We start from the raw sequence: 71,494 nt of genomic DNA, 5'->3' as shown, positions 1-71,494 counted from the left end.
AGTGCGCAGACACATACTGGGTTAGTCTCTAGTTAGTGGAAAGTGTCATACAGTGATTCTTGGTGGCACACCACTGGCGTGTGTTAAGTGTCTTGCAAACGCGGCAACATGGAATTCACTAACTCGTGGGGAAAGATGGACAATCTCTGCAGAGTGTAAAACTGTTATAACAGCCGTGCTCACGGATATGAGAGACTTGGATCCTCACATGATTAGAGGGTGTTGGTTATGTTTTAGTACAGGGAGTACTAGTTGGCGATGGTTCTGGTACAGGGAGTACTAGATGGTTTTGGTTATAGTACAGGGAGTACTAGACAGTTATGGTGTACAAGGTGGGAAGCCTTGTATGTTGGATGCTGAACTGTTTGGGTTACATTCATTTAATAAGTGCGTAATGTTTTTGAGTCCAAATGTATTTTCAATACTCACATTTACGCAAAATACCATGTGTTAGCCTATTTTTGATATAAGCCTGCATATCATTACTTTCCCACACTTGCTGAGTACTCTATGTGCTCACCATTGCTTTCTCCTACAAAAATGTATGTTGCTCAATGGAAGATTTTGAAGATTTCCAAGATGATGACCTGGTGTTCTAGGGGCGTGTCTTCCAGTCGGTGCCTGTGGAGTGCTTGGTCGCCAATACTTTCGTCCTGCTGCCGTCATTTAGATGCTGTCATTTAGTTTAATTTTTGAGGTTGTTTAGGTGAAATCTTTATTCTTTAAGAAGTGAACGTTTATTTAATAAAAGTATTACTTTTGCTACTTCACCTATGATATCCTTATGTGTGTTAACTTCCTGAGCACACATAAGCCGCACTTGGTTTTGTCCGTTAAAATCGGGTGTGACACATGTAGTGCCATCATCAAATATTGAAGAAGGTAGCCCAAGCCACTACCTCAACCTGGACCAAACAGACACATGTGGAGGCGATGAGATAATTCATAAGTAGATGAATGCATCTGCTGTACATATTATCGTATAGGTTCCCAATAGTTTTTCACTTATGCGCAGATGCTTGACGCTCTGGAGGGTCATGACAATGAGCAATCCCAGGAGTGGCATTATGTCCGAGGTCCCTCGAAGATGCCTACGGGACGATTTGTGATCCCAGAGGTCTCACCAGCAAAGGAGCCAACTGCACCAGAGAGAGTTCTGGGACCATACAAGTCAGTCTGTGGGATTGTTGTTAAGGATCACGTGCCCATCAGCTACAGATTGTGGATTGGTGAACGAGGTGATCCGCACGTGGTTCCTGATTCAATCAAGAATAACATCTTGTGGCCCAAGATATTAGAGCAGTTCGACTTTCCTGAAGAGACAGATATGGAAGTAGTTAAGCATAAGACGCTAATGATCATGGGCCTTTCCTTTAAGAACTAGAAGGGGATACTAAACAGAACGTATGTGCAGAAAGGTACAACGCTAGATTTCCACAAATGGCCACAACTGGAAGATCATTGGCAAGCCTTTACAGAGTACAAGTTGTCGGAAGAAGCACAGAGGTTGAGTGAGGTGAACAAACCAAACTCGAAGAAGAACCTGTACCCCCACAGAGTCGGCAGTCGTGGGTACATGAGGAAAGAAAGGCAATGGTAACAACAGCTAGATGAACTGCGAGAGAGAGGTGTCACACCTGAGACGGAGGGCTGGAGCGAACGATCGACACACTTCCTTCTTGGGAGGCGTGCTTCTTACTCGTCTGATGGAAGCTTATCCTTTACGACCTCCAAAGACCTGGAAGCGACGCAAGATATTGCAAAAAAGCTTGCAGAAGCCCACAAGCAGTCTTCAAAAGGCTCTTTCAAGCTAGACAGGGATAGGGACGAGCTCACTTTGGCCTTGGGAAACAAGGAGCACGATGTCACACATGAGGCATTGGGGTGATGGGTTGGAAATTTGGATTTCCAGGCAACATCAACAGTTACAAGAGTCTAAAGAGATCCCGACCAGCGCGAGATGCAGAACGAGCTGCAGAACAAGCTAGGATGATGGAAATGCTTGAATAAGCACTAAAAAAGGAGAGAGAACATACAGAAGAAAAAATAGCACAAGCAGTGTCCGAAGCCCTCATGTGACAACAGGGTGCCATTGTGAGCGAACAGGAACGACCGAAAGTGTCTCCTGATGGTGCGCGCTCTAGCCCCAGTGGTCGTAGGAGTAGCTGTGCATCTACGGGAGTTCCAAGAGTTGAATCCATTAGTTATCCTGTGGACCTCATCACAGCACGGACACCGTGTGAACTATACATTGGTGCTAGGAACATTACCATCAAGGTGGCTTCCGGCGTGGGTTATCCCTGTGGCTCCTATGAATAATTGCACGGACGTCCGATACCGGAGGGCTATGCTGTTGTCAAAGTAGACGAGGCAGTTGACCAGTACCGCCATGTTAAGGTGGACTACCCCGCAGAGGAGGGGGCAAACACTATAGGAGAGAACGAGCACACATTCATTGCGTGGGAGAAAGCCTACATAGTATTTCCACTAGGGACAACTCCCGAGAACCTCTACTCTCCAGCATACCTCGGGCTGTCGTCACCTCTTAGATCTCGCTCTCCTCACCCATCTCCTAGAAGAAGTCCACCTCCTCAGCTATCGCCTCAAAGAAGTCCACTGCTCAAGAAGCCATCACCATCAAGAACCCAACCATCAACTCAGAAAACATGATCAGGTTCCACAGCATCCAAACAGACGACATCATCTAAAAAGTCGGTGGCATCTATGAAGTTGGTGGAACCCAAGGATGTCTATTCACTCACTGCTAAGGAAACCAAAAAGATTGTGGATGCCAGTGTCACGTCTCATTTCCATACCACCACCTCCACCGAAGCCTGTTGTGCCTGAAGATGCCGTTAAATTTTTCACGAAAATGCCAAAGTTAAACAGACGGGGGCAACTTCAAGAAAGCCACCGACTAACTATGAACACATCAGTAAGAAACAGGCCAAGAGCAAGTCAGACCCAATCATTAAGGATACTCCAAGCATTGCAGACTTCCTAGCTGAATCAAGAATAACAGCAGAGGAACTAGCACGGCTTACTGTGGGAGCGGATATCCAAAAGATGGATATTACATGGCCGTTTGAGTTAACCAAACCTTTGGTCAAACTAAATATAGAAAGAAACCTTACAACTCAAATGCGCTGATTACATCAATGGTACTTGGAGCATTCTAGACAGGGTTTTCAGGCGTTCCCCGTAAGATATAAAGATGATTATTTCCTCAACGGGGATGGCTCCTTCTGGGTGTATTTCAAGAACTTGTATGAATTGTATAAGGCAAATGCCCTCGACGTGGCTATAGTCAGAGTGTGGACTTCGTAAGTGACTTATGCATATAATTCACGTTCTATGATCTTGTACCTTGAAATTGCATAGCTAACTTCTCTCTTTCGTAGAATGGAGATCCAAGCATGCGGACAAGACTTAGATAAGAAAGTAGGATTCATCGATCCTGGGCTTGTGAACCAGAAACTTATAAGTGAGAATCCAGACTTCACCGAGGACTACTTATTGAAGTGTCTACTTCACCACCAATACAAGAAATTCATACTGTTACCCTACAATTATGAGTACGTGTTTGCACGCCAGGGCATCCTCATTTTATGGGCAACTCGATTCTAGTACTAATTTGCTATGGTGACATATTCTGCAGTTTTCATTGGATCCTCCTTGTCATCCACCCAGACTTGAGCAAGATCATTGTCACTCACAAAAGAGAGATCATATGACTTACCAACACCACATCAACATGCTAAACAGGTTAACTCGATCATTTAATCTTCTCGACGATTGCATCTAAGTTTAATTGGTATTCATATTCACGTACAGGGCATACACAAAATACTGAAAAAGAGTATCATCTACTTTCCATTCAGGAAGCAATATGATGTAAAAATCGACTTTTCGGTACGCAAGGAATATTCATGTCTTGCATTTCCTACTGAATAAAAAGGTTCAATTCATTCCACTGATGAATCCTTCCCTCTTAAAGTGTATGAGGCAGCCAGCCGGCAACAATCTCTGCACGTTTTATGTTGTTACTAATATGCACGCATTCAGCCCTGACGGAGACGTTGTTAGTTTCAATGATCTTGAGGTATGAAATTAAAAACATATTGATACCTTCTTTTCAATTTCTATATGTGTTCAAGGACTATTTCTTTCGATTCTTCAAACACAACACTCGAAACTATGCACAAATGCGTTACAACCTACAGAAATACATGCCCTTCAAGAATAGATCACCAGGTTCTTATTAGAACATATTATCAACCCAAACGGCGAGTTTCATGAACGGATCGTGCTGTCCACGCGTCATAGATCTTCAGATGACACCATTCCTTCTAGTAGAGAGTATGCGATAAGGAGGAAGGCTACCAAGGGGCTTGACAACGTATTATATTTTGCCAAATGACACGATATTAATGTATGTCATTCATTACTATTATTAATGAATGATATGAATTACTATGTATGATGCGAAGTTGGTATCGACGGGATGGCCTTCCAATAATGATGCGAAGGAGGAGCAAGAAGCAGTGGCCAGGAAGCATGCCCAGGACAAGGATGAGAGGCTGGCCCGTCAGCTGTGCGCTGTGGAGGAGCAAGAAGCTGTGTCCTGTAAGCGTGCCCAAGAGGAGGAGGACGAGAGGGTGGCCCATCAGTGTGTTGCAGAGGAGGCTGAAGGCTCAAATTGTAGAGGCGTTCAAGTGTTAGACTTCGATGTCTTCGATACGCCAGTGAGCCTGGAGCTTAAACGACGTTGTGGTCGATCAGGCGTGCCCGGGTCCAATGCTCCACCACCATCGCCCCCCTCCCCGCGTCTCCGGATGTACACACGCCAACAGTCGATAGTGCGGAGACGCGGTCCTCATCATGGAAGAGGAAGTAGAGGTACAGGTAGAGGGATACTGGACTGGCTGAACTCAACCGACTTTTCAGGGGGTGACATGTGAGAACTATTATGTACATATGTGTGTTTTTCAATGTCTATGACTTGAAATATGTGTTCATTACTATGTATTAATGAGGTGCATTTATTATCGACTTACATTAAATATATGTATCATTGTATGCATGTATTGAGAGAGAGACGGAGAGATCGAGGAGTGAGAGGGAGTACAAAGAGGACAGAGAGAGGGAGGAGGGGAGGGAGGAGAGGCAAAATACTGCCGGCTGAATCCTTCAGCCAATAGTGATTTCAGGTTTATCACTGCCAGCTGAATCCTTGAGCCGGCAGTGATAAGGCCCTTCACTGCTGTCCACCGAGCTGGCAGTGATAGTCACGACTATCACTGCCCGTTGCCCACTGCCGGCTCCAAAACCCGCAGTGAATGTGGTTTTGGAGCCGACAGTGAAGGGGGTTTCTACAATAGTGAGGCCTTGTGAGGCAGCATTGGCCTTTAGTTTTCTTGTTCCCAAAATACCCCTCTCTTCCAATGGCCTGCTACCTACCATTGGAGCATTCTGGTTTATTTTTCACTCCATTCATCAAACGGTCATGGCTTCTTCAGGACATAGCTTCACCTCGAAGCTAGCTTCGTGATGATGCCAGATGGACTCTATCCTTTCACGGTTTTGATGCCAAACCACCTCGCACGCTTCTCAAAGTGTGACTCACTATCACTTGCTCTGACCCCAAGAATGCATCCCGATGTTGACGCGTGTACTCCGTCTTGTGATCTTGACCACCAGTAAGTCTCTTCTGCACCCGATCTCTCAGGCTGCCTTGTCACTTGCACCAACATCCCCTTCACTTGACTTTGTCAACACGCCATCTTCTCGTGCTTTGCTTGACCTTCATGTGCCTAGCTAGGATCACCCTTGACTCCGCTTGGCTTCCTCGATCATCTAGCACTAAACACCATGCTTGGCCCCGATCATCCTGTGTCGCCTGTCAAGTTGCATCCATCACCTGCACACCATGAGACAAGCATACATGCATCTCCAAACCCATTATAGATTAGTCAAGAAAAAAATTCTCAATTGAAAGCACATCTTAGTGAAAACGTGAATGCTGGATGATCCGGTATACACTCCTTGTGAGCACCGGACCATCCAGAGTGTTCAACTCATCAGTCAGCCCAGTTTGCAACCTCTCTAGAAGAATTTGTCCAGTGAAGCATCCGACTCTCATCCCTTTGAGCGTCGGACCATTCGATGGGTACAAGTCCACCAGAGCCAATTTGCAACCTCTCTACAAGAAAATCTCTGGCGTTCACTGATGCCCAACACCGAACTATGCAACTTGTACTTCAATGTTTGCTTCTACATTGAAACTCCGGTGTGTACTGCATATGAACGCCAGGTCATCCAGTGAGTTCATTTTCTTCAGCATCGGATCATCCAGCGTGTATAATTTTCCTGACCTCGGTCACAAAAATGCCAAAACCATTTTTTTACAACTTTGGTTAGTCATGATCATAACTGCTGTACATATACAAGCTCATGCAATTCAAAATCATCAAACCAAATCAACACACTTATCAATCACTCATCACATATAAACAAAGCCATATTTCCACTTGGTTTCACATTGACCTCGCTGGAGAATGACTTGAACTGAAGCTTTGATTCCAATTTTGTCTCATGAGCTAACAAAATCTTTTAAGTGTTGAGTGTTAAAGAATGAATATACGCTAGCGTGCATCAACCAGTTGCTGGATCGGTAACAGTACCAATCCATCCGATTGTATAGCAATAGCAATATTATTTGTTAGGTAAGTACCAAAAATTTTAAGAGATAGAGATTAATTTTTAGTTATCATAACCAAGTCTGTTAGAGATAGAGATTACTTTATATAAGGCTACTGGAGTACATAAACAATCGAGTCGGGGGAGAGATTTCTGTTATGAACCAAAGTGATTAGCGCCCGATAGTTACTCATGCCCATTGGGCAATAGACATCTGTTCACCATGTATAAATAGCTACATCTATCAATGAGAAAACCAATTGGTGAATCATTTAGTTGTGTCTCTATATTACATTACAATCTTAGTTACAACACGTTATCAGCACCTCGCTCTACCAAGACTACTCAGCCATGCCGGGCACCACAAGCACAAAGAGGAACCAACGAAGAACTTGGTGATTACAGAGGATGACAATGGACAAACACCAAAGGAGGCTAATCGCCACACAACAGCATGACTCTTCATCACTTGCTCTATAAGACACTCACTGGCCTAATCAAATTGGAGGCTAAGGAGATCTACTGTAAACAGTGATTCTTCTACTCCTTCACCAGCAACAAGAAAGAACAGAGGAAGCACATGGGGCAAGAGATCTTCCCTAATGTTTTCTTCAAAGATGACACATACATTTAACGGTATCCCATCTTCTTCAGAAATGTTGATGATCTCTACTGCTTCTACTGGGGCTGGGCCATCTGGGCCACCAGCGGTGGCACTGGTGGCCTTCCAGCTTTCGTCCCTGCGGGGTGGACAGCTGCCTGTCGCCCCTACCTAACCCCTGGTTCGGGAGACCATGCCTATCGAGATCATTGATATTTCCAATGATGATGAGGAGATCGATTGGGATCTCCTACGGAGGGAGAGTGATGAGGAGGAGCAGGCTTCGGCAACAAGGGAGGAGGCCCCAATGGTGTCTCCTTCGGTTTCTTCTTCGTCTTCTAACAGCCCGGGGGTCGACTACTACATCAGCTTCCATGGCGGCAGGTCGTGGATGAAATGCATACGCCGCTCCATGCACGGCCCCTGCCGGGATTCGTAGGAGGCAAAGGTGGCCTTCAGGGGTGCTTCGTGGATATCCCTATCTTGCCGTTCGACAATGGCCCTGCTGTGGGCCATAATTGCCTTTTGCCACCTTGTACTCTTTCTCCCCGTGGTTTGCTCTTTCGGAGTCTGTCTCCTCCGTAGTGGCCTTTGTACTGTTTGCTTCTTTGTACGCGTCCTCCGGATGCATGATCTGTTTAATAATATAATTTGGACCTTTGGGGTGATTCTATCTCTTTTTGGGCTGAAGTGTGAGGAGATCCTTCGAACAGGTGACCGCATGTCTATGTGCCTTCGTGCCGCGCTTGTTCATCCCCTTCGTAGGCAACGGCTAGTTTTTTGAATGACCGAGGTACCGATCCTTCGCATAGATCATAGCCAGTTTCGTTCCTTCAAGCGGAGAGATGGCCTCGGGAATCTAGTAGTGGTACACACGTAGGGTAACTAAGGGGGTTGGGAGAAGTAGTGGCGATGTCGTCGTTCCTGGTCATCGTGTACTCCTCGGGTTCGACGTTTGTAGGGCCTCCTTCCAAATTTGTTCTAGATTTCTGACCAAATGAAGTCCATCTGAAACCTTTGAGGATAAGCTCCGGAGGTGGTCCACAACCATTCGGGTTCTTCACCGCTGCCCGGCTTCGGAGGCAATCCGTCTAAAGCTTGGCGACAGCATGTCAGAGGCAAAGCCGAAGACTATACGGGAGAGGTGGTCATCGACCCCCTCAGCGCTTAGCCGCTACCTGGCTCCAGAGGTAATCTGTCTGAAGCCTAGCGACGACATGTTGGAGCCGAAATGAAGGTTAGATGGGAGAGGTGGTCCTCGACCCCCTTGGCCCTTAGCCACTGCCTGGCTCCGGAGGTAATCCATCTGGAGCCTAATGATGGCGTGTCGGAGGCGAAGCCGAAGGCCGGATGGGAGAGGTGGTCTTCGACCCCCTTGGCCCTTAGATGTTGCCCGACTCCAGATGTAGTCCGCCCGGAGTCTAGCGATAGCGTGTTGGAGGCAAAGCCAAAAGCTAGGTGGGAGAGGTAGTCCTCGACACCCTCGGCCCCCATGTTCCAAAGGTAATCCATCCGGAGCCTAGTGACGGCGTGTCGGAGGCGAAGCTGAAGGCCAGATGGGAGAGGTCATCCACGACCCCCTCGGCCCTTAGCTGTTGCCCGACTCCAGACTCGTAACGGTGTGCTGGAAGCTGCTGCCCCTGCAACGAATAGTTGGGGATTCCATACTATTTCCAGAGCCACGTCGAGTGAGCTTTTACTTAATATTAGCATGATCTTTATAAACGACGTATGAATCGTGTCTTAGATGAGACTGTAGGGTAAATGACTTTACCTTTTACCATAGGTGTTTGAGTTATGTGGGCCGTACCTGTTCCTGCTGTGAGGGGGATCTATACCCCTTTGATCTGTTGGCTATGGCTCTTAGAGGTTAGTGGGTTTCGCACCTCTCTGGCATGAAGGTGTTTACCTTCAAGATGCCAGGGGGTTTTGTTTGATCGGTGTTTTTAGAACTTCTCCGTCTGGCGGAGGTTTTTACAAAGCTCTCTGTCTTGAGAAGGTTTTGGAATTTTCCTCCATTTTGGCGGAGGTTTGGTAAGGCTCTCCGTTTTGGTGGAGGTTTTTGTAAGACATTCCGTCTTACGGAGGTTTTCGGAAGTCTCTCCGTTTTTTTCAGAGGCTTTGTAAGACTCTTCATTTTTGTTAGCGCTTTCACAAGACTCTCCGTTTTTGCCAGAGGTTTTGCATATTTCTCCGTTTTCGCCGGAGGTTTTGTAGGGCTCTCTATTTTTGTCGGAGGTTTTGTAAGACTCTCCGTTCTTGCCAGAGGTTTTGTAGGTCTCTCTATTTTTGCCAGAGGTTTGATAGGTCTCTCTGTTTTTTACATAGTGTGTAGGCTTGTCGTGCTCCCGAGAAAACGCCCCGGGTGCACCGCAACACTGTCCACCAAGGGTGTGCCCTGGTGCGTGGCATTTATATGACCGAAGCTATGCAATACCTTCCAGGAAACTTAGGCTTGATGCCTTCGCGGTGACCTAGGCATGCTGTGCTCGTGGTATATAAGCATGTCATGCAACTAGGATTCCTTACGACAACATTCCTTAGAGCACTGCATCCTCACATCAAGGTCATCCCTTGATATCCGGCGTCCACACTACCGAGGCTATGCAATGCCTTTCAAGACACCCTGGCATAATCTGTCCTCTGGGTGACCTAGGCACACTGTGCTGCTGCAGGTGTGTGGGCTCCATTGCCTACCAGGGCAAAGCCTACCCTCCAGGAAACCTTTTCAGGTGACCTTAGGTTTAGGCAAGCAATGCTTACAGGTGTGTGGGCGTGCCATTCCTCCCGAAGAAATCCTTCACGGGCGCCGCAACTACATTACCTAGGAAGTCCATTGATAACCGGCATCTACACACTATCGAGGCTATGCAACACCTTCCAGGAAACCTAGCCTTCATGCCTTCACGGTGACCTAGGCTTGCTATGCCCACGGTGTGTAGGCATGTCGTGCAACGAGGATTCCTTGCGATGGCATTCCTCAAAGCACCGCATCTCTGCCTTCGAGGACATCCTCCGGGGCGTGGCTTCAACACTACCGAGGCATTCCTTAGAGCACCACATCTCCACCTTCGAGGACATCCCCAGGGGCGTGTCTTCAAAACTACCACATCTTTTCCCTCTGGGTGACCTATGCATGCGGCGCGGCTATAGGCTTGGTTTTATGCATGGTTATGTACTAGTTAAGTTTTGCAGTCTACTGTTGGCAATAAGTAGCTAATTTGTAACACCCAGATTTTCAGAATTTACAACTTTTTAAAAAATTTCAAGATTATGGAATAACTTCACCAGTAGAATAGGTTAAAAACCTATTTTCATAAATAATCAATCAAAATAGGTTATTATTTTATGTGCATTGCATGCTAAGTTTTGTTCGGAGCTAGGTAAATGCATTAAAGTTCTTTTTCATTTTCTTTCTCTTTGGTGTTTTGAGTGAAAAAGATTTTGAAAAGGTTTGACAAAACACTGTAGTAAGGTAGTTAATGATCTTAATGGTTAGAATTCAAAATCTTTGAATTCATCATCTATTCAATCCTTGATCATACCTGATTCTTCTCCAGCTCAATTCAAATCATATCCAAATCCCTATTTAAAGCCAATTTCTCCTCTTTCTCAAATTCTACCCAAATCCAAATTCAAATTCCTTATCTACTCATATTCTTGTTCAACCTCATTTTTCGTCTCTTAAATTCACTTCAAGCTCAATTCAAATTCAAACTCTATCCAAATTTCTCAGCAAAAGTTTCTTTTCCAAACCCTATATATACTTAAAGTGTCCTTGGGCTCAATCTTGCTCAAGTCCAAACCCTTAGCCAAGTCATCTAGAAGGCCTAACACAAAGGATCCATGAAATCTGCAAATTTTCGCGGAGTCCTGGACAGCCTCATCTTCTCATGAAGTTTTGAGGTTCAAAACTGCCTCAAATGCAAATCTTGAAAATACTAAAGTTGTAGGTCTCGTTGAGAGATTCAATTTGAACCTATGAAAGTTCCCTTTTGGATAATAGAGCTATGAGTTATGGCCCCTGAAATTATTGCTGTACAGATAAATCTGAGTTCAAACAGTTTATCTTGTGGTGCATTTTTGACAATCAAGATGACGTTTTCAGAAGTTCCATTGAATACCAACGTTGTATATCTTTTCGAGTACTATAATTTAGAGTCTAGAAACATCCAATTTGGAGTCCAAACGACGGGAGATATTATCTTCAGAATAGAGAGCTGCGAAAAAAGAAATCGTAATCGACTCGAACTTGAATCCGATTCGTGTTCGTCTTGGATTCCACCTCAACCAGCTGCCCCTAGCCCTATAAATATGAGTTACATGTCCTCTCATATCCCTATTCCATACCACCAATCCCTAGACATCGCCGCTGCCCTGTCCGTGCGCTACCGTTTGCCGCCGCCGCCCATGATGCGCTGCGTCATCTTCTCCACGAATCCTCCTTCCTTGACCATCAAAGCAAGCTGAGGACCCCTTCTTCTCCTCCCTTACTACTGTTTTAGCATCATACTAAGTTCCTAGCCATGCCCTAGCCCCGGCCAAATCCCGATCTACACCGCCACGGTCGTCGCCATGAAGAACAGCCATGCTGTAGTTGATTGGCATCGATGTTCCCAGCCAACTAGTGCATAGTTTGCCATGTCCTTTCACCAGCTAATGACCCTTGATGTTACCCATGCCCTCACCATCAAGTTGGCCAGTAGAGTAGCCAAACCATCGAAATCAAGGTCGACATGCTTGCTGTCGAGTTTCTGGACGCGTTCTTCGTGCGCACCGGATTTGCATTCGCGTTCCCCGTCAATCCGAAAGCCATATGGATGCACCAACTGCGTCATGGTGTGTACCATAAAGTCTTCTATGTGAACCTAGGAACCCATCCCTGTTTGTGCAACGACATGACCAGAACACGATTGCTAACCATAGCATGTTGCAACTGTCCCCCATCTCATCTCCGCTGATCATTCTTCCTCTCAGTTGATGATCTACCAAAACCCATGCCATAGCAATGTGTTTCTGGGATATATGAACGTCTGTGTTCAAATAATTTCTCAAATTTCATAGCCAATCTCTTGGAACACGAGCATCTTTGTTGCTACATCTGTTCGCGGTCACCACCAAACCTAGTAGCAGTCATCGCTATTTTGCCGCTACCTCAGATGACCCCTTCCAAAAATAACCATACCATCGAGTCAGTCTTTCCACGTTCTACGCTATACTTCTGTCATTTCATTGAAACACCACAGAAGCCCGACATCGATGTCAGTGGCCACGCGCCCGATCACCATCTCTGATGAGACCCGAACCATCACCGCTACATAGAGTCACCGGTAGTATTCTTAACCTAGAAGCACAACCTTCGGCCTTTTTGATCCATCATAGGTGGTTGAGACTAGATCTCAGTGTATCCCTTCTTTAATCCAAGATGGTACATGCATAGCATACCAAGTCAGCACCACATCATTCTCCTTAGCCTAGTCAGCAAAGTCTGGTCTACCCTACACTTCTTGAATCTTGCACAATGATGTTGTCAAACCTAACACAATGATTGTGCAATAAACTCTTTTCCCATAGGAAGATAACTCCAGTAAACTAGTCTTTCCTTTTCAGTCTAATCCATCTCCCGAAAGCTCATTCTCTTTTCGTCTTAACCCCGATTTAGGCGATTCTTGCATCTAAATATTTCTAAAATCATCCCTATCCAACTATAGTGTTTTTAAAGAGTTTTAATGATGATTGGTATGTTGTTCTTAGTATTTTATTTTGTGTTGTTTGTCGGTAGTTCTCATGATTAGTCAATAACATTCTAGATCAGTTCGAGGGACTTCAAGACCAAGATTTCGACAACACTAAGTAACATTGGATAAAAGGCAAGTGTCCTTGACCATCTTGAACCTATGATTTAAATTGTTTTGTTTTACAAAATTGCATATAGTGTGTGTCAATATGATGGGTAGTCACCTATGTTAGGGTTTTCCCTAGATTTTCCCTTATCATCCCTTGGAACCTATATGGTTTATGGTTAGGTATCTTTGATGGGTAAATTGCTTAGTCATGCTTTTGGAATACTAGGAAGTATCATAATCTTGACTAATGAACATATGCAACAATGGTGGTTAACTTGTTTATGGTTTAGCAATATGGAACCTTAGGCCTTGAGCATAGGAATGTTGGTGATAGTTGTCATGGTTATGATGCTGGTTTAGTGTTTGCTCAAGTGACCTAATTAAGGACGGGTTTGTGGAGCGACAACCTGAGAAGTTCCGTACAAATACGAGACTGATATGGGTAGGCTTAGCCGATTAATTAGGTTCCTTCCAGTGTTGTGTGGAACAGATGGGAGGCATGGATGAGGGAAAGTAATTCTTAGAAACCACATGGCACAAGAGGGGGCTTCTAAGTGGTAGCACCTAGCGGTGAAACCTGGAGTGTTGGTGACACATACTGGGAGGATTCTTTGTAAAGGCTTCGTAGTGATCTCCTGGCAACACACAACTAGCGTGTGTATAGTGCTTGGCCGGCATTGTAACATGGAGACTTTAGTCATCTGCTTGCAGACGATGAAATCATGACTACCTCTACAAAGTGTAAACTGTTATAATAGTCGTGCTTACGGTTATGGGAGACTTGGATCCTCACATGATTAGTGGGTTGTGGTTATGGGTTTGGTTGTGGTTTTGGTTATAGTACAGGGAGTACTAGACGGTTATGGTATGCAAGATGGGGAGCCTTATATTTTGGGTGTTGGACTGTATGGGTTACATTCACTTAATAATTGTTTAATGCTTTTTGAGTCTAAATATGTTTTCATTACTCGCATTTATGCAAACATACCATGTGTTAGCCTATTCTTGATATATGCCTAAATATCATTATCTTTCACACACTTGCTGAGCGCATCTGGTGGAGCAAGAGTTCATCTTGCCCTAGCAAGTACGACGAGAGTTTCTTCTAAGGAGCAGACTCAAGCTTGAAGATGAAGTTTGAGAGAAAGGAACACCATGAATATATTGATGATAGAAAATGTATCACTCTGGGTGGAGTATCACAGCGTTCACAGTCTTGCTTGTTCTTTCCCCGGAGGACCATGGCTCCCTATTTATAGGGCCATGCGTATCTTGGCGTACAAGTTATCAGAATGTGCAAATATCCAAGATCTGACCAAATTACTGGTCCTTATCCCGGATAACTACCTTCTATCCTATCGGGGAGATAAATATCCACCGTGGTAATTATCGTGGTGCCTGCCCCCTGAAGGGGGCGGGCCGATGGCCAACTACGGCCCGGTGCCGCACTGTTAGGGGTGTCAGAGTAGGTACCATCATGCCGGGGTATCAGAGCGGTGTCCACTAGCCTAGGCATTTAATGCCGGTCACCTCCTCGCAGGCAAAGTACGACTGGTTCTTCCCTTTTGGCAGATTTTTCCTGAGGCCTGATGACTCACCCAGTAACCTTCGGGAAGCCGGCCCAGGTAGCGGGAGGTCGAGGCCTTGGGAGGCTGAGCTCCGAAAGGCTAGGGCTTCGGAAGGGGTAGGCCAAGGCCTTGGAGACCGAGCCTTCGAGAGGCTGAGCTCCGGAAGGCCAGGGTTTCGGAAGGTGGAGGCTTTGAGAGGCTGAGCCTTTGGGAGGCTGATCTCCGGAAGGTTGGGGCTTCAAAAGGCGGAGGCATTGAGAGGCCGAGCCTTTGGGAGGCTGAGCAGATTAAGCCAAGGGGCCATCGGGGGTCCTTGATAACGACCCCCAATAGTAGCCCCTCGCGAGGGTGGCCAGCGGAGCGGTCGGGCCCACGGTTCCTTCAGAGAAAGGCCCCCGGCAGTCCCTGGCTTGTGGTTGATGGCTCGTCGTTCGAGAATCGCTTGGCTTGTCTGGGACGGTTTGACCCGGGTGACGGAACGACATGTTGGATGATGTTGGCAATAGGGGGCATTGAATGTGCCCTGGGGAGAGGTGTAGTCCTGCCCTATCAGGAGGGGCGTGGGACCCATGTCGTCTTGTCGTTGGGGGGCAAGGGAGTCGGTTTCGCTCCCCCATGATTTCGGCCTAGCAGGAGAAAGGACGACGCGTGCGCCTGTCGCTTGGAGGGGGCAAGTTGCTCCCTATTTGTAACAGGAGGGGGATTGCCCAGAGCAACCGTTTCGCTGACTCCTCATTCTCATCTGCCTTTGTCTTCGGTGCCTTTTGCCTTGTGCGAGTTGTCCTTTGATCCCTACTCTTTTCTCTCTGGTAATCCAGCGCCTTTCGCCATCCTCTTGCGGTTCATATGGCTGACTTGAGTACCCCGAGTGAAGTCAAAACTCGGGCGGCGGGGGAGATGGCCGGAGTAGCCGTGGCGGGGGACCCTCAGGTGGCACTGGCTTTCCCATAGTAGATGGGGCCGCCGCCAGGAGTGGGGCTCCAGCATGCCAACAAAAGCCACTCCCAGCAAACCACTGTGCTTGGAGCATCTGTAATCGGTGATGAGAAGCTCAACCGGATGGTTAGGGAGGGGAAGATTCCCTCCCGAGCTGTCACTCAGCCTTCGCTGGGCAAGGAGGTCCCGAAGCCCCTGGCCCATGAGGTCATGGTGTTTGAAGCCTTATTCGAGGTGGCCTGGGTTTTCCCTTGGTGCTATTGCTTGAAGAGGTGCTCCGCCACTTCTACGTGGAGCTTCCACAGCTCCACGCCAACGCCATTGCCCGCCTGACCAGCTTTGAGTGGGCCAAGCGGGCGGAGGGGTGTGAAGGGAGGGCGGATTTCTTCATGGCCCTCCACTTTGCCATCTGCCAGCTGAATTTGATCAAGGTCGAGGGGATGAAGAGGCCCCTTAGTTTTGGGAGTATCAACTTCCAGATACGATCGCAGTATCATGATAACTTCCCGGTGAAGGCCATTAACGGTCGGTAGTATATCGGCTGGTTGCAGTGGTGGTTTTACTACAGCGTCGGCACTACATCGCCCCTTCGCTCCATGAACCAGGATATCACGTATGTTCCGGAGCTAGAGACGGGGATTACGGATGACCAGTTCGCCTCACGGCTGGCTCTTCTCCGTAGGGTGCCCGAAAAGATGAGCATGCGTGACCTCATGGAGGAGTTCACCATGTTGCGTGTCCGGCCCCTTCAAATGGGCTGGAACTGCATTTTTGAGCAAGGTGTGGAAGAGTGGCCGAAGGTGTATTCCGGTCCACCCATCAGTGCTGGTGAGTTCCCTTTGTAGTTGGATTCACGATCTGCTGATGTGAGCCATCTTTTTTCTTCCAGAGAGCCGCCTCCCGCTGGAGCGCACGGGGGAGATCGCGGAGGTGATCCTGGGCCCCCCTACTCTCGCAGAGCGGGAGCGGCAGGTGGCCCTGGCACGGAGCTGGGAGTGGTACAATCGTGTCTGCTTTTACCTTGGCGTGGGTGCTCTGACATGGCGGGATCCTCCAGAGCCTAGGGCTGCTGGAAAATGAGCACGTGCAGGCCCTCCCTTCGTGCGAGGACGCTCCAGGCCCAGCGGCCTTTAGCGGAGGCTCGCATGCTGGTTCGACGGCCGAGTCATTGGAGGTGCCCCTAGTTTGCAAGAAGCGCCTGAGGCGGGTTGGGAGCGTGAGCTATCAGTCCGGAGGCGAGGGCCAGGGTGGCGGTGATGACCGGGGGAAGGACCGAGCCTCCCAGATATTGCGGGTCATGGCCAGAGCCAACGGAGAGGCGTGGCCTCTGTGGACTTCAATTTTGGTATTGTTGACTCGGATGTTGAGGAAGCTACGGGTCCTCCTGTAAGAGGTTCGGGGGAACCAGGTGTGATTTGCTTCGTTAGTCATATCCCTTTTTTTGGTCATGCGCTGGGATCTCAATTTGTGTTTCTTTTTTGTAGCGACCTTCGAGGTTGATGCATCCTTGACTCCACCCCTCGAGACCCCGGAGGCCCAGCGGAGGTCGGGGACTCCTCCGGAGGGGTATCCGAGGGTCGTCTCAGGGGATGTGGCTTCATTCCTACGGGCCCTGAGTCAGCTGGTGGCGCACCACGGTAGCTGGTTCCCGAGGCACCGTGCCCTCCGCCGAGAGTCCCTTCGGAGGGGTTGAGGGGGCCCTGGCCTCGGGGTCTTGACCCCGTACAACTTTGTGTTGTACCCGTAGGTGTGAAGGGCCTTCGTTGCGGCCTCCTCTCTACTCCAGAGTGGAGAGGTTGAGCGATTGTTGGCCCAGTGTCCCCTGGAAGAGCTAGAGGCGCGGTTGGTAGCGGTGGCCCTTCAGGTCGGTAGTATTAGTTATGATTGTCGGGTCCGGAGTTGGGTCTTGAGTAGCTCGTCTTGTCTTTTTCCATCTTTTGTGGTGCCTTGTAGCAAGTAATTTTGACTAGTGCGGTGGGAGGTGGCAGGTGCCAGGCTTTCAAAGAGGCCCAAAAAATGGGAGGAGCCCATGGAGGGCCGTCTTCATGAGGAGATGGTGCTTCATGAGCATGCAGAGGCTGAGGTGCGGAAGGCTGCCGCGTGTCCGCCGATAGTAACGTTGACACCCTTCGTGCGGCGGTGGTAAATATGAGGCAAGAGCTAGAGGAGGTTTGGGCACCGAAGAGGGCACTGCATTCAGAGTGCCACCAGTTAACAGTGCTTCCACCATAGGTGGCTCGGATTACCTCTGATGCCTTGAGCGGCCTAGGGGCTTACTGTCTGCCACTGCCCTCTGATTTGAAGGGGTCGGTCATGCCGCTCTTCTGTTTTCAGTCCGCCACGAAGGTTATGGTTAGGGTCGTGGAGGTCTATGCGAGTTCCAGCGCTCGTGCGGCCGCTGCGCTTCAGCTAACACTTCGAAGCATTGGAACGCCAGGTGCCGGATTCGGTGGTCGAGGCCTTCCAGCCAAAGGCACCTCCAGCAGAGATTTGCGCAGCCCTAGAGTGCTTCCATCGTGGCGTATGGGCGAAGCATGGCCGGAGCGTGACGTTGTGCTTCATGGCCGGTCAGGGGACTCCGGGTGCCCCTGGGGGCCTTCGCCCGAGTTCTTCGTTGGGAGGTCCGGGGCTTCACCCGGAGTCTACGGGCACTTCGTGACCCTCTGGGGGAGCTTTGTCTGGCATTGCCACCCCGCCGGAGCCGAGCATGGATGCCCCGGAGGTGTAGCTCTGCCACGGCTGTCTTTGTTTTCTTTTTGTTCCCGACGAGGGGGGTCGAGTTCTAGTATGTTGACCGCCTCCTTCTACTTCATGTATATAATCTTTCCTTTATTTGATGGAAACTGCGCTTGTCTTCCTGTGTTTTACCTGTGTTGTTTCTGGAATGTTTGTGCCTTTGACTTTTAACCGGAGTCTTCTTTGCGTGTATAGGTATGGCGGCCTGAGGCCGGAGGAGGCCTTGTCCATACCTTGGATAATGCCTCTAGGGAGGGAACGAGTGTGTCCGGTGCATCGGGGGCTACTCCGTTCGTTCATCGGTGGAGTCATTTCGTTATGCCCCACGATTCTGAGGGGCGTATTGACCCACAGGTGGCCGCCGATGTCTTGATTAAGGTCGAGCTAGAGGATCCCCCGGTGTCTGTTCCGGATGTATGTTTTACCGTAAGAGATGACTGGTGTGTGGCCTGAACGGCCTGGGAGGTTGCCGGCTCACGCTTCTTACGACGCTTCATCTTTCCCCGGGGTTCTGACGGAAGGGTGCCCTCGGAAATCCTCGAGTCTATCTTGGGTGAGGTGAAGGTGGAAGAGCCACAGGCCGCGAAGGCCTCGCCGGCGGGGCAGGAGGAGGAAGAGCTGGACTTCTCGGCCTTTGACTCGTATCCCTTCCCGGCGGATCCTTCGTCTTCCCGAGGCCAAGTCTCTGTTTCGGGTTTGTTAGACTTGAGGACTAGGTATGGGCCTTCCTATTTGTTGCGTAGCTTTCCTAGGGCTAGGGCGCATCAAGCACTAGTTCGCCTGGTTTGAAGTTTCGTGGCGCAACCCTTGGATCGTACCAGGCCTTAGTTTTCTTAATGTAGTGATCTAGGTTCTGAATGGCATACAACCGCGTGCTTTCGGTAAGGTCGAGGGAGAGCTCCCTTTCTCCGTTAGTTTGCGGAAGTTGTACCCTGAGTGAGCAGGCCTTGACCTCGGTGGGGGTCATGGCTTCTTCTCCGTACAGGAGGCAAAAGGGTGTGAACCCGGTGGCCCGTGTGATAGTGGTGCGGAGGGACCATAAAACCTTGGGTAGTTCGTCGACCCATAGGCCTCGAGCTAAGCCGACGAGGCTGCGATTTAGGCCAGAGAGGATGTTGTTGTTGGCCCTTTCAACGGCTCCATTAGACTGAGGGTGTCGAACTACTGCGAAGCATAATTCGATGCCAAGGTCGTCGCAGAACTGTCTAAAAGTCCCGGAGTCGAATTGTGTACCGTTGTCCACTGTTAGCTATCATGTGACACCGAAGTGGCAGATTATGTTCTTCCAGAAGATTTTCTGGACATTTTTTGATGTGATTGCAGTGAGGGGTTCGGCCTCGACCCATTTGGAGAAGTATTCCAATGCTACCATTGCGTACTGATGGTTTCCTTTGGCGTGGGGAAATAGACCAATGAGGTCCATACCCCACCGAGCCAGGGGCCAGATAGGGGTGATTGGTTGCAAGGGAATTGGAGGTCGGTGGCTTCGGCATCCCTTCCATTGGCATCCTTGGCCGGTGCGAACGAGTTCTTCCGCATCAGACAAGATCGTATGCCAATGGAGCCCCTGGTGAAGTGCCTTACCGGCTAGAGCACGAGGCGCCAGATGATTGTCACAAAGGCCTTCGTGTATTTCCCTTAATAGGTCTGCTCCTTCTTGTTTAGTAATGCATCGAAGAAGGGGAGCGCAGACACCTATCTTGCAAAGGGCATCATTTATGAGATGGTAGCCCCTAGCACGATGCTGGATGCGACGGAGTGCAATTGGGTCATTCGGTTCTGCTGTTCCTCTCAGGAAGGATAGGAGGGGGACCCTCCAGTCTGAAGTTTGGATGGGGAGGATGTCGATGGCTATCTCGTCAAGAGCTCTGGTGGTCGGCTGGTGCAAGGTCTCGAGGAAGGTGCCTATTATTGGGTCTTTACCCGTGGCTGCAGCCTTTGCTAAGGCGTCTGCCTGATTGTTGTCCGCCCACGGTATGCTTCGTATTGATATGCCGCGGAAGTGTGCCTCGGCCTTGCGAATGGCCTCGAGGTATGTTATGATGTCTAGATGTCGAACTTGGAAGTCCTTGTTGACATGATCGGCGATGATCTAAGAGTTGGTTCGGATGATGACTCTGGCTGCTCCTAAAGCTCAGGCCTTTCGGAGGCCTAAGAGGACGGCCTCGTATTCGGCTATGTTGTTGGTCGTCTTGAAATCAAGACGAGCTGCATATTGAGCCTGCTGGCCTGTGGGGGAGATGAGGACTGCATCAGCTCTGGCGCCCGTGGAGTAGTATGCTCCGTCAGTGTAGATGGTCCAGATGTCTTGGGTGGGTGTAGTGGTGGGTTCGGTGGGTGCCAGGGTCCATTCAGCGATGAAGTCCGCCAAGATTTGGGATTTGACGGCGGTGCAGGCTACAAACCTTACCACGAAGGGAGCTAACTCTACCGCCCACTTGTTGATGCATCCCGTCGCCTCCCAGTTGCAAAACATGTCGCCAAGCGGGTACGAGGTTGGGATAGTGATGTTGTAGGCAAGGAAGTAGTGCCAGAGCTTCCACGAGGCCATCAGCAGGGCGTAGGCTATTTTTTTGAGCTCGGTGTAGCATGTCTTGGCCCCGGCTAAGGCCACCGAGACGTAGTATACAGCCCTTTGAGTGGGGCTACCGTTAGTTTTTTCCTCTTGTACCAGGGTGGCGCTGACGGCGGATGCGGAGACGGATAGGTATATGAGTAGTCCTTTGCCGGGGAGGGGAATCGCGAGTGTTTCAAGGTGGGAAAGGTGTGCCTTTAGGGCCTCGAATGCTGCCTGGCAATCCGGTGTCCAGCTAAATGGCTCGGAGCCCCTTAGAGTTTGAAAGAAAGCGAGGTTGTGCTCAGCGGATTTTTTGAGGAAGCGACTGAGGGCCACGAGGTGGCCGGCCAGGCGTTGTACATCTTTCGGATTGGCGGGAGGCGACATTTCTGTGATAGCACAAATCTTGCCCGGGTTGGCCTCGATGCCCCATCAGGAGACAAGATATCCTAGCATTTTTTCACCTCTAGCACCAAATACGCATTTTTCTGGGTTCAACCGTATGCCAGTGGCTCAGAGGCTGTTGAATGTTTCTTGTAGGTCGGCAATATGGGTGGCTTCTAGTTGGCTTTTCACCACGATATCGTCTACGTAGGCCTCAATGTTGCAGCCCAACTACTGTTGTAGCACCTTGTGTACTAGGCGGGAGAAGGTGGCCCTAGCGTTTCGAAGGCCGAAGGGCATCTGGACGTAGCAGTATACTCCAAAGGGGGTAATGAAGCTGGTCTTGTTCTCATCCTCCGTTGCCATCCACACCTGGTGGTACCCGGAGTAGGTGTCGAGGAAGCTTAGCATTTTGTAGATGGCTGTGGAATCCACTAGCTGGTCGATGCGGGGGAGAGGGTACGGATCCCGGGGGCATACTTTGGTTAATGACGTGAAATCGATGCACATACGCCATTTTTCTCTATGTTTCTTGACCAGGATGGTGTTGGAGAGCCAATCGGAGTGGATGACCTCTCAGATAACACCGACTTTCAACAGCTTCTGGACTTCTTCTTTTGCGGCTCCTGCCCACTTCGGAGAGAGCTTGCAAAGCCCCTGGCGTACGGGCCTTGCCTTCAGGTCAACCTGGAGTGAGTGCTCAATGATGCTACGGTCGACTCCTGGGAGGTCTTGCAGGGACCATGTGAAGATGTCGAGGTTACTCTATAAGACGGCCAGAAGTTGGGCTTCTTGCCCAAAGGTGAGGTCCGCCCCTATTCGGAAGGTCCGGTTGGGTTGGTCTTGGTGTATGGGGACCAGCTTTATGTCCCCTTCTAGCTATGGCCTCAGAGGGTAGCGATGTCCGGGGTGCACTGATGGAGGATCTTTCGAGTCCTCCTGTGTCATAGTCTGGATATGGTGACTAGGGAGCAAAGCAGGGTGCCCATACTCGATGCATCTAACCAGGTCTTGGTCATCGTGGATCGTTATTAGCCCCTGGGGTTCAGGTATTTTCAGGCAGAGGTAATTGTGATGGGGTATATCTCCGAATTTGTTCAGGGTCCCCCGTCCCAGGATGCATTGTAGGCGTACGGTACGTCCACGACGTCGAAGGTGATAACCTCGGACCATGATGTAGAGCCCTCGCCAAAGATGACCAGGAGTTCTATTTGTCCTAGGGCGTTGAGGGGGGCCCCATTGAATCCCTGGAGGGGTCTGGTGCTTGGTGAGAGCCGGCTTCGCGGGATTCGGAGCTAGTCGAAGGCATGCATGAATAAGAGGTCCGCCGAGCTGCCTCCGTCGACTAATATTCTTCGAACCTCGACTTCGGTGATATTAGCTGAGATGACCAGAGCATCGGAATGGGGAAATTTTACCCCTTCGGAGTTGTCGACGGTGAATGTTATGGGGGTGTCGACCCAGTCGGGGGCCTGTCGATGGATGCTAGTCCCTCCGATGTGGTGTACCCCGTGTGCGTAGTCTTTCCGCTGTCGTTTGGAAGTGCCACTGGACTCCCTTCGCCGATAATGGCGAGGACGATCTTTTTGCCCCGCGTTCCTTCATCACTGTATCGTTCTAGGGATGACTAGGGTGGTGAAGGTAGGGCCATCTATGGAGGATTCTGTAGGGCCAGCTAGTCAACCCGTCGGTTGGCCGATGGCCTTGCGATCTTTGGACTGCCCCTTGGGGGCCCCACCGTTGGAGGTGAAGGCCTCCTGCCTCCCGAGGTACTCCTCTCGAAAGGTGGTGAGGGTTCGGCAGTTATCGGTATTATGCCCTCGTCCTGCGCCGTGTAGAGTGCACCAGGACTCTTCCTCAGAATGCTGCTTTGGGGCGTGGCTTCACTCTGGGAGGCCTCCAGAGTGTCCTCGGCCGCGTCCTGTGAGGACCCGATGAAACAGTATTCGAACTAATTATCAGGTGGATCATTAACATAACCACAACCTCGACGATTAATCAAAATACCGCTCCGGCAGTCCCAGCACGTGTTTTGTGCCCAAGGATCGGAACACATGCCTTCCAATATATTCATCACAACACAATTTAATAAAGAGCAAGTAATTATCATTTATATTACAAGTCTTTAAACATGCAGTTGTTTCCACATTTTACATCAAAAGAAAACAACAACTACGCAACGGAAGAAAACTATACAACAAAAGGATATGGAGCCACATGCCCTTAGACTCCATACCAAAACACTGAGTTCGGAGTAGAGTGTGCTACTCCTGCCCACCACCCTGATCGGCAGGCACAAAGTAGCCGAACACCGCCTCTTCCTCACTAACCTGTGAACCTGCAACAACTTAAGGGCAGCACCCTGAGTACGAAGGTACTCGCAAGTCTTACACAGTATGGGTATATATATTCCCGACTCCAAGGATAATGCATTAAGCTGGTAGCAAGAATTACACATGGTTAAGTTAATTAAGCGGTAAGCATCCTAGACATAGTTGTGAGCAACTAACTTAACCAACTCATATGAAACTACCCTGCCATAACCAACAACTGAGCATATGTAAAAGTAACAACGAGCATATGTAAAAGCAACGACAAGTATATCAATGTGAACAAATGCCAACTCGAACCACCAACCACCAAGCACCATACCCAAACCAAAATCACATGTCCAACCATCAACCTCATTCCATCATCCGCAAACCACAACAAGAACTCTACGACCGGTGCAGATAAGCGATAGACATGCTCATAACCAAGAGCGCGGTAGTTCAAACTATTTTTACACCCTGCAGGGGGATACTCCTGGACCCACACGACATGAGGACCATACGGCTTGTGCCACCCGCTAAACTGCACACAAGGGGGTACCTGTGACAACCTTTCCCAACCAGCCCCAACCGTGTGCGACATGCAACACTCGGCATGGTGGTACCAGAACTACTCCCGGAGCAAACTAGTACCGCTTACAAGCCTGCCCGCTCATACCATCATTGTTCAGGCCCCACAAAACCACAGCTACGAAGGTATTCGGCTCGCCTTACCATTAGATCGGCATGTGGTGAGTAAGGTAAGTGCTAAAGTCGACTACACCGACAATCGGTGCTTAACTGGTGCAAGCGGTCTACGGTGCCCGGTTTTCCTTTACCGTCCTATCCAGGGGAACTCCACATCCGGGCAGGCTAAACACCCTCCTAGCACTGCTCACACCTCGCCTCATACTCACCACTCAACCAACCACCACATCTCAACCACCTCGACATCAAGTATTTGTAACCATAAAGATAACTGTAAGACAGGAGCAACCCTAAGCTCGCGAACAATGGAGTACGCCGTCGTTCGTCTTCTACAGATGACCTAATGCATTGCTAAGCATATAAGTCGAGCTTACACCTAGACACAACATCATCTCTAGTCTACAAGGAACATACATGAATAGGTGACCAAGGTAGAAGAAATGCAACGGCTTAGATTCTACCCAAGGGTACCCGACGACACATGCATACATACATAAGCATATTTAACATTTTACATTTCAAGTTAACCCAGTGCAATATGATAGATGCTTGCCTTGATGCACTGGCTCACCCTGAACGCGTTACTGATAATTCATCATTGGTGATAGGTTATGATCCGTCACTTATGAGGTCATAGGTGATGAGTCATAATAGTGACCCGTCACATATGTTCAGTCATTAGTGATGCGTCACAAGCCACACCATTTTTCGTGTTTTCGACACAAACAAAAAGTCAAAACTATTTTTTCATGCAAGCCGTTCCAACACAAGGGTCCATTGCATATGCTCCACAAGCCACACCATCTTTCAAACTATTTTTCAGTCTGTGTTTTGTGAGACTTGAACCCGTGACCTCCCCTCGCGTGTGTAGCTCCCTTACCACTTATCATGTAGTTGTGATGGTAACTAGATATTTTAACATTTTAACCTTCTTTACCGAAGGTCATAGTAGATGCGTCATAACCATGACCCATCACCTATAATTGATTAGTGATGGGTTAGAACCATGACCCGCTACTAATGACTGAGCATTAGTAGTGGGTCTTAATCTTAACCCATCACTAATGATTGATTTTGCTTCTTCCAAATTTGTACAAATATTTTATGAATTTTTCAAGGGTTATAATTTACATATAATTTTTTATCCAAATTTGTACAATATTATATGAATTTTTGAATATCTCATCAAAAGATCACAATTTGATAGATGACCCGGAGTGCCTTCAGTCAACCGAGCACAACTTTTGTATACGGACTCTGATTTTGACTTCTTTTTTTTTAACTCTATAGACATCTACAGAAAAGCTTCTAGAAGAACTCCATTGGACTGGGAGAAAAGAATAAAAATTGCTCTGAGTGCTGCACGTAGAATGGCTTATCTTCATGCTGAGGGTAGCGAGAAGTTCATCCATAAGTCATTGGTGATAGGTCGTAACAGTCACCCATCACCAAATGAAGTCATTAGTGACAGGTCGTAACAATGACCCATCACCAATGAAGTCATTAGTGCAGCACGAAAAAAAATAAAAAAATATCATCATTACTGATGAGTCACAATTTGATCCATCACTAATGATTGGCCTAGGACGACCCATCATTGAGTTTATCATTAGTGACGGGTCATAACTTCACCTGTCACTAATGACTGACCTAGGATAACTCGCCACTGATAAGTCATCATTAGTGATAGGTCACAACTTAACCCGTTACTAATAACTAGGCCAGGATAACCTGTCACTAATGAGTCGTCATTAGTTATGAGTCATGTTATGACCCATTACTAATTCCGTGTCTCAATTGTTTGTTTCATGTAGTGATTCAAACCTTGGGTTGACAATGAAATATATTAAATCTAAAGTTCTATATCTTAGTGTCATCAAAATACTCGTATATCTTGCAAACTGCAACATACCTGATATTACATTTGCAGATAACTTGTTAGCTCATATAGCGCAGCTCCAATAACGTCATTAGGCGAGAGTCAAAGAGGATATCCACAGATATCTTTATAGCACCAAAGATATAGGTTTATCCTATTAGAAAAATCAAGATATGATCATGGTGGGTATTCAGATACTAGCTATATAACTAATCCCAATAACATCAGGTCATAGACTAATTTTATGGTGATACAGCCTTTTCATAGGAGTCATCAAAATATATTCTAGTGGCTACTTGCACATATCATTCTGAAACATCACATACATGTGTATGACTTCGTAGAATGATCAATCACATAAAAGCCATGTGACATTGGTTATATTGAATCACCTACCATTATCTACAAAGATAATAATACTTATGTTACTCAGATGCAAACATGTTATATAAAGAATAATATCACTAAGCATATTTCCTCTAAGTTATTTTATCCTCATGAGTTACAATAAAATGGAGAGATAAATATCTTCCAAACTAAATCTTACGATAACCTCATAGATTTATCGATAAAGTCGTTACCAACTTCAATACTCAAAAATATATTCATGGTATTGGTATGCGATGACTTCAAGATTTGCAAGGATTAGGGAGAGTTTCCTTCTAAATTTTTTAATATGTTCATACATCATATTACACTCTTTACTGTTATGAGTTTTACTTACAATTAAAGTTTCTCACAAATAGTTTTTAACTGAGGCAATATCTACATAAGATTATATGTCGTATCTCCTATTTTCTTTATTGGAGTTTTTAAAGGAGATATACAAGACATCTATTGTTCTCTAAACTCAATTATAGGTTTTTACTTTTAAAAGGTTTTTCTTATATGAGTTAACAAAGAGACAATAATCAATATATATTGTACCATTTTCTCCTTATTTTTTCACTGAGTTTTAACAACATATCACTACTACTTTTCTCTTTTTTTTTTCTGCAGGTTTTTGGAGAAGTTCTCAAGATGATATATGCATGGAACAGCATTGATCAAGGAGGAGTGTTATGAACCAAAGTGACCGACGCCTAGCAGTTACTCGTGCCCATTGAGCAATAGACATCCGTTCGGGAGGGATGCCTCTCGAACAGATACGAACATAATTATACACCATATATAAATAGCTAAATCTGTCAATGAGAAAACCAATTGTTAAATCATTTACTTTTGTCTATACTTTACATTGCAATCTTAGTTGTACTAATTTCCGCGGACGTGAATCAGACTAGCAGCTAGTCCTACACGGATACATGTCATCACGACAAGGTTGCATTGCTATCTGTTGTAGATCTTTCATGTATACTTGGAATCTATAAAATCAAGGACCGAATGTTTTGTTATTTTTTTGTTTTTTGATTTTCTAAGATTTCATTTTCTTAGCGTGTCTAATCTAAGGGTCACTGTAGTTCTCATGAGGAGCCTGCAATCAGTAATAGTAAGATAAGATAGCATACGAATGCTTATAACTCTACAAATATGAACATCTTATTTATTTCATCAGTATTGCCATTGTATGACATTCAATCATGTGAAACAAAACATGTGTCTCTTCTTTTAAAAACAAATCATGTGTCAGTTGGCAAAGCTTCAGATGATCCCTGGTCCGTGCAGGCCTTCAAAGAAAGCCAAGAATGCTCGCTCCTTTTTTAAAAAACAAAACATGTGTCCCTAACTATCATACTTCTTTTGATTCAACTCGCTCGAGCCGCTAAACTGTCTACAAAGTGTGGGAGGGGCAGTTGTCTGATCCGGGTTTCAACTCAAGCTAGAGTTTTTCAACTCAAGTGGACAAAACAAGATTTCTAATTTTCTATGTCCGCAAAGTTCAGGCGAATTTCAAATTTCGGTTGCTTTTTCTGAACAGGATCCCTCCAGGAGCACAATATCAAACGTCGTCGTCTTTGAGCACTCATTAGGATTGATTAGTCCATTTCAAGCTGGATACGCATCATGCCCTGCACCACAGTCGCGTTCAAGGCCGCCAGACATGCCTCAGCCTCTCTGAGCACACGGCATGATTCACAGATGCCAGCTTCCCGGCGCCTCCCTGCCATGACCGGCCTGCCGCCCTTCATGGTTCCTGACCCCATTTTTCTTTCCTCCACAGATGCTAGCACGGCAAGGGTGTTGGCGGCTTGGCGCCTACTGATGTTCCCTGGCTCACTTTGTGCACAAGTATTACGTGCTTGGTACTATATATCAGAATGGCCAGTTGTTAGAGGCAAGAGAAGGGGTGGGTATTTCATACTCTTGGAGAAGTATTCTTGGTGGTATCGAAGTCCCTGATGCCAAGCCCTCGTTTCTTCTTTCTTCGGCATAAAAATTCCCACAACCAGTTATCTTATTCTCATTTTCTTGCAGGACCCACCGGTATCGACAGATCATGGTACTAAGCTCGTCGCACCAAGTTTTGTTAGGTCAAAGCAGGATGTTGCATAGGTAGGGTTCATCTTTATCAAGATTTTCTTCCCCGCCTTAGACAACAATCTCCTTGCAGCCCTGAATTATCTTCCCACTACGTTCTTCAAATAGGCAGAAGTTTTCGCCCTCAATTTTCCCATATATACACACTGATAATCCTAAATATTTCTCATTTCAAGCTTCCGTGGCAATATCCAAAGCCGCATCATGCGCTGTTTATCAGCTGCTTGAGTCGCGTGCATACTCATACAAACAAAATATATTCTGTAGATGGTGTGCACTCCGTTTATTAGAGTTCACAAGTAGCAAAGAATCATCAGCAAACAATAGATGGTTAATGCTCGGCGCCTCCTTGCAATACCCTCACTCCAGTCAAAACTCCTGCTTCAGGTGCATTTAGTGAAGAAAAGCCTTTCAACACATAGCAGAAATAAATATGGAGATAGGGGATCAACCTGCCGCAAACTCCGTTCTCGTATAATTTCACTAGTTAACTCACGATTCATGTGGACACGTTGGGGTTTCTGCCTATGCAAACAAGGTGCATAAATGAACGGATGAAACAAGCTGAGTCCAGGTACTGAACTTTAAGCAACTACTATCAAGATAACTACACAGCATGGTGCTGATCTGTGCCAAAACCATCTGAGGCAATTCGGCCATAGGAACCTGGAAGATGATAACAGATCACAGTCCCAGCGAGGAACTGCACATTTACAAAGCATTACATGACTAGTGAAAAAGGTAAAGATTGGATTAGCCTTATTTTAACTCACACGTTGTTGTACAAGCGTTCTTGTTATCAGTCATTCTGCAATCTTGCGATGTACTGGTCGTAGAACTTGCCTGCCTTCTCGAGCTCACCCAGCTCGGTATAGCAGTCTGCTATTGCTCCGTATGCTTCAGTGACACCTGAATTCTCTCCGGTCATCTTCGAGATGTTTAGCACCATGAAGTGGTACTTTATGGCTTCTTTGTATTTCCCTTGTCTTTGCAGGGATGCGCCTGAAGAATATAAAGCAACTCTGTTACTTGGATTTGGCAAACACATCAAATTGTTTCCAGTTTGCAGTTTTTCTTTGATGGGACACACTGACATCATTCCAATGCATTTACATTATTCCAATTTTTTGAATTACTATCAAACAGCCTTGCATTGCCATGTAGTAGCATTTATAGAACATTGAGAGAGAAAAAAAAAGTTTTGCAAATGTGATGCACTACAAACAATGAAGAACACATATTATTGCATGCTCACTTTCAAATGTGCATGTAAAAAAACCATGAAAGTAAAATTGTAACAGAAAGAACAAACCTAGTCCTCGTGCTGCCTTCTTCTTTTTGACATGATCACCCAAAGATTGTGCTAGATCAAGAGCTTCCTTGAACTCAGGAAATGCCTTGTCAGGAGCTCGGTTTCTCAGGTGGTTCTTCCCAGTCCTCAGATATGCAATTAGGCGATCTTTCTGAGGATCAACAATGACTTCTGATTCTGCTACCTTGCTACCAACTGGTGCATAGCTCAAAGCAGGAGCGTAAGATTCAATCTTGGCTTGTCTTCTCAGTGCAGCATTTATCTGACGTAACTGGTCATTCAGCCGTTTAAGCTCCCCTTTCCTCTGTCTCGCAAGGAGCCCTACAAGATACCTAACTTATTAGCATAAAGTAGGAACTCTCCGATAATTCCCATAATAGACGAAACTCATGCATATTACTAACGAGTGTGAGCTATGAAAAACCAACTAACCCGCTTTTTATCAGAAAAAAAAGAAAGAAAAAACAGGAATGAAGGCAGACATCACAAAAGCAACAATAGGGGCACATATAGTTGCAGAAACAAAAGAAAACTGCACCGTGTCCTGAATATTCTGAAAGAAATCAAATCTTTCAGACTAAATAACTGGGTGCAGAAATTACGGAAAGCAGCGCCCAGTTTGATGATGGACATTGGGCAGGATAACTAGAACGCTGTGACATGTAATTTTTACTGACATTGTGTTCTAGAGAATATTAGGATTACATCTCAATTACATAGCAGTGAGTTACCTAAACTTAGAGCAGCAAATAACTTATATATGTTTCTAAATTTAACCAAATGCCATTTCCAAATAAAGAATAAAGATTGAACAAGCAAGCATGATAGTTGTGATTAGCAAATGTTAGTTATCTGCAGATTACACTAATGCGCTTCCCTGAAGTTAAAAGCAATTCAACGTGCACCCTTCGAAAAATGAAAGGTTGTATATTTGAAACATTCATAATCACAGGTTATGTTGATGAAATATTAGAACACATTAGCACATAGATAAGAAAGCATTCCATTATGTATTTTCATGCTGAAACTCATAATCAGTGTGCCAGCCACAAACACTTTCCATGCCTTTTCTTCAATTTACAGCGTGATCTTACCTCCAACAGTAGCACCGATCATGGCTATCGCAAACAACAAAGGCATGCTAGGGAGAGAGTACTCTGGCTCACATGGTTCTGCTAAACAACTGGGTGGTAGAACAAATATGACTCCGCTACTGAGAAGATATGCTTTCCAAAAACCAGAAAATACAACTTCCTGGAAAGTGGACGAGCAAGTGATGAGTTATAGTTGAAGCATCTAGAATTCTAGATAAAAGTATCTGCAAGGAGGAAATACCAAGCTGCAACAAAATGAGACAATTCGGTTGTTGAAAAAAAAAAGTTACAACTGAACAATAGGGTCTCTGCAAGCCTTATTTTAAATCAATGGTTTGTTTCAGTTATTAGATGATGCATGCTAAAATAGAGCAAGGGACTCACCATCATACCTGAAGATAACATATGGACCGCATGAGATCATGACAATGTCCATTAGCTACATGGATGCCACCATCACTCTGCGAACGAGTACAATCAGTTGAAGATGAGACACGTCGAGGTGCAGAATACTGTGTAGACAAGGAAAATCTTGCAACCCGGTGAACTAGTAACGGAACAAGATAGAGTTGCTCTGCAAGAAATTTATTGCCATGCAACCATGAGAAACCATTCTTAAGAAATGATTAGTTTCCATTCTACATAAAGAATTAAAAATGTTGCATCCCATTGTATAATGAGCGATCTCCCCAAAACATGAAATTTGAATTTGATTGATCTTGAAAGTTGGTATGCATAATGACATTGCACCATAGAACAGGAGTACAGTGCACCAACGGTCCTTAAACCATTCCCGTGGTGTCATCTAGGTCCCTACACTCTTAAAATGTAAATCCGGTCGCCAAACTTGTTTAACTGCGACACTCGATCTCCCTACTTAGCATTTACCTTCCTATGTGGTACGGACCGCACATTCATGGTGATTTTACTCCTACTAGAACAACAAGCAAACTAGTAGGATACTCTACTAAATAGTGAATAACTCGACCCAACATTGTTACAGAGTAAACCAAAATGGGGTGCAAAGTTAACTTGAAGTTGATACAACGAACATGATATTAACTCTATTTGGTCTGCAAAAGAATCCCCCATACTTGAGTCATGCAACAGACAGCAGCATGAGAAACAATACAGTAGCAATTCCAAAACGATTCGAGAAGCGACACTTAGCGACGAAGGGCGCCGCTGCTGTGCTTATTTTCATTCCAACAGCCTTGTATCTATCCGGACAGACTTTGAACAAAAGGTAACGTAGCTGCCGCGAAGAGCGATGTACACGCCATCAAAGAGGAGGGGAACCAGGCAGCAAACCGCAAGAAAAGGAGCGTAGCGTCTGCCACACCAGAGGGGAAAGAAAAGAATGGCACGAGAAAGCAACCAATGCAGGGCAGGAGCGAGCGAGAACTCACTGGAGGTCTCCGGGAGGACGGCATGGCGGACCATCTCACCGGAGGTCCGCCGAGGAGGCGCCGGCGCCGGAGCGGAGAGGCGCAGGAGAAGCGGCATGGCCAAAGAGGATAAGAAGAAATATCTTCCCTTTCCTTCGTCGGATGCCCCCGCGAGGGCCTGATATCCTCGTCATCGGTCATCCGCTGCCGAGATGTTTGGCTGGTTGTTTTGCATGTGAGCCCCTGCACAGAATGCATCGTTACATTTGGGGCCCTGGTTGAGTGGTTGTGACCAGGTGGAGCCTTCGCCGTCGCCTTCTTTCTTGGAAGGCGTCATGTACGAATCCGCTTCAGGATCTAATCCAGAATTTGAAATCTTAAGCACTTCAATAGCTAAACATATCGCCTGCAATAGATCAACAAGATTCAAAATGTACATCTGACAGCTGGTACAGCAAAGTAAAAGTGCATACATTGGATAAATTGACTAGAAAGGAAGAGTAAAATAACTAGACTGATCAGCAGATGTATAAAGGAATATATTACACATACACTCAGTCATCGAGAAAATTACAACTAGCATTCATCTAAAAACAAAAATGAAAGTTACAAATAGCATTGCACGGTTTAAAGATTTCCTTATGGCAACTTGCGTTTCAAGAATCCCGCAAGACCTTCCTAATTGTACAACAGCACAAGTTAAAAATCTCTTGTTCCTTTCTACACAAAGAAGGATATCTCTGGTGGTTGCACAAAGGAGAAGATGGCTTCACCGAAGACCTCGTACAGTGACCCCAGGAGATGACCGGCATCTTGATCCTCCTTCCACGCTTGCCGCAGCACTGCAGAAACTCTCTGCATATGATCGCTGCCTTGATCTCTCCGAATCGCAACCGATGTGATATTTTCCACCATTTGTCCAGAGGATGATGAAGCTTGCGTCATGCCAGGGTTGGCCAACTGGGTGGAGAAGCCATCCATGGCTCCTTGCAGGTTTCCTGCCATGGAGTTCATTGATGCATCTGTTGCCATCTTCTTCAAAGGTGGCTGGGATGAGAGATCCGTACTGGATTTCCGTTTATCTGAAAATTTTGCAGAGCAACATACCCTTACTTTAAAAAATTTATGATTTCAACTTTTCATGGTATTATACATCTGAGTCGAAATTGTACACCAACTGCATTGCAAACTACACGCATAGTGAAGACCACTAGGGAATTTATTGTCAGTCGAGGCATGTCTAGTGTAAATATATTTACCACTTACTTGGGTTATTGGTTGCGACTCTTTTATTGCTCCTCAAAACAGGCCTTGTAGATGGAGAAAGCAAACCAGGAAATAATTTGAGCCGATCGTACAAGCATTTGCCTGCAGCACACTGAAAAATGCACACCTCTGGTAAGAAACTTAGCTACCCATTGGTTGGTGAACCAAAAGATAGTAAAAATATATTGACTGAAAGATCTGAACTGACCAGCAGGGCACCATAAACACGCCAAGCTTCCTTTCTTTTCATCTCATTTTTCTGCTTCTCAAGTTGTAATTCCGGCTCCAGAAGTTGCATATATGTCACAAGGTTGGGCAAAAGCAGAAGTCTAATCTGATAAGCAGAAAAAATTGTTAGTCAATGTTTGACTAATATAAAGAATGAGTGAAGAGTGAATAGGATCTACCGCACTGGGCCCCAATGCAGATAGTCCTTGAACAGCACCATAATGTTGAGTCAATGATTTTGCAGGATCAAGAAATGCATGGACCAATGTTTTGGTTAACCGGTTTTGAAGGTTGTGATACACATGACCAAACCTACAAAGAATGGTTTCCGGTTAATTAAGGGTGACATGCGAAAAAATAATAACAAAATCAGTACAAACAGCAAAACCAATTAGAAACGAGAGCTAGAGATCAACATCCAACAACACTCTACCAACACTTCATGAGCAGAGTATGCAAAATGCTATGGACCTATCACTTCAGAAAGAAGAAAATGAAATTATGGGAGATGAGACATAGAGAAGTCATTACCCACTCAACAAATGTATAAAAACTGAATCTACTGACACATGTGCATCAAAATATTTATGAAAAGACAATATAGCAATTTGTTTCTAAAAGGAAAACAGGTAATATGTAATCTAAGTAACAGAACCATGGAACGGAGTAGTGGTTCAACTTGAGTCATTTAAGCAATAAATTAGCTTTGGCGAAACTGATCATATCTCATATGGAGTTTCATCTTTCCGACGTACTTAAGATGGCCCCAAGAGATAACAAAGTTTCTGATACGGTGAGAGTATGAAATGGAGGTCAAACCTATATTGACTTGACATTCATCCTAAGGTTAGGCTAAAAGATAACATAGAAGAACTTCGTACGTTATAAAGGTTTTGTGGGAAGTAGAGCTATAATACAATTTGTATGAACGATCCTAAAGATCATAATCTGAGAATTTTGACCACCAAAGACTTTGCAAAGTTTATATGTGATTGAATTAAGTCTTCAATAAATTATTGTAGACAGCACCTACTGGACTCTTAGCAGACACTCACCTCCGACATACCGAAGCAACCAAATTAGCAGAGAAGTCTCTAAGTTCCCAGTGGTTGTCTGAGAGCCTATGCCCAAGCCTTTTGGCGACAATGCAAGTGATCATTGATGGCATCAACTGGTGCAACTGGCACACAACAGAAATATTGATAATTTAGAAGCAATATGATGAAAACAATATTATGCAATTATTTAAAGAAAAGGAATGCATATACAAATATCAAATCCTTATGGTAAACCACTTACATAAGGTTCGATATGAATATGAGGATTACGGAGAAGGCTTTGGACTACACGCATGAGAGCAAATAAAACAGGAAGATCACCCAAACTCCGGGTAACCTGCAATTCAGATGGATACACACTTTAAGGTAATACCATTTCACACAAGTGCCCCTGAAAACAACACTACAATGTGCCCAACCTCGTCTGCGATGAAGTAGGAAAAATAAGGAACTAATGGATGAAGGCCTGAATCTTTTGATAAGCTCACTAAGGCTTCTTTAAAAAGGGAAGTGTCAGATCTACTCATAGTAAGCTCAGCTATTTTATCAAAGTACATCTGCAAAGTCAACCAGTAATATTAGTTTCTTGAAAAGATCTCTCATCAATATAAAATTTAAAATATATCACAATCACAATACCTGTAGTTCTCTAGATAATATATGCTTAACAGGAAGCTTGACATCAACTGGAGGTCCTTCATCCTTCCCATGCTCAGTCCTCTTATTTTCAGTTGGTGGTACAATAGCTGAGGTAAAATGATAGATATCAAAACAAATGTATTTTTTTCTCCCTCCTACAGTAGTACCCTCCAACCCACCCCTTCCCCAAGTAAAAAGAATATGTTCCATACTAGAAAAGAATATGACCAAATCTTGTCAAAGTGAAAAGCAAGAACTAGACATATGATGCGCAATAACTGATGATGAGCTAACCATCAATAGGAGGATTCTCTGGAATTGCAGGTTGCACCCCCTCGATGGCTAGCCAATGGGCTACAACTGCTGTGTCAAGAGGGGCTTTGGGTAGAGGAGCCTCGATAATCTGCATGACACCAACAAAGAAGAGACATTTCAAATGCATGATTGAGTTAAGCAGTACAAAACTTATACATTACAAATTTGCACCTACCTCTTTGAAGTCTACCTCCCTGTCATCAAGATAGAAGAGATCCTTATGTCCCACAGCTCTCTTAAATCGCAATGGATCACCAGAAGCAAATCCATATATAGGCTGATTGAAAACCCAAAGCAATCAAATAAATACCAGCAGAGTCAGTGCGCAAAAATAATTTGTAGCAGAGGTGATTAGACCATCGGCAACATCAAAATACCATACAAAAATTGCATACGCCGCTAGATTACAGTTTCAATAAGAGTAACGTGGTAAGTGGAACGTTTTACATACTAAACGAATTTCATATCTTTAAAAGAAAAAAAAATTTGACACAGTTAACATGTAAATTTAGAGTGTAAATTCTGTAAAATCCATATAAGGCCATATTGCTAGTAAGAAAACAGCGGGACATAATTACCAGAAAAGCCACACATCTAAGCCAATTAGACAAACACAAATTTTCTTGTCAGCAGTTCACATCTATGAACTCAGGAAGCAATATCATAACTACAGTAAAAGGAAACTTTCACCCAGTAAAACAGAACCATATATTTGCTCACCTGAACTGTCCTGAGATATTTTGAGCTAATAAATATGGAATCGTATTTTAACTCTAGAAACTATTTGTTCAACTGTTTACCCAACCAAAGAGACAGCTACTGGGCATAGGTTTATTTTTTTCTAGCTACCATAAGCACACTCCTCAAACTCTAAAACATCTTCATTATAGTCACACTTTTTGGAAATACTGAACCTGATCCGAAAAAACAATACCAAAGGAACAGATACTAAATTGATTAGCTAACAAGTCGCATGTTTACGGCATACCATGCATTCTGGATTTTTAAAGCCTACATTGTTAATATACTGAAATCTTATTATAGTGGAAGGGTGATCACCTCAACATTCCTGAGAGTGAGAGCACTTTCAACGTCATCTACAGTCAGAACTGTCCTCTTTGCATGCCGCATACATTTAATGGCTTCCTGCAGCAATTCACACAAAAATGAAATCAGCACACTGGCATGTGGCAAGGAGAAAATGGCATGAACATTCTACGAGCACAATTATGACAAGATAAGAGAGGAAAATAACTTCTTTTCAGGATTTCATGAACACTTATGCAACGACAAAATTAACAGAACTGGAGATAGGGCGCAACTACACCAGAAAGGTAGTCCAATAAAGCATGGCTATTGAAGCCCTGTTCTTTGTTTTCCACAGATACTGTATGACAATTCCAATAACCAACTGAGACTAGCTCCCTAATAGGAAAAAATCCTATGGTATCAACTAATGATGCAATGTAGCTTTGAGTTACCAGACAGGAGGAAATAAAAGAAGCACCTACCTCTAGCAGCAAGCTAAACATGTCCCTGGTACATAGACCCCAGACAATGGGTGAATTGAGGAGATTGAAAAAGGAAGGATAAACTGGAAAATTGGTGGATAGCAGTTCTGGCAACGAGAAAGTTAACACCCCCTCACTCAGTAAGTTTCTCCCATCATGCAGCCCACGAAATCGGCCAACCCACTGATTTCGTACACTTGCTCGGGAGATGGACTCAAACAAACGACGTGCACTTAGCGCTGAAGCAGTAACAATCAGTCAATTACAAGCAATTTAGAGAACTCAAAGCAAAATGCATGCTTCTTTGGCCTGAAATGTTGGATGACTCGCACAAATTCTATCCCACAAGATCGTAAACAAGCATCCCCCCAAAATAAATGAAGCACACATTGCATACGGCTCCAAGGCCGAAGCAAATAGCTTTCACTTAGCTCAACCGTAACAATTAAGGGGCCCAAGAGCGCAACAATCGCTCAGTGAGACCTAAACTACCGCTTCCCAGCTTCCAGCTTCCCGAGAAGCAGCGCCGCAACCAAATTAAACCCAACCCTAGGCGAGGGGCACGGGGCGGACCTGCATGATCTCGCGGAGGCGGTACTCGACGTCGGGGGCGAGCGCGGCGGAGGCATCGGCGCCGAGGCTGGGGATGCCGACGCTCTGCGCGATGACCTCGATCGTCTCCTTGGGAACGATGCTCATCGCGCTCCTCCCGCCCCCGAATCCCCTGAACCCTAGTTTCTCTCTCTAGCGCTTCCTCCCCCAAATTCTCCGAGCAGGATCGAGAGGAGAGAGCGGACTGGCGAAGGAGGATGGGCGGCCCGGCCCGGCCCGTCCCGGAGTAGAGAATAAAAGGCGCGGCCCGAGCAATGAGGAGGGCCCAGGAATATGAGAAAGAAAGAATACCCAACCCAAGCAAAATGAGAAAGATAAGAAATCACGAAAAATACATTTTTCCTATTCTCGGAAGTCGTACATTGGATGCTTACGAGTTATTTGAAAATGCATACCTGATCTCTCTCAAAAAAAAAATGCATGCATCATACAATAGCCTCATATCACTTAAACAAGAAGTCAAACGGTTTAGAAAATGTATTTGACGACGAGAGCCGTATCTGATGATTTCATGTGATGTACTGATGGTTTTTCTAACTTTAAGAATTATCGGCAATATTCGAACCAAAATGCGAAAGGTTACAACTCGGAGATCCAAAACTTGCATTTTGAAACATTAGAGCCGCTGGCTTCAACCAGTGAGGACCTGTGGGGGAGTTAGCTACCTATATATGTTACTTGTTCCATAAAGAGATTAAGCAGCTCTATGCAATGGTTTCCTTACATCTAAAAACTGCTTCGAACTGGGAACCAGAACATTTGGTAGTTATGCTGCGCACATACGTTGCATTGCAGTACAATCTTGTCCTTGAAGGCTATATTCCATGCCCTTCGTCATCCAACGATAAGTGGAAATCGAGAAAAATGTAAAACGTTTAGTTGTTGTATCAAAACTAGAAGTTCTCAAAACATTGAACTACAGACCGATTTTTCCGCTAAAGGTGTAGGCCATTCAACTAAAAACATATAAACTAACAAACAGTTTTCTAAACATGCAACTACGATATATAGGGTTTTCAAATCTAAATCGTCCAGACTAAAAGTTTTCAAACATTAAATTGTACATTCAATTTTCAGTTGAAGCCATAAGGACATTCAAATAAAAACAATTTCTAGAATAATCAGTTATTCCCCTCAGCATGATCCTCTCTTGAAAAATTGAAAAGTAAATTCAAGAAGAGAAAAGGCAGGTGTGATCCGGCGCCAGCTCCACTTGGCTGGGGAAAATAGCATTCCGGGTACTGCATATGCAAGCTAGTACAAGTTTCACCACTCTCTTTCTCTGTCTACTGAACAAGCATTCAGATTAAAATACAAAACTATTAGAAAAACTTTGTAAGCTTTCAAATTGCAAACTTTCAAAGAATTAGTTAGAAAGCTTCCATATCAAATCTTCTCTACTACTTAAAAAGGACATAGAGCGTGCTCTCCACCCACTAAATCTTCATGTTTCTGACTCATATTCCATGTCCCATCTTCTCAAAAAACGGAGTGCCAACATGTGACTCATTTTAAGTCGAAAGAACAGTGAAAAGAGTAGGGAATATGCAATTTTGGGTTTATTTGTAAGAGTTCTAACTTTAAGAATTCTTAGAACTTCCTATTGCTAGCTTAAAAAATTTCGTGGAGCTCGAGCTAGGGTATAATATAGGTGTTTGCATAAATCATCTTATTTTCATTTTAGACTAAAAATAAATGTTTCAATCACTTTAGTTTAACCTACAACTCTAATTTTGAGGTGGGGCTAGGATCTAGAGCCGTAACCTTTATCTATCTCCCCACCCTCCCTCCCACAGCGACTCCCCACCCCCATCTCTCTCATAAGGTCAGAGGCATGTTTGTTTGTTAGATGCACACATTAGGTGCACCACATATTTTTAAGCTATTAGGCACGTGTTAGGTTCAATGCTATATTTATGGCTTGCTAAAATTTCTTAGCCTCAAGCCCTAGGTATCATAGACTCATTTTTTGGTGCCAAACTTTGTCACAAATGTGGCCATCCTTTTGTTCACATACTTTTTTGGCCGTCACACTTTGCCAATGATTAGTTGTGGCTAATTACCACATCAACCAAACTGGCCTTAGGTGTCACTACCACAGAAAAATACATATGAGACCTCATGTCTGTCATGATTTATTTGGAACTGTGAGAGAAAGTTATCTCACACGGTCCCAGTTGGAAGTTGTGTGAAAAAAATTATACGGTTGGAACTGTGAGAGATGGGAAATATCTCACACAGATCCAAACAGGAAAGATAATATCCCACACAGTTTCAATCACGAACCGTGTGATATAATATTTTGACAATTAATATTTGTAGTTTTAACTTCATAGCTCATCTTAAAAAATTCATAATTTTTTTCATACAAATTAGATGGAGAAAAATTTTATATAAAAATTATAGCTCTCGACAAGATCTACAACTTTGTAGTTGATAATATTTATATTTGAAGTCATTTAGGTATCCAAATCTACTTCATAACTAATTTAGAGTTCTATCAGCGGTGCGTGATGTAGCACCCTATGGCTTTAGATTTTTTTAAAATAATATTAATTTAATGAAAAATTATAACAATAATATGTATTTTTATAAAATTGCAAAATAGTACCCTGACGGCAAATCAATTGCCAAACCTGTCTATTGACAGGCCTGTCGGCAATTTTATAATTTTTCATTAAATTAATACTATTTAAAAAAAATCAAGGCCTTGTGCTTAAGAACATCATCCTGCGGTGCCCACGAGATGATCTTGCCACAGCAGGCGACCTCTGTGTACCCATCTAGGAGGCCAACTTGTTGTACGTGTTGCCAAAATATTTTTTGATGAAAAGGGATGGCGGTCTAAGACCACTTATTTTGGGACCATGAAGAACCTTATCAAGTCTATGAGTAACTAAAATCTATGACAATTTTCGCTCAAAGTTTGACATAAGGTAATCTACGACAAGTGGCTCTGAAGTTCCCCAAACTAATACGAACACACGTTTCATAGGCTGAAAACTTGTTTGATGTTCCTTGTATTCACAAAGACTCACAGTCATACACATGCATTACGGTAGAAATATGATTTTTTTTTTCCATTTAAAACAAGATTTTGAGCTCTTTCTGGATAAGCTAAAGGAAAATAAAGAAGGTTTATAAGAAGCCCTATGATTATTCGGCACCGAGTAAGAGGAGGAAGAAAGAAAACAATCTGGGAAGTCTATCCCTCCTCTTTTCCCTCCAAAACAATTGTGGAGGGTGATGACCAAGTGGAAGCCTTGGCCCTCCTCCTCAGCCATCACCATCGGTGTCGCTCGAGGACGAAGGTGAAGAAGAAGCCAAGACCTTATCGTCTTTAATAGAAATGATATCAGTCGCCTCCTTTTTCTTTTCCTTAGTCACCACCTCTTCTTCCTATATCTTGGCCCCCAAGAGATCCCATCCCACCTCAACTTGGCCTGGGGATGATTCTTCGGGAGCTAGGGGCTTGCTATCTTTAATATAGACGCTACTGGTAGCCACTTCCTCTTCTACCTCCTCATCGGAGGAGATGTTGATGATAACGGAGCTGGACTCGGCTGGAGATGATGGTGGCGTTAGAAGAGGAGACTTTGGTGTCAAAGATAGAAACTGTATGGCTAAGTTCTGGTCTATTGCATCGGGGATTTGTCACCTGGAGTCTTATAAAGGGTCTCCGGGTCATGGGGAGACTACGTCTTTTTGTCTTCAAGTGATTGAATGCTGAGTGCGGTCACATAATGGCTCACAACGAGCCAAGCGTTGGTCAACCATCAATATCATGTCTTTTCAGCTGGCTCACGCAGACAAAGAGGCAACCTCTCGTTGCATCCAAATATCGGGCATGTTTTTGGAAGCATGCATGGTAGTTGAAAGGATGGAGCATTACCTTGCCATACTCATGCAGTTTCCTAGCGTCATCAAGATGCTTATGTTAGATGGAGAATCTCTTCACCACCACGCGAAACTTCTGCTGCAACAATTCAAATTTTAAACATGGCCAGCGTCAAGTCTTTTCTCCCCTATCTTTTCTAAAGATTGGGATGATATTTTTGGGCGAATCAGCATTCCTACTCGGAAGAAATTCCTTCTCAAGGACTTGCTTGAGTGCTCGAAGGTGTTCGAAATCCTGAATAGACGACCTGAGGATCCAAAAACCCAGCTAGACGTGCCACCCTAATTAGGAACACGAGTTATACTCAATGATGCGGCCAGTCAAAATGCTTATCTTTGTTGACCAATTTTTTGATCCGTCGAAACCTTATTTCACGTATTGGTGGGGGGCTTGATGATGAGTAGTATTAAACTATCATATTTGGATACCCTAGAGTTTTCCGTTATTCACGGGGCATATCTTCATCTCTGAAAAGGGAATCACTAGACGCATAGAAACTGCCCGCAGATAGCCATAATATCTCGTAAATTAGGAAGTTTATCTTCAAGAATAGGAAGGAAGGACTTCAGAGGCTGTACAACAATCGCTCTATATATACGAAGTCAGGAGACCCTGCGTTGAACAAACGCTTACAATTCGACACAAGACATAACACGCCATTGAAGCATGCAGAAACTCTAACCCTCAAGGCTTCTGCAGTTTAGATCTGTATTAGCATCCCCCGACTACTCGTAAGAGAGCCATCCGACTAGATTTAGATCCATCTAGATTAGCCACGAACCCCATTGTAACCGTCTTGGAGAATAATATAAAACAAATAAGATGTATGATTATTATTCTAAACGATGCCTGAACCTATATAAAAAACTCTCTGTGTAGCCCTCCAGTCCATGACTTCGATGGGGAGGATGGCGGCGGCCATTTCGTCAAGAGCTCTGGCGGTCGGCTGGTGTAGGGTCTCGAGGAAGGTGTCTATCAGTGGGTCTTTGCCCATGGCTGCAGCCTTTGCCAGAGCGTATGCCTGACTGTTTTCCGCCTGCGGTATGCTTCGTATTGATATACCGCGGAAGTGTGCCTCGACTTTGCAAATGGCCTCGAGGTATGTTATCATGTCCGGATGATGAACCTGGAAGTTCTTGTTGACGTGACCGACGACGATTTGAGAGTTGGTACGGATGATAACTCTGGCTGCCCCCAAGGCTCGGACCTTTCAGAGGCCTAAGAGGACGGCTGTAATACCCTGATTTTCAGATTTCTCAAATTTCTAAAATTTTTCAAGATTATTGAATAGCTTCACCAGTAGAATAGGTTTAAAACCTATTTTCTTAATCAATCAATCAATATATGTTATTATTTTGCATGCATTGCATGCTGAGTTTTGCTAGGAGCCAGGTAAATGCATTAGAGTTTTTTTTCCTTTTCTTTCTCTTTGGTGTTTTGAGTGAAAAAGATTTTGAAAAGGTTTTTACAAAACTCAGTAGTGAATAAGTTAAGGATCTTAATGGTTGGAATTCAAAATCTTTGAATTCATCATCTATTCAATCTTTGATTATACCTGCTCCTTCTCCAGGTCAATTAAAATCTTATCCAAATTCTTGTTTAAAGTCAATCTCTTCTCTTTCTCAAATTCTACCCAAAATCTAAATTCAAATTCCTTATCTACTCATATTCTTGTTCAACCTCATCTTTTTCGTTTCTCTTAAATTCACTCCAAGCTCAATTCAAATTCAAATTCTATTCAGTTTCTTTTCTAAACCCTAGATATACCTAAAGTGTCTTTGAGCTCAATCTTGCTCAAGTCCAAACCCTTAGCCAAGTCATCTAGAGGGCCCAACAAAGGATTCACGAAATCTGCAAATTTTCGCGGGCTCCTGGATAGCCTCATCTTCGCATGACATTTCGGAGTTGAAAACAGCCTCAAATGCAAATCTTGACAATAACAAAGTTGTAGGTCTCGTCGAGAGCTTCGATTTGAACCTATGGAAATCCTCTTTTGGATAATGGAGCTAGGAGTTATGGCCCCCCGAAATCAGTGCTGCGCAGAGAAGTCCGAGTTCAAATAATTTATCTTGTGGCGCATTTTTCGAAATCAAGATGGCGTTTTCAGAAGTTCCAATGACTACCAAAGTTGTAGATCTTTTCGAGTAATACAATTTAGAATCAAGAAACATCCAATTTGGAGTCTGGACGATGGAGATATCATCCTCGGAATAAAGAGCTGCGAAAAAAGAAATCGTAACCAACTCGAACTCGAATCCGATTCGTGTTCGGTTTGGACTCCACCTCATCCAGCCGCCCCTAGCCTTATATATATGAGTTGCACGCCCTCTCCTACCTTTATTCCACGCCCTCAAGCCCTAGAAGTCGCTGCTGTACTGCCCGTGCGTCACCGGAGCGCCGTCGTTCGTCGGAGCCGCCGCCGCCCGTGATGCGCTACGTCGTCTTCTCCGCGAATCCTCCTTCTTCCACCATCAAAGTAAGGTGAGGACCCCTTCTTCTCCTCCCTTACTACTGTTTTAGCATCATACTAAGTCCCTAGACAAGCTCTAGTCCCGGCCAAAGCCCAATCTATGCTGCCACGATCGTCACCGCCGCGAGACAGCCGCGATGTAGCTGATTGGCATCGACGTTCCCGACCGATCAGAGGTCAAATCACCAAGCCCTTTCACCGGTGCATGTCCCATGATGTTCCCAACACCCTCACCAACTGGTTCGTCCAGTAGAGTAGCCAAGCCACCGCAATCAAGGTTGACATACCCGTTGTCCGGTTTCTGGATGTGTTCTGCACGCGCACTGGATTTGCATTCGCGTTCCCCGTCAATCCGAAAGCCGTATGGATGCACCAACTACATCACGGCGTGTCCCATGGAGTCTTCTACGTTACCCTAGGAGCCCATCCCCATTTGTGCAGCGACACGGCCAGGACGCCATTGCCAACCACAGCATGTCGCAGCCATCACCCGTCTCATCTCCGTTGATCGTTCTTCCTCTCAGTGGATGATCTACCCAAAACTATGCCATAGCATTGTGTTCCCGGGTTATATGAAAATCTTTGTTCAAACGGTTTCTCAAATTTGATAGCCAATCTCCTAGAACGCGAGTGTCTCCGTTCCTACATTTGTTCGCGGTCACCACCAAACCTAGAAGCAGTCATCGCTGTTTTGCCGCTACCTCGGATGACCCCTTCCAAAACCAACCATACCGCTGAGTTAGTATTTCCGCGTTCTACGCCATGCTTCCCTCGTTTCACTGAAACACCACTGAAGCCGACATTGATGTTTGTGGCCATATGCCCGATCGCCATCTTCGATGAAACTCGAACCACCACTGCTACATAGAGTCACCAGTAGTATTCTTAACCTAGAAGCACAACATTTGGCATTTTTCATCCATCATAGGTGATCGATACTAGACCTCAGCGTATCCCTTCTTTAATCCAAGATGTTACTTGCATAGCATGCCAAGTCAGCGCCACATCATTCTCCTTAGCCTAGTCAGTGAAGTCTAGTCTTTGCCCTACACTTCTTGAATCTCGCGTAATAATATTGTCAAGCCTGACACAGTGATTGTGCAATAATACCTTTCCCATAGGAAGATAGTTCAGGAAAATTAGCATTTCCTTTTCAGCCTAATCCATATCTCGAAAGATGTTCTCTTATCTTCTTAATTCCGATTTAAGCGATTCTTGCGTCTAAATGTTTCTAAAATCATCCCTATCCAATCATAGAATTTTTAAAGTGTTTTGATCAGGTTTGGTATGTTGTTCTTAGTGTTTTCCTTTGTGTTGTTTGTTGGTAGTTCTCGCGATTAGTCGATAATGTTCCGGAGCAGTTTGAGGGACTTCAAGACCAAGATTTCGACAACACTGAGCAGCATTGGGAATAAGGCAAGTGTCCTTGATCATTTTGAACCTATGTTTTTAAATGTTTTGTTTTACAAAATTGCATGCAGAGTCAATATGATGGGTAGTCATCTATGTTAGGGTTTTCCCTAGATTTTTCCTTATCATCCCTTGGAACCTAGATGGTTTATGGTTCAATGCCTTTGTGAGTAGATTGCTTAGCCATGCTTTTGGGATGTTGAGAAGTGTCATAATCTTGACTAATGAACATATGCAACAATGATCGTTAATTTGTTAATGGTCTAGCAACATGGAACCTTAGGCCTTGAGCAAAGTGGTTTTGATGGTTGTCATGGTTATGATGTTGGTTTAGTGTTTACTCAAGTAACCTAAGTAAGGACCGGTTCGTAGAGCGACAACCCAAGAAGTAACGTACCAACCACGAGGCTGATATGGCTAAGGCGTGACATACTGATTAGAGTCTATCCAGTGTGTGTTGGGTCAGCACAAAAGGGGGCTTCTGGGTAGGAGTTTAGCTTGCGTAAAGCCTGACGGTGAAACCTAGTGGGCAGACACATACTGGATTAGTCTCTGATTAGTGAAAAGTGTCATACAGTGATTCTTGGTGGCACACCACTGGCATGTGTTAAGTGTTTCACGAACACGGCAACATGGAATTCACTAACTCGTGGGGAAAGTTGGACAACCTCTGCAAAATGTAAAACTATTATAACAGCCGTGCTCACGGTTATGAGAGACTTGGATCCTCACATGATTAGTGGGTTGTGGTTATGGGTTTGGTTGTGGTTATGGTTATGGTACAGGGAGTACTATATGGTTGTGATTATGGTTCTGGTACAGGGAGTACTAGATGGTTGTGTTTAAGGTTCTGGTACAGGGAGTACTAGATGGTTGTGGTTTTGGTTATAGTACATGGAGTACTAGACGATTATGACATGCAAAGTGGGGAGACTTGTATGCTGGGTGTTGGATTGTATAGGTTACATTCACTTAATAATTGCTTAATACTTTTGAGTCCAAATATGTTTTCATTACTCGCATTTATGCAAAAACACCATTTGTTAGCCTATTCTTGATATAAGCCTGCATATCATTACTTTCCCCCACTTACTGAGTACTCTATGTGCTCACACTTGCTATTTTCTCTACACCATGCGACATGTATGCTGCTGCTCAGTGAGTGAAGATGTTGAAGACTATCAAGACGAGGTTGTAACGTTCTAGACGGGTGTCTCCTGGTCGGTTGCCTGCGGTGTTGTTGGGCACTAGTGCTTCTGTTCCGCTACAGATATCTACATAGAAGACAATATATGTCAATTGTTGTAAGAGTTTAACGTTTATTTAATAGAAGTATTGCTTTTGTTACTTCACCTGTGACGTCCTTATGTGTGTTGAACATCTTGAACACACATAAGCCGCATCTGGTTTTTGCCGTTAAAATCGGGTGTGACAGAGGTGGTATCAGAGCCATACTGACTGTAGGAAGCAAGCCTAGATAGTGCTCGATAATGCTGCGGTCGACTCCTGGGAGGTCCTGCGAGGACCATGCGAATGTGTCAAGATTACCTTGCAAGATGGCCAGAAGTTAGGCTTCTTGCCCGGAGGTGAGGTCCACCCCTATTCGGAAGGTCCGGTCAAGGGTGTCTTGGTGTATGAGGACTAGCTTTATGTCCCCCTCCGATTGTGGCCTCGGAGTGCAGTCGTGCTCGGGATGCGTCGACGGTGGGTCCTCTGAGTCCTCCTATGTCATAGCGTGGATGTGGCAACTGAGGAGCGGAGCAGGGTGCCTATACTCGATGTGTCTTGCTAGGTCTTGGTCGTCGTGGATAGTTATTAGCCCCTAGGGTCCGGGCATTTTCAGGCAGAGGTAATTGTGATGGGGTGTAGCTCCGAATCTTTTCAGAGTTCCCCATCCCAGGATGGCATTGTAGGCGTATGGTACGTCCACGACGTTGAAGGTGATGACCTCGGATCGTGATGCGGAGCCCTCGCTGAAGATGATCTAGAGTTTCATCTGGCCTAGGGCATTGAGGGGGGCCCCATTGAATCCTTGGAGGGGTCTGCTGCTTGGTAAGAGCTGGCTTCATGGAATTCGGAGCTGGTCGAAGGCATGCATGAATAGGAGATCCATCGAGCTACCTCTATCGACCAGTATTCTTTGGACCTCGACTTTGGCGATGTTGGCTGAGATGACCAGGGCATCGGAGTGGGAAAATTTTACCCTATCGCAGTCGTTGATGGTGAACGTCACGGGGGCATCGGCCCAGTCGGGGGCCTATCAATGGATGCTAGTCGCTCCGATGTGGTGTACCCCACGTGCGTAGTCTCACTGCTGTCATTTCGAAGAGCAACCAGAGCTCCCTCCGCCAGTTATGGTGAGGATATCTGTTTGCCCCGCACCCTTTCGTCATTGTACCACTCTAGGGATGACTATGGTGGTGAAGGTAGGGCCAGCTGCGGAGGATTCTGTAGGGCCAGATGGTCAACCCGTCGGTTGGCCGATGGCCTGCGATCTTCGGACCGCCCCTTGGGGGCCCCATCAGTTGAGGTGAAGGCTTCTTGCCTCCCGAGGTACTCCTCTTGGAAGGTGGTGAGGGTTCAGCAATTGTCAGTATTATGTCCTTGTCTTGCGGTGTGTAGAGTGCATCAGGATTGTTCCTCGGAATGCTGGTTTGGGGTGTGGCTTTGCTCTGGGAGGACTCCGAAGCGTCCCCGGCCGTGTCCCATGGGGTGGCTTTGGTTCGGAGCCCCACGGCCTAGGCTGATATTGCTGATATTTTGGCGCTGTCGCTGCCGCCCCCTTTGGGACCCAGCGGTAAGAGCCTCCTCAAAGCTCCTCTTTGCTGGAGGACCGAGGGCATATGACGATCCGACCTACGAGTGCGGCCTCTCGGAATTGGCACGAGAAGCCTCGCTAGCCTGTGAGTGCCTCTGGCGGAGTTTTTCCTCCTCGCCCACGCATACTCCTCAAATTTGCTCATGAGGACTTCTACAGTGTGTATTGGACGTGGGTTCAGCCGATCATATAGGGGGCCTTCGGCCAGGCCCTGGGTCGTGATGTCGATGATCGAAGAGTCCAATATGCCCCTAATCTGGTCTTTGGTCTGGGAGAACCTTCGGAAGTAGTCCCGGAGGGTTTCGTCTGGCTCTTGCCTGATATTGAACAGGCTGCTGGAGGTTACTGGTTCGATGAAGGTGCCCTAGAAGCTACTGTAGAAGAGGTCTCAAAGTTGGGACCAGGTGTGAATGGTGCCAGGGTTCAGGGCCTAGAACCAGTGTATGGCCACCCCTTCTAAGGCGAGGGGGAAGCATTTAGCCATGGTGCCTGGTCCGCCCCCGCTGGCCTCTATGGCTAGGGCGTAGGATCGAATGAACTCGTCAGGGTCCGAATCACCTTTAAACTTGGGAACCTTCGGGGTGTGAAAACCGTCTGGAAAGGGTGTGGTTTATAGGTTGGCTTGCAGGGGAGAGTCGTGGTCTTGCAGGGGGTCCTCACGACGCTGGCTCCGAGGCTCCAAGGACCGAACAGGTCGGGTCCTTGCGCTGAGGGGTTCGTCTTTTCATGGAGCTTGGGTCAGAACCGTGCTGGCCGTCCCGGGAGCGGCGGCAAAGGTGTGGCCAGCTTGCTATTTGATCCGCAGGGCTATCTATAGTTCCTCTATCTGGGCCAGGAGTGCCGCCAAGCCTGATTGCCGCTTGGGCGGAATGGTGTTTTCGGCTGTAGCACCGGCCACATCCCCTAGGGGCGCAGCGAGGGCCTCGCCTTGCTGCTGCCGGGTCTCTGGGGTAGAAAACCCTTTGGTGCTGCCTGCAACTATGGTTATGGTTGGGTCGGTAGTGGGCCGTAAGGTTCCCATTCCCCCCGACTGGGGGGCCGTCATCGGTGCCGCCTGCGTATAGCTGGCTGGACTGCCGCGCAAGCGTGACATACTAAGTCCCTATCCAAGTTCTAGCCCCAGCTAAAGGCCGATCTACACCACCACGGTCGTCGCTGTCACGAACAGCCGCGCCATCGCCGATTGGCATTGACGTTCCCGGCCGACCAGAAGTCAAATCACGAAGCCCTTTCACCAGTGCATGACCCATGATGTTCCCCACGCCCTCACTAACCAGGTCGGCCAGTAGAGCAGTCAAACCACCGGAATCAAGGTCGACATGCCCACTATCCGTTTTGGACGCGTTCTGCGCACACTAGATTTGCATTCGCGTTTCCTGTCAATCCAAAAGCCTTATGGATGCACCAACCACGTCACAACATGTCCCATCGAGTCTTCTACGTGATCCTGGGAGTCCATCCCCGTTTGTGCAGTGACACGACCAAAATGCGATTGCAACCACAACATATCACAACCGTCACCCATCTCATCTCCGCTAATCGTTCTTCCTCTTGGGGGATGATCTATTCAAACCCATGCTATAGCATTGTGTTCCCAGAATATATGAACATCTCTATTCAAACGGTTTCTCAAATTTCATATCCAATCTCCGGGAACACGAGCGTCTTATTTGCTACATTAGTTCGCGGTCACCACCAAACCTAGCAGCAGTCATCACTGCTTTGTCGCTATCTCGGATGACCCCTTCAAAACCAATCATACCGCTTAGTTAGTCTTTCCGTGTTCTACGCCATGCTTCCCTCATTTCACTGAAATGCCATTGAAACCCAACATCGATGTCAGTGGCTACGCGTCCGATCGCCATCTCTGACGAAACCCAAACCACCGCCACTATATAGACTTACCGGTAGTATCCTTAACCTAGAAGCATAACACCAGTTATTTGATCATGGGTGGTAGAGACTAGATCTCAGCGTACCTCTTCTTTAATCCAAGACGATGCTTACATAGCATGCCAAATCAGCGCCACATTATTCTCTTTAGCATAATCAGCGAATTCTAGTCTGCCCTACACTTTTTGAATCTTGCATAATGATGTTGACAAGCCTGACGTAGTGATTGTGCAATAAACTTTTTCCCATAGAAAGATAACTCCAGTAAACTAGTTTTTCCTTTTCAACCTAATCCATCTTTCGAAAGCCTATTCTCTTTCACCTTAATTCCGAATTAGACGATTCTTGCATCTAAATGTTTCTAAAATTAGTCGATAACATTCCGGTGCAGTTCGAGGGACTTCAAGACCAAGATTTTGATAACACTGAGCAGCATTGAGAAAAAGGCAAGTATACTCTTTCATCATCTTGAACCTATGTTTTAAATATTTTATTTTATAAAATTGCATGCAATGCCTGTCAACTTGATGGGTAGTCACCTATGTTAGGATTTACCTAGTTTTTTCTTTACATTCCTTGAAGCCTAAGTGGTAGTTGATATGAGTCTCTTGAGTAGATTTGCTTAGCATGCTTTTGGGATGTTAGAAAGTGTCATATACATATTTAGTGGACATTGCAAGACATATGCAATGGTGATGATGAACTTGTTTTAGTAACATGGAACCCTAGGACTTAGGCAAGGAGTATACTTGCCTTTTTCCTGTATGAAAGAAAGTGTACAACACTGTTGTTCTAGAATGAGATCAGAGAAAGTCAAGTTTTTGGTCCAGAAGTTCTACAAAATGCAAAAAAGCAAGTTCAGATAATTCAAGAGAATCTAAGGATTGCACAATCGAGGCAGAAAAGTTATGCTAATAACAGACGTAGATAATTGTTTTTGAAATTGGAGATTTCGTCTATCTCAAGGTTTCGCCCATAAGAGTTCTTCGTAGATTTAAGGTCAAAGGGAACTTATCACCAAGATTCATTGGACCTTTCAAGATACTAGATAAAATAGGAGAAATAGCTTATTAGTTGGAGTTACTACCTCAGTTAGCAGATGTGCATGATGTCTTTCATGTGTCCCAGTTGAAGAAGTGTATTCGAGTGCTCGAAGAACAATTGCTAATGGAAGAGTTGGACGTTCAAGAAGATCTCCTATGCAGAATATCCAGTGAAAATCATTGAAAGATCAAAAAGGGTTACCAGAACCAAAGTGATACCAATGTGCAAAGTGCAGTAGAGCCACCACTCAGAGGATGAAGCAACATGGGAAAGAGAAGAAGATCTAAAGTCAGAATTTCCTCATTTTTTCTCAAATCCGTCCGAATCTCGAGGGCGAGATTCATTCCAGGGGGTAGGTTTGTAACACCCTAATTTTCAAATTTCCCAATTTCTTAAAATTTTCGTAGAACTTAATTAGGGTACGAATAAATAGAATAGGATAAACCTAATTTTTAAATTAAATCTAATTTGACATAGGATATATTTTGCTTGAAGTGCATTCATGCTGTTATTAGGCATGTAAGGTTTTATTGGCTTTTGTTTCAAGTTGTTTTGCTCAGTTTAGAATAGAAATAGATAAGGGAAAGGAATAAATTAGAAAAGAAAAAGACCTAAACCTAACCTAAGCCCAACCCTTTCTCTCTCTTTTTCTTCTCTGGCTTGACTCGTACCTCTCTCCTTTGGTCCAGCCCATGCATAGTCGGTCTGTTTCCCTCTCTTTCTCTTCTCTCCCTGCTTGGGTTTCGGCCTGAAACCAAGCCAACCGAACAGCCTGAGCCAGCCGAGGCATAGCCACCTGCCGCCTCCCTCTCCAGAATGCTCCTGCGCCCAACCCGCCTTCGCTTGAGCCGTTGACATGTGGGTCCCACCTGTCGGAGCTGTCTCCTACCCTGAGTCAGACTCTGGCGCCTTCACAAGACCTCCACCATGTTGAATCCACGCCTAACCCGAACCAAGGATCATCTAGAAGCTTGCCCAATCGAATTCTTCTGATCCCCTTTATCTCTTGCCGTCTTATCCCCAAGATAATCTTGTTTAAACGAAGAGTTCTACTCGGATTTGTGTCCGTCGCCACCAAATACCCTAACCGGGCTCACCTCGGCCTACCCAATCCTTTCTGCCTATTTATATGCACCCCTATGCCCTCCCCGCAGCACCATACAACTTTCCCCAACTTTTCGGCAAGTTTCCAAAACCATAGTGCCCTATCCGTGAAGCTCCGCCACCCGAAGTCGCCACCACCCGTCGTCGAGCATCTCTGGTGCTGCGTCACCTCCATTGACGTCGTAGCCGTGTTGCTCGAGCGCTTATACCCCGGTTCTGCCGCTCGTCGGAGCCCCACACCCGTCAAATCCCGATCCCGGCGAGAGTCCAACCACCCCTCCGCCGCACATGAGCCGACGCTGCCCTCTGGTCCACAGTGAGCCCATGAGCCGAGCCCACCCTCCCCTGTCTACACGCCCATGCACCTGATCCATGAACCGAAGCCACTAGATCTAGATCCAACGGTCCATATCAATCTGAGTTTGATAATTTGTTTCTAAATAATCAATAATCTTTATTGCGCAATAAACCCTCTGCTGACCAAGGTTCATGTTACCGACCGAAGCTCGGTAACCGAGCTATGGCGGTAACGAAAAACCATGGTAACCGCTCGAATTTAAAAAAAATTCGGACAAAATTCATTTGATAAAATTTAAAATTTGAGGAAAAATTTGTGAAATTAACCTCTCGGTAACCGGTAGAATTGGACTGGTTACCGAGCGATTTTCTCGATTTATCAAGCGGTTTTCTCAAATTTTCCGCATTGTTGGTAACCGCTCGGTTTTTCTCGATTTATTGAGCGATTTTCTCTATTTTTAGTGAAGTTCATAACCAGTAAAAACCCAAAAATTATCTCAATCTTGTAAAATCAATAACTAATTCATCTGAGCTTAAAATCAAGTGAAACAAATTTTGTTGGTTTACTTGTAACATGATCTACATGATAAAAGTATTTATACTCATAAAAAATTTCAAAATTTTCTGTGAGAAAATGTATTTATTAAACCAAGTTAAATGCATAGTTTACTCATTACTAATTCAAAAATCATGAAACTAATTTTGTTAGTCTTCTTACATGATCCTATCTATTTTAAAAATACATGAACTTATTAATTAGTTATTGTAACATGTAAGATTATGTAAATATGTTGCGACTAGATTAATTCATAACTGGTCCATCAAACCTCAAAAATTAGTAAAACCACTTTTAAGAAAAAGTTAATTACAGTGCTGTTTCTTAAAATATTCACTTTATGCTTGTGAACTTCGTAAAAATCATAGAGAAATTAATAAAACTCTAAATAATGTGAAATAAATTTTAAAGATCCTCTTAAGATACGTTCTACACAAGAAAAATATGTGTTTGCATGTTAAGCTTTTCCTTAACATGAGTTAATAACTGAGCCGCACGTTTCAATTTTTTTCATTTTTCTCAAACTTCCTCCCTATTAAATATGATGCAAACGATATTATTTTTGAAATTGTTTTTCATAGAAGATCTTAGAATTGTGTCTAGTTTTTTTAGGATTTCTTGGAATTATTTTTAATTTGTTTTATTTTTTTTGAATTTTTTGAATTCAAATTCGGTTACCGTTCGGTTTCTGAAACCGAGCCGGACCGAGATGGCCGGTTATCGCGCATTTTTGTCGGTTACCGACGTATTTTTGAACCTTGCTGCTGACACAATAATTCAAGGTTTTTCAGTAATAAAAATAATCTAATAAACTCTGAAATTCGTGTAATTTTTGCAGAAAAGCCCTTGTTTAGTAAAACCATCATAACTTCTTCATCCTAGCTCCTTTTTTAGTGATTCTGGAGCAATTAGATTCATTTTTCAAAGCTCTATATTTTTATATAGGTTTTATCTTGTTGTTCTTATATTTTATGTACTATTCTTAGTATGTTTTTTGTATACTTTGTCGATAATCGTGCGATTAGATAACAACATCCCAGATCAGTTTGAGTAACATCAAGACCAGGAGCTAAAGTATACTAAGCAGCACCAAGGAGAAGGAAAGTTTACTCGATCATTTTGAACTTATATTTTTAAATGTTTTATTTACAAATTGCATGTAGTATCTGTTAATCTGACGGTAGTCACCTATGTTAAGATTTACCTAGTTCTTTCTTTATATTTTTTGAAGCCTGAATGATAGTTGATATGAGTCTCTTGGGTAGAATTGCTTAGTTATGCATTTGGGATGTTAGGGAAATATTATGTACATATTTAGTGGACATATGCAACGGTGATGATGAACTTATTTTAGTAATATAGATCCCTAGAATTTGGGTAAGGAGTTAGTTTAATAATGGTGGTTTATGTGTTAGGCTTGTGGATACGTTTCAAGAAAAGGTGTTATATTTTGTTAGTTATTTTTCTGTTGGATAGTCTTTGCCCAAATGTCATATATAAGGATCGTTTCGTGGAGCGACAACCCAAAAAATATTGTATCAAACTCAAGACCGATATAGGTAAGACTTAGTATATCAGTTAGACACCTAGCTGGTATTCGTTAGGGTACCATGACCTAATTGATGGACCATGCTTCATAGTAATTCTCCTGATGGCACACCACTAGCGTGTGTTAGGTGTCTTAAAAGACGGCAATATGGATATCACGACTTGTGGTTAAAAGTTGAACAATCTCTGCATAGTGTAAACTGTTATAACAATCGTGCCCTCGGTTATCAGAGACTTCGGTCCTCACATGATTAGTTGATCGTGGTAATGATTTGGCTATAGGTTGATGATACGGATTTGGACGGTACTAGAAATATCAGTGCAAGGACCCGAGGAAGATACCATATGTTAATACTTTTGAATTACATTACTATTATTTTACTCATATTTATGTAAATATACCATATGTTAGTCTATTTTTTGTTGTAACCTACATAACATTATCTTTCTCACATTTGTTGAGTACTTCACGTGTTCACCCTTACTATCTCCCACAATACATATATTGCTCAGTGAAAGACTTTAAAGACGATGACCTGGTATACTAAAAGCCTGTTTTCCAGTCGATACCTGTGGAGTTACTCGGTCACTAATGCTTCTATTCCACTGCCGCCGTTTAGTTACTGTCGTTTAGCTAATATGTTGTTTAGGTGAAATCTTTAATGTAAAATTAATCGGTTATAAATTAAAAGTATTACTTTTGTTATTTCACATGTGATGTCCTTATATATGTTGAACTTTCTAGACATATATAAACTACGTTTGATTTTATCCGTTAAAACTGGATATGACAGACAAATACCACATTGACGGGTACCCTGAGCAACACCTCCTCCTCCTGCTCACGGCTTATGCCCTCGTGCTGCTTGCTCTTGCCCTTGCAAGGGCGGTGCTTCAAATTGCATATCTAAAGTGAAATTCAAGAGCGGTCCAACAGTGTTGACATGGGGCCATTGGTGCCATGTGGCACCAATGATCGATGTTGCGTGGCACAGCAGAAACAAAGTGCCATTGAGCAGCTCTCCTCATCGTCTCTCGTCTTGGAGAAAATCAAGAAAGAAAAAAAAAAGGAAAAGTTAGTGTGTACTACAACTTCTGACTTTCCAAAAATAACTGGAAACATCTTCAAATTAAGCTGGGCAAAAGCTCTTAGACTCAGATAACCTTCTACAAATATAGTTCTGTTTCCAGAGTAGGATCCACTGCACAAATGGAATCAGATCAAAATATATCTATTTCAGTTCTATCATCAGCAATCCTTTGAATCAGCGTCTTGGAGATATACAACGTAAATATGCAATGGATATGATCGCTGAAGCTGGACCTACATGATTCATCTACATCAGTCTTGTGTGCTGTCGTACTTATTCAACTATATTTGATATTCTCAGATAGCGCTAACTTCAAAATATCCTAATCTTCTATTCTACAGACGGCACCAATAACAACAAAGTACATGTATACATTTTGTGACTTACTTAGTAGGCTCAATTACAAACAACATAATCATGACTTACACATTCGTACATACTTCAACTATATGTAGCAAAATAAAAAACATTCAACCATATAATGCAAAATAACAGCATTGGTAGTCAGCTGAAATGTATTCGAAGTAACCCAGCCAGCAAGACAAATGCACAATGACTTCTGTTAAAGTTGAAATCATGGGCTATTGTAGACTACTTTTGTTCCAGGATATGAGGTGGACAAGGGGACTTAACCTGGCAAACACCTATGAGTTATGCCGCATTAATCCGGTCAAAACCTTTTAACCCTGTAATACAAGATTAAACTAGCTCTTTCCCCTAAAAGACCATCTAACACAACTAGCACTCTCTGTTCTTTTTATGTTGCCAACCCATCTAACATGTCTAATCCAGCTAAAAGTTTTTTTTTTTAACTAGAGCTGCCAAACACAAAAATTGGTAATAGCCTAACCTAACCAAGTTACAATATATAAAGTACACTTTGCATCCTAAGGCTCACAACCTTTGAAATAGAGAAATCACGGTGGAACATCTTCACAAAAACCCACCCGATAAATTGCCCCAGGAAATGATTTGAAATTGGATCGAAGAGTAATAATGTTATAGGAACACTATGCCGCTTCATGCACTTCAAACGGATCAAGTGACTAGCACACGAATGCAGGCCCAACAGCATGAGCCAATGAGCCAAATGTGGTAAGTTCACCACTCATTAATAAAGAGATCATCACAACTAACTCAGCATATCTCGTCCTTCCAACTAAACAGAAAACTAGCTCATCATATCCACTATTATCCTTTCAACCAAACAGAAAATTAGATCATCTCATTAAAAAAAATAAGGATATCTTATTCCATCCAACTTCGTCCTCCAACCAAACACACCCTAAATTGTTCTAGTTCTGACATCAACTAATTTTCCATTCAATGCACTGTACTCGAGAACCATAACTGGTCCCTGGAAATGATGATAAACTTGCAATTAGAGAAAATGAAACAAGAAAGTCTGCAGGATCTTGCTGAAAATCAAACAAGAAAGCCTGTAGGGTCGTTTAGATCTGAGATGTTGACTGCTCTAGCTTTGAGTAGCATGGATGTTTTTGTGACTACAATTGCAAGGTAGGTTTCCGTTGACCACAATTTTATCCCTATCATGTACTGTGTACAACAAAGAATTCAGCGATGGTGTGATCAACCAATTTTCTTTCTACCATATTTGTCGCATTCATTTGATCTACTCCGATCTCTGTCAACAGCTGCCTAAATAAGCTTGCGGATTAGCCGCTGCTCCTACATCACCGCCAGCCGATACTCTGCTTCGTCGATCTGAAAGAGCATACCCTTCACAAGCTACGCGAAATCAATCAAGAGCTCGAGATACTCACTGATTCCGAAGATCTAAAGTGGAAATCCCCACCGATTTTACGGTACCCCAAGATCCATGGCAAGGGTTGACTTCCAACAACGGGAACCACCTCCAGATTCGACTCCCTACCCCTCGACGATCTCGTCCTCCCTGGGGCCTCTATCGCCACCAAGCTCTAGATCCCCGCGTAGAACTCACCATGAACCCGTCGCCGACGCCGCTGAGGTGGTATGGCAGCGCGCTAAGAGGTCGAGTAGACCTCGATGTCGCAGGTCAGCTCAGCTCCCGGATCGCGCCCCTGCAGCACCCCATGCGTCCAGGGACCAAGCTAACTCCTCTGCACGGAGGAAGCTTGACCCTCGGACGGATGGATGGGTGGTGAACCTGAGGGGACGGATGCCTCTGCGTGAGCTGACCTATGACATTGAGGACTGCATCGAACTCTTCATGTACCACCGGGCTTCGTCACCCCCCGCCGCCACGCTCACGGCCGCCATGGGCGGATCTCTGCGCCTCCCCCCTCCCTTGTGGTGTCTGTGTGTGCGGTGTTGGAGACGACGGACGAAGGCTGAAACGGCACCCGGTATTAGTAGTAGGCCAGCGGAGCAGTATCGCCTGTCGTTTGATGGGGCAAATACAAAACCATATGGTGGACTGGTGGTGACCGTATATGGTTTATCTTGGCCGCTTATACTCTATTTAATACTTATTTAATTATTGATTCTTCTTGCATATTCTATTATTATTTCACTTAATTTTTGAGACGCGGATACTACTGTAGATCCACGCGCGTCTGCAGACTCGGGCTCAATTAAATGATAGCACATGTCTCCAGATGCTCTCGTTTTATATGAAAAATAGCAGTGTTTGTTGCTCTTGTTTCTTTCACGCTCGCCTATTAATTATCACCTCCGAGATCTTAAAAATGTAATGATTCGAACAAGGCAATAAATAGTGTCGGTAACTGTTACTATTGCGGTAGTAGACTGTCGGAGGATGAACTCCTGTCGCAGGGATCCCGAGAGACCCCTTTTTAGAGATTCGGCCGGGGGATGATCCTGAATGAGTTCGTCGGAGAAATAAATGGAACTGGAAATAAATGCAACGGCTGGTGGTGGGGGATGGTCGTCCTAGTGCAAAGAGAAATAAATGCACCGGAGTCTAGACAGGTTCGGGCGGCACGGAGGCGTAATACCCTACTCCTGTGTGGATGCAATATCCTTCCCCGAAGGGGATTCCTCAGGGATATATCTGGTTACAAGAATATATTATCTAACTGAGAGCTTGAGGCTCCCTTGTTCTAGCTCTGCTCAAGCTCACTTGCGGTGTTCTTCGGATGATGCCTTCGATCGTCTCGATCTGTCTTCGGATGTTTTCTCGTGTGTTCGGGTTGTCTTGGTCTGTGTTCTCGATTCCTCCTCCCGTCCTCTTTCTTTATGCCTATCCTTTTATGCACTCGCCGGCCACGACATACCCCAAATGGGAAAGAAGGGGCACATGTTCCAAGACGCCACGGCTGAGAAAGGCGTCATCATTCCCTCTAGGAGAACTGACAGGGGCGGTGGAAAAACACGGCGCGCGTCCGACCACCCATCACTGTGGACGCCCTGGCGCCATTGAGAGGGCCCACCGGGCAGCCACAGAGGCACCCGGCGCGCCCACCCTGTCTTGTTCCTCTGCTAGGGCAGGGTGGCAGGCGGACGCTTTGATCCTTGCAACGTTATCCCGAGATACCCCGGATGACACGGGACGGGACCCGTGTAATTAATGGACCCACGCCCCCCTGCCAAAGCATGACAGGGACTGACACTGTGGCGGGAGCAGTTGGGGATGTCAGGATGTCGGGCCGCGTATGCTCATTAAATACGGCCTTGGACCCCTGACTGGTTGACACCTCGCCGGCGGGCCCCTCTGGGTCGTCGGGGCTTCGGGTACCCTCGCGCGAACCTTCGGGGAACCGAGTGCTCGGGGGCTGCCACGTGCTGAGGTCGAAGGTCGTCCAGGGGGCCCGGGACCCTCTTCATCCAAACCCCGACTCGCTGCCGACGCCTCCGTTCCTACGAAGGAGGTCGTGGTGGGCCAAGACGGCTCCCAGGTCGTCCGAATCGGCGATGACCTTGGCGGCAAATAGGAAAGCACGCTCATCGCCTTCCTCCGGGCTAATGTCGACATGTTCGCATGGCAGCCGTCCGATATGCCCGGGATCCCTAGGGAGGTGATCGAGCACCACCTGGCTGTGCGCCCGGACGCACGCCCGGTGAAGCAGAAAGTCCGGCGGCAAGCGCCCGAGCGCCAGGAGTTCATCCGGAGCAAGTCAGTAAGCTCCTTGACGCCGGATTCATCCGAGAAGTCCTCCACCCCGAGTGGCTGGCGAACCCAGTCATCGTCCCGAAGGCCAACGGCAAGCTCCGCATGTGCGTGGACTACACCGATCTAAACAAGGCTTGCCCAAAAGATCCTTTTCCCCGCATAGATCAGATTGTAGATGTAACCGCGGGATGTGATCTTTTGTGTTTTTTAGATGCAAACTCTGGTTATCACCAGATTCGCATGGCCATAGAGGATGAAGAAATAACTGCTTTTACCACTCCGGTGGGGACTTATTGCTATGTATCGATGCCTTTTGGTTTGCGCAACGCTGGGTCTTCTTTCCAACGCGCTATCCGCATCACCCTTGACTCGCAGGTTGGCCGCAACGTCGAGGCCTACATCGACGATCTCGTGGTCAAATCCCGAGACCGCGCCACCCTGCTCGAAGATCTTGCCGAGACTTTCAACAGTCTCCGCACTACCCGCCTGAAGCTCAACCCCGAGAAGTGCATCTTCGGGGTGCCTGCGGGCAAGCTCCTCGGTTTCTTGGTCTCCAGCCGAGGGATCGAGGCCAACCCAGAGAAGATCCGAGCCATCGAGTAGATGCGACCCCCGGCTCGACTCAAGGAGGTTCAGCGTCTCGTCGGCTGCATGGCGGCCCTCGGGCGCTTCATCTCGAAACTTGGGGAGCGAGGACTCCCCCTCTTCAAGCTTCTGAAGAAGACCGGTCGTTTCAACTGGACGCCGGAGGCCAAGCAGGCCTTCCATGATCTGAAGAAGTATCTCACCTCACCGCCCGTACTGGTGGCCCCCTCCGAGGGTGAGCCAATACTGCTCTACATCTCGGCCACTCCTCAGGTCGTGACCATGGTACTGGTGTGGAGAGCGATGAATGCTTGGGGCAAGATGCTGGGTCCCAGCTCTCGGCCGCCCCCGAGTACTCCCCAGTCCTCACGGCTCCCCCCAAGCAGGGGGTCGAGCCCGAGCACTTGGCTCCCCCCGAGCAGGGGGTCGAGCCCGAGCACTTGGCTCCCCCCGAGCAGGGGGTCGAACCCGAGCACTTGGCTCCTCCCGACCAGGGAGTCGAGCCCGAGTAGCCGGCCAGCCCCGACCACGTCGCCGAGCTTGGGGGCTATGACAGGCCCTCAGGTGAAGCCGCAGTCCGGGCCCGCCGTGTACAACGACCGGTGTACTTCGTCAGTGAAGTCCTCCGGGATGCCAAGACAAGATACCCCTAAGCCCAGAAGCTGCTCTACGTCGTGCTCATCGCTTCCCGGATGCTGCGCCACTACTTCCAGGCGCACAAGGTCTCGGTGGTTACCACGTACCCACTAGGTCCCATCCTCCGGGACCAAGAAGGCACCGGGCGCGTCGTCAAGTGGGCGGTGGAGCTGGTAGAGTTCGACATGCACTTTGTCAGCCACCAGGCAATCAAAAGCCAGGCGCTCTCTGACTTCGTGGCAGAGTGGACGCTCGTCCCTGAGGTCGTCCAAGAAGAAATTTCCACATATCCCGGGCACGATGCGCCCGGGTACTGGATTATGAACTTCGACGGTTCCCTCATGCTGAAAGGCACGGGGGCCAGAGTGGTTCTCACCTCCCCAACGGGTGAAGAACTCTGGTACGTCGTGTAGCTGCAGTTTCGAGCAACCAACAACATGGCGGAATATGAGGGTCTCATCGTTGGCCTCCGAGCCGCGGTGGGCCTCGGGATTCGTCACCTCCTGGTCAAGGGAGACTCCCAGCTGGTGGTCAACTAGATATCGAAAGAATACCAGTGCAGGGATCCTCAAATGGCGGCATACATGGTGACAGTCAGGAAGCTGGAGAGGCACTTCGACGGCCTGGAGCTGCGGTACATCTCTCGCCACGACAACGCTCTGGTCGATGACCTTTCTCGCCTGGCCTCTTCCCGTGCACGCGTCCCTATCGGAGTCTTTGAAGAAAGACTCACACGGCCTTCCGTCCTGCCTACCGAACAGGACGAAGGGGAAACCTCAAGCTCAATTCAGGGGACCCCGGCGGCGCCCTCAGTGGGAAGCCCCGACAGGGTGCCATCGTTTGGCAAGTGCGCTGCGCTTGCTGGTAGTTCTCAAGATGCCTCGTGGATGGACGAGATTCGAGGGTACTTGAAAGAAAAGTTCCTCCCCGGGGATGATGCCTCTGCTGAAAGAGTTGCTCGGCAGTCCAAACGCTATGCCATAGTAGATGGGGATCTCTACCGGCGTGGCGCAGGCGGCATCCTCCTGAAATGCATCACCCGGGCAGAAGGCGGCGAGCTTCTCACTGAGGTCCACGAGGGCGAGTGCGGTGGCCATGCATTGTTCTGCACGTTGGTCGGGAAGGCCTTCTGGCAAGGTTTCTACTGGCCTACGACTGTCGGTGTATCAGAAACCGGGGTTCCCTGAATCCCGAGGCCAGGCCAGCCATCCGCCACATGGCACCATCCCGCGAGGTCCCTCCTGAAGGATGAGAAAAGATCAAGTCCCGGGAGAAGGTGCTCAGGGCCACAGTCAGTGGTCCCCGAGCACCCCAGTTCCCCGATGATCCACGGAGTCTAAGTACCGGGAAGAAAGTGCTCGGGGATGTGTCCGCTCACCCCCGAGCACCCTAGTCCTCCGACGATTAAAAGAGCCAAGTTCCGGGAGAGAGTGCTCGGGGCTGCGTGCAGCAGCTCCCGAGCGCTCGGTTCCCAAGGATCCGTACAAGAGTGCTCGGGAGAGAGTGCTTGGGGCTGCACGTGGTAGCCCCCGAGCACTCGGTTCCCCGAAGGTTCGAGCAGGAGTGTTCAGGAGAAAGTGCTCGGGGAGGTGAACAGTACCCCCGAGCAACCGGTACCCCGAGGACAAGGATAGGCGTGCTCGGGAGAGAGTGCTCAGGGATGCGAACAATACCCTCGAGCACTCGGTGCCCCGACGACCCAGAAAGGCCCCCAAGGGGCCCGCCGATGAGGTGTCAATCAGTCAGAGGTCCGAGGCCGCATTTAATGAGCGTGCGTGGCCTGACACCTCCAACTGCTCCCGCCGCAGCGTCAGTTCCTGCCATGTTTTGGCAGAGAGGCGTGGGGTTATTAATTGCACGGGTCCCGTCCCGTGTCATCCGGTTTGTCTTGGGATAACATCACGAGGATCAAGGCGTTCTGTCTGCCACACTGCTGTGGCAGAGGAACAAGACAGGGCGGGCACGCCGGGTTGCTCTGCGGCTGCCCGGTGGGCCCTCTCCACGGCGCCCGTTGCCAGGGCGTTTATGGCGACAGGTGACCGGGCGTGCGACACATTTTCCACCCCCGGTCACTTCACCCAGAAGAAATGATGACGCCTTTTCCAGTCATGGCGTCTTGGAACTTGTGCCCCCTCCTTCCCGTTCGGGGCATGTCTCGGCCGGTGGGTACTTAAAATAGCCGGCAACTCAGAAGCAACGGGCACTTGAAAAAGAGACGCTCTCGGAGAAGAACTCTCCCGGAGAAGATCAACAACGGCGTAAGAACACCAACCACACAACGAACCAGACCAACGAAGAGAGACACTGTGAGCAAGGCTGAGCACAGTTCCAGCCGAAGAACAAGGAGCCTCAAGCTCTTAGTTAGGCCAACATTCTTGTAACCATCAACATCCTTGAGGGACTTCCTCAGGATAGTTATAGCATCCATACAGGAGTAGGGTATTACGTCCCCGTACGGCCCGAACCTGTCTAAATTCCGGTGCATTTACTTCTCCTTGCACTAGGTCGACACCCCCACCACCGGCCGTTGCATCCATTCCCATTTATTTCTCCGACGAACTTATTCAGGATCATCCCCCCGGCCGAATCTCTAAAAAGGGGTCTCTCGGGATCCCTGCGACAGGAGTTAATCCTCCGACAACAGCCCCCCCAGGATGCTTCCGAGCTGGTTCGGCGCTACAGGGCGTGCTAGTTCCACGCAAAGCAGATTCACCAGCCAGCTCAAGCTCTTCAAACCATCCCCCTGTCATGGCCTTTCGCGGTCTGGGGGATGGACATTCTGGGTCCATTCCCCCGAGCAATCGGGGGCTATGAGTACCTCTACGTCGCCATCGACAAGTTCACCAAGTGGCCGGAGGCGGTTCCAGTCGTCAAGGTGACCAAGAACACGGCGCTCCAGTTTATCCGCGGTATCACCAGTCGCTTCGGTGTCCCAAACCGGATCATCACCGACAATGGCACTCAATTCACAAGTGCCCTGTTCGGGGACTACTGCGAGGACCTCGGCATTAAGCTCTGCTTTGCCTCAGTCGCTCATCCTCGGAGCAATGGGCAGGTCGAGCGCGCCAACGCAGAGATACTGAAGGGGCTCAAAACTCGGACCTACAACGTGCTCGCAAAGCACGGGAAAGGGTGGATCGACGAGCTGCCTGCCGTGCTATGGGCCAATCGGACCACGCCAAGTTACGCTACCGGGGAGACTCCTTTCTTTCTTGTGTGCGGCGCTGAGGCGGTCCTCCCCTCCGAGCTCACCCTAGGCTCCCCTCGGGTGCATGCCTACTCTGAAGGCGAACAGGAACAGCAGAGGCGCGACGACGTCGACTACTTGGAAGAGTGTCAGCGGCATGCCGCCGTTCGAGTAGCCCGCTACCAGCAAAGCCTGCAGCGCTATCATCAGCGTCACATCCGGGCCCGATCTCATGAGGTGAGGGATCTAGTTCTCCGACGCGTCCAATCGCGCGAAGGAAGGAATAAACTGTCCCCTATGTGGGAATGCCCCATTTACCGTGATCGGTGTCCCACGAGAAGGCTCCTTTCGATTGGCTGCAGAGGATGGGCAGCCGCTCCCCAACGCGTGGAACATCGAGCACCTGCGCAAATTCTTCCCGTAGATGGCATGTATGCGTGCTCAAATCAACCAGGCCGGGGGCTTCCCCCCCCCACCCCCTGCCCAAGTTGACCGGGGGCTACCACTAACCGGGTAAGTCACCCAGTCTTGTAAAAATTGTCAATACAATATATATGTTATCAATGTGCAGTTCTTATGTCAAATTTTATTTTTCTGGAAACCATATGTTTAATCTGTCTGGTGAGATGCTCGATTGTGCGAGAAAAAAATTTGCTCTCTCATTTTCCCCGTTGATAAAAGAATCCCGATCGATATGCGCGCGGGCAGTTGCTGCTGACTTATGCCTGTCGTGGTAGGCTGTGGTGTTCGATGTCGTGGCAGTCCTCCGAGCGTCACCGAGTCCCTGGGGTTCTCGGGTAATCCTATCGCTCGAGCAAAGAGTAGTCCCCAGGGGCGGGCTGTCGGTGCTCGGTCTGGTCTGTTATACCCGGGTGCCATCGAACCATAGGACCTCTGGGTTATGCCTCTGCCTGTATAGTCCGCCGGTCTGGGTATTCGAGAGGTCTCGGGTCAAAAACAAAAGCAGCCTATAATGAGTACCGTACTAACAGAGCGCACCAAGCAAAGAATCTTTCTATTTTTCTTGAACCACAGATCAACAATCAAAAGCAAAAGCAGCTCGACCGTGAGGGCCTCAGTGCCCAGGTCGCTGCTTGGCCCTAGGGGTCCTCGGGTGGTCCTACTGCTCAGGCATGAGTGGTCGGTATCGCCTAGTCCCGGGCTCCCCATCGCGCTCCCCAGTGCTCGGGCGCTCTAGCCAAAGGAACCAAGTTCCCGGGCACCCAGAGCTCAGAGCGCATACCTCTCCAGGATCGGTCGACCGAAAAGCTGACAGCTGTCCGGTGAGTGGTTAAATTCATATGAATTTACATTCAGTAATATATTGTTCCCGAGTTATCCTCAGGGCCCTCGTATTCTAATCTGTTCAGCGAGATGGTCTCCTCGCACACAAAACCCTGCCACGTGTCCGCTTTTTTCCAGAACGACAGAACGGACAGTAGAAAGGTGTACCGTACGAACGGTGATGTCTGACCGAAGTCCTTCATGGTAGTCGTGGTGTTCGATCCGCTTAAAAGGCCCTGGGCACTATCGAGCCTCTAGGGTTCTCGGGTAATCTCACCGCTCGAGCAAAGAGCGGTCGAGAGCCTAGACCCTGGGGGCGGGCTGTCAGTGCTCGGTCCGGTCCGTCCTAGCCCGGGCACCACCAAACCGTGGGGATTCTTGGTCGCATTTCCGCCCACACGTGTCTCCGGTCTACCTGTTTGAGTGGTCACAAAATGGGAAAGTGTTCACTGGTCGTGGCGTGCTCCGTGCTGGATCGACCCATCTCCCGAGCAAGGAAGTTCGTGCCTTCGTCTTTTGAACTAGCCGCTGCGGACTCGGGAGGGCTCGGGGCCTGAACGCGCAAAGAAGGCCTCACTGCTCGGGCGACGAGTGGTCGGGGCAACTTCGTTCTCGGGGAGGGAAAGGTCGGGCTCGGTCTGACTGAGTACTCCTCGGGACATCAAGTGAAATGAACAGAGACTTCATCAAGCACTTGGAAGAACACTGGAGTTGCGATCCCAAAGAAAGGCTTCTATTATATTCATAAGAAAGGACAGCTATTCTGAGGGATCACTCCCATATTTACAACAAGTCAAAGAAAAAGAAAATCACAAAAGCCTAATCTAAGTCAGAGCCATCAGGCTCAGAAGATAGCGGGGCCTCCTCGCCGCTGCTCCCCAGGTCCGAAATCGGCGGCGCCTCCCGCGTGAAGCAAGCCGCCACCTCGGCGGCGACGCCCCGGACTGCCTCCCGGGCGGCCTCCTCCCCGGACTTGACCACCCCTTCCCGAGCTGGTTCCAGCGAGAAGTTCGGATCCCGGCGCCGGTAGCAAGCCAGGACGTGCTCGGCCACCGCTTGGGCCAAGCCACGCCCTTCCCGGGCGGCTAGCTCCTGCACGACCTGGGGAAGCGCCTCGAGTCGCTGGCTGATTTTCTTGAAGCCAAGGGCGATGTGGCCGATGCCCGTCCCCTTCGCTCCAACATGGACTCGCCCGAGCCCGGCCACCCTCACGGACCTCCGTGCTTACCGAAGGATGTCTTCCATCATCAGCTTCACGTTGGCCCGTTTGGCCCTGGTGGTCTCGAGCTCATCCTTCATGCTCTGCAGCCGCTCCTCGAGGCTCAGTCCCTCGACCGCGCTGGTCGAGGCGGCGCCGGGCGCCTGGGCTTTAGCCTGCTTCACCTGCTCGGCAAGAGCAGAGAGGTCCTGCTCACGGGCGGTCAGCCCTGACTCCCACATGGCGGCCCGCTCCTCCCGAGCAGCTAAGGCCACCAACGCCTCGGCAGCCTCCGTCTCCCGGCGGATCAGTAGCTCCTCCCGGGCGTCCAGATCCGACGCCGTGATGCCGACGTCGGTCTCGTGGATCGCGACGTCCTCCTCCCAGCGCTGGAGCTCCTCCTCCCGACGCTGGAGTCCGGCATGGATCTAATCAGCCTCACCTTTCTGGCGGGCCAAGTCCGCCTGGGAGGCCTCCACCGTCCTCTCGCGAGACAGGACCGCCTCCTCCTGAGCCTGCACCAGCCTCTCCCTGGCGAGTGCCTCGGCAGCCTGCTACCGCGATGTCTCGGCCAGGCGGGCGGCTTCTTCTTGCTCCTGCACGGCCTCCGTACGTATTTCTTCTAAGGCCTCTCGCTCCGCCTCTATCGCGCACCGCTCACTCTCGTTGGCGGTGCGCGCCGCGGCGACGCGGGCCTCAAAAAGGCGCCTGCCCTCGGCTAGCCTCTCCCTCTCCTCAAAGAGGGCGGCGCGGCCCGCCTCAAGAAGCATCCTCTCCCCCGCCACGGTCGCCTCCAGCCGCCCGATCACCTCCCGGGCGCTTCCTGGCACGTCCAGAAGGGGTTCTGCAGGCTGGCAGGACGACGGCTGGGCGCTGGGTCCCCTGCGAGCCCTCTCTAAGGGGCTCGGGGTCCCCGAACACCGTCACGCTAGCACCGCCATCAACGAGGCCATCCGCCCCGCACTCGATGTGCTCGAGGCGGGCTCTGCCGGGGCCGGTTGCTTGGGCGCGGCCTCTGCCATCGGCTCGGGGCAGGGCGGCGCCTGTGGCTCTGTTTCAGCCGGTGCGCTCAGCGGCTCCGGCTCCACCGGTGCGCTCGGCTCGGGGGTTGGAGCCGGCCCCGGTGCCTCCGGCCGTCCTTGGTCTCCGGCAGCGTCCGTAGGCAGCCTAAAAAAGAAAACGAGGTCAGTCTCCGAACTCACTCCAGGCAAGGCATGCTCAGGGAAAATGGGGGAAACTTACGCAGATTTGGGTCTTCGGTATTGCCACCTCGATTCCAGGATCCTGTATTCCGGGCCCAACGGCGTTGGCCCGGAATCCTCCCTCCTCCTCTTCCGCGGGGGGCTCTGCGGGGCCGTCGTGTGGTCTCCGGGTTCCAGACCGAGCCCAAGCAGATCAAGGTCTGGTTCCAGAACCACAGATGCCACCCCCGTCACCGGCCCCACGTTGGACGATTGGCCACCCCGGCCTCTCTCCTTCTCGCCAGGCGACGGCGACAACAAGGACGTTGGCGTAGGAACAAAAGTCCGGGGGCGCTTCCCTTTGTCCCACGGCGCTGTCGCCGCCCCACTGTCGGCGGCGCCTCCTCCTCCGGCCTGGCAGCTGCTGCCTGCAGCAGCCCCACGGCTAGCCTGCGGCCCGCCCCCCACGGCGCCCAGGCCACCGGTCTGCGCCGGGTCGCCTGCGGCCTCCTCGCCGCTCGTCTGCGGCCTGCTTCTGGCGGCGTCCCCACCGGGGGCACTCGGAGCACGGCTGGTCGCCTCGTCCACCCCGGGAATCTGGATAGTCCCGAGGTTCCGGCGCCCTGGCCGGTCGACCAGCCCCTGGGCGTCGAACTCCGGTAGCGTCGCTTGCAGCGCCACCTGGTTCGGGTCGGCGCAGAGCGCCAGCTCCTTCCAGGGGAGCTCTGCCCCCACGCCGGTCATCACCCGGAGCAGGCCCCTCAGAGCCGCCCTGTCCAGGTCCCACTCCACGCCGATTTGGGTCATGGTGATGTCCTGGGGGCCCGTGTACACCCAGCAGGGCCAGGCCCGCTCCCGCAGAGGCGCTCGGCTGCGACGCATATAGTTCGCCACCACCATCACCGAAGTGAGCCCGGCCTGGCGCAAGAAGTCGATGCGCTCCAGGACCGGCTCCATCCGCGCGTCCGCCTGCGTCGGCGCCTCCCAGGTCGGCCTCTGGGGCTCCGTCGCCCTCTCCGGCAATGTAAGGCGGTCATGGGGGCTGATGTTGATGTAGAACCAGTCGCGCCGCCAGTCTTCCCATTTGCTCCGCAGCACCTGGGGAATGTACTGCTCCCCCAGGCCGTCCCGCAGCCGAAAATTGCAGCAGCCAGTGACGTCAGCGGTGGGGAAGCCCCTCTTCTTCCCGGCCGGCTGAACCTATATTTTTAAATGTTTTGTTTTACAAATTGCATGTAGTGTCTGTTAATCTGATGGGTAGTCACCTATATTAAGATTTACCTAGTTCTTTCTTTATATTCCTTGAAGCCTGAATGATAGTTGATATGAATCTCTTGGGTAGAATTTGTCGGTGAATCAGGAATCAGGGGTCCCCGAATCCTGAGGCCAGGCCAGCAATCCGCCACGTGGCGTCATCCTGCGGGGACACCTCCGCGAGGTAAAAAAGACTAAATCCCGGGAGATGGCGCTCGGGGCCACAGTCAGTGGTCCCCAAGTACTCAGGTTCCCCGATGATCTGTGAAGACCAAGTACCGGGAGGGGTGTGCCCGGGGCTACGAGCAGTAGCCCCCCGGGCACCCGAGTACCCCGAGGGCCCACTGAAGGAAGTTCCAGGAGAGAGTGCTCGGGGCTGCACGCAGCGGCCCCCGAGCACTCGGTTTCCCGAGGATCCGTACAAGCATGCCCGGGAGAGAGTGCTCAGGGAGGTGAACAGTAGCCCCCGAGCACTCGGTTCCCTGAGGATCGAGGAAGGGCATTCTCGGGAGAGAGTGCTCGGGGAGGTGAACAGTGACCCCCGAGCACTCGGTTCCCCGACGACCAGGAAGCCCCCTGACAGTGGCCCCCACAGGGGTCCAGGGATGAGGTGTCAGCCAGTCAAAGGCCCAATGCCGCATTTAAGAGTGCGCGTGGCCTGTCACCTCCAACTGCTCCCGCCACGCTCGGTGTCAGTCCCTGCCATATTCTGGCAGAAGGGCGTGGGGACATTAAATGCACGGGTCCCATCCCGTGCCATCCGGCACGCCTCAGGATAACGTCGTAAGGGCCGAGGCATTCCGTCTGCCGCGCTGCTGTGGCAGGAGAACAAGACAGGGCGGGCACGCTGGGCCGCTCTGCGGCCGCCCGGTGGGCCCTCTCCACGGCGCCTGTTGCCATTGCCATTATGGCGACAGATGACCGGGCGCAGGGCGCGTTTTCAACCCCCGGTCACTTCGCACAGAGGCTATGATGACGCCCTTTCCATTTATGGTGCCTTGGAACTCGTGCCCTCCCATTCGGGGCACGCTACTATCGGCGGGTATTTAAAGCAGCTGGCAGCATGGACAAAGACAAGGTGAAAGAAGTTGAAGTGGAGGCGAGACAGAAGAGAAGATCGAGAAGTCCAAGAGCCCCCAAAGCCAGCAAATATACACAGACCGAAGAACAAGGAGCCTCAAGCTCTAGGATAGACAAATATTCTTGTAACCAGCAACATCCTCGAGGGACATTCTCAGGGCATTTATAGTATCCATACAGGAGTAGGGTGTTACACCTCCATGCGGCCTCCAAACCTGTCTAAACCCCCAGTGCAATTACTTCATTCCGCACTAGATCATTCCACCCCGCCAGCCATCGCATTCATATCCATTTATTTCTCCGGCAAACATATTCAGAATCATCCCCCCGACCGAATCTCTAAAAAGAGGTCCCTCAGGATCCCTGCGACAGGAGTTAACCCTCCGACAGAATTGCTTAGTCATGCATTTGGGATGTTAGGGAAGTGTCATGTACATATTTAGTAGACATATACAACGGTGATAATGAACTTATTTTAGTAATATTGAACATATACAAGTGTCATGTACATATTTAGTTACTGTCGTTTAGCTAATATGTTGTTTAAGTGAAATCTTTAATGTAAAGTTAATCGGTTATAAGTTAAGAGTATTACTTTTGTTATTTCACATGTGATATCCTTATATATGTTGAACTTTCTAAATATATATAAACCGCACTTAATTTTATCCGTTAAAACTGGATGTGACAGACAAGTACCACATTGACGGGTATCGTGAGCAACACCTCCTCCTGCTCGCGGCTTGTGCCCTCATGCTGCT

General features: G+C 47.4%; 2 protein-coding genes across 7 annotated transcripts; both read right to left on the bottom strand.

Annotated features, from left to right (window-relative positions):
- Positions 1-29,279: 29,279 nt before the first annotated feature.
- Positions 29,280-32,768, bottom strand: LOC133901353 (protein FLUORESCENT IN BLUE LIGHT, chloroplastic-like). Of its 5 annotated transcripts, XM_062342699.1 has the most exons (6): positions 32,517-32,675; positions 31,647-31,681; positions 31,500-31,568; positions 31,108-31,267; positions 30,014-30,334; positions 29,280-29,703 (listed from the first exon to the last, which is right to left on the bottom strand). In XM_062342699.1, exons 1-6 carry the CDS (start codon positions 32,611-32,613, stop codon positions 29,501-29,503), a joined length of 885 nt encoding a protein of 294 aa, XP_062198683.1. In that variant the 5' UTR covers positions 32,614-32,675; the 3' UTR covers positions 29,280-29,500. The 5 variants fall into 5 exon arrangements, with proteins under 5 accessions (XP_062198683.1, XP_062198681.1, XP_062198682.1 ...); XM_062342697.1 differs by lacking the exon at positions 31,647-31,681 and having other exon boundaries at positions 32,517-32,768; XM_062342698.1 differs by having other exon boundaries at positions 31,500-31,681.
- Positions 32,769-33,021: 253 nt separating this feature from the next.
- On the bottom strand, positions 33,022-38,346 carry LOC133901352 (transcription initiation factor TFIID subunit 6). Of its 2 annotated transcripts, none has more exons than XM_062342695.1 (12): positions 38,086-38,346; positions 37,061-37,147; positions 36,177-36,278; positions 35,981-36,089; positions 35,687-35,793; positions 35,467-35,604; positions 35,289-35,384; positions 35,045-35,169; positions 34,169-34,301; positions 33,970-34,095; positions 33,762-33,873; positions 33,022-33,577 (listed from the first exon to the last, which is right to left on the bottom strand). In XM_062342695.1, exons 1-12 carry the CDS (start codon positions 38,209-38,211, stop codon positions 33,216-33,218), a joined length of 1,623 nt encoding a protein of 540 aa, XP_062198679.1. In that variant the 5' UTR covers positions 38,212-38,346; the 3' UTR covers positions 33,022-33,215. The 2 variants fall into 2 exon arrangements, with proteins under 2 accessions (XP_062198679.1, XP_062198680.1); XM_062342696.1 differs by having other exon boundaries at positions 33,022-33,493.
- Positions 38,347-71,494: the final 33,148 nt, after the last annotated feature.

The sequence above is a fragment of the Phragmites australis genome, chromosome 20 (assembly GCF_958298935.1).
Source record: "Phragmites australis chromosome 20, lpPhrAust1.1, whole genome shotgun sequence".
In the NCBI taxonomy this organism is placed as follows: Eukaryota; Viridiplantae; Streptophyta; class Magnoliopsida; order Poales; family Poaceae; genus Phragmites; species Phragmites australis.
This window is presented reverse-complemented; position numbering and strand designations above follow the sequence as displayed.

Bases quoted from the DNA above. Each gene is read 5' to 3' on its own strand.
- LOC133901353 (XM_062342697.1), bottom strand. From the start codon at position 32,753: ATGCATTCTGTGCAGGGGCTCACATGCAAAACAACCAGCCAAACATCT. The intron at 31,268-31,499 runs GTATGATGGTGA...TCCACTTTCCAG, and splicing joins GGTCCATATGTTATCTTCAG to GAAGTTGTATTTTCTGGTTT. The intron at 30,335-31,107 runs GTAAGATCACGC...GGTATCTTGTAG, and splicing joins GATCGGTGCTACTGTTGGAG to GGCTCCTTGCGAGACAGAGG.
- LOC133901352 (XM_062342695.1), bottom strand. From the start codon at position 38,211: ATGAGCATCGTTCCCAAGGAGACGATCGAGGTCATCGCGCAGAGCGTC. The intron at 37,148-38,085 runs GTCCGCCCCGTG...GAATTGCTGCAG, and splicing joins GCCTCCGCGAGATCATGCAG to GAAGCCATTAAATGTATGCG. The intron at 36,090-36,176 runs GTAGGTGCAAAT...GGTGTCATGCAG, and splicing joins GGGAGGTAGACTTCAAAGAG to ATTATCGAGGCTCCTCTACC.